Source organism: Carassius gibelio, chromosome B3 (genome assembly GCF_023724105.1).
Source record: "Carassius gibelio isolate Cgi1373 ecotype wild population from Czech Republic chromosome B3, carGib1.2-hapl.c, whole genome shotgun sequence".
Classification (NCBI taxonomy): Eukaryota; Metazoa; Chordata; class Actinopteri; order Cypriniformes; family Cyprinidae; genus Carassius; species Carassius gibelio.
In genome coordinates this window covers 1,667,763-1,739,851 of record NC_068398.1, presented here as the reverse complement: position 1 = coordinate 1,739,851, position 72,089 = coordinate 1,667,763, and the positions used below count along the sequence as shown (strand labels likewise).

The 72,089-nt window shown below is 35.0% G+C and overlaps 1 protein-coding gene and 1 long non-coding RNA gene across 4 annotated transcripts; both read left to right on the top strand.

Annotated features, from left to right (window-relative positions):
* The first annotated feature begins 19,916 nt into the window (after window positions 1–19,916).
* On the top strand, window positions 19,917–62,026 carry LOC127952167 (uncharacterized). 3 transcript variants are annotated; one of them, XM_052550533.1, is made up of 6 exons: window positions 19,917–20,013; window positions 20,266–20,298; window positions 59,195–59,264; window positions 59,579–59,636; window positions 59,720–60,392; window positions 60,499–62,026. In XM_052550533.1, the coding sequence occupies exons 5-6, from the start codon at window positions 59,821–59,823 to the stop codon at window positions 61,556–61,558; spliced, it is 1,632 nt and encodes a 543-aa protein (XP_052406493.1). In that variant the 5' UTR covers window positions 19,917–20,013; window positions 20,266–20,298; window positions 59,195–59,264; window positions 59,579–59,636; window positions 59,720–59,820; the 3' UTR covers window positions 61,559–62,026. The 3 variants fall into 3 exon arrangements, with proteins under 3 accessions (XP_052406493.1, XP_052406490.1, XP_052406491.1); XM_052550530.1 differs by having other exon boundaries at window positions 59,574–59,636; XM_052550531.1 differs by lacking the exon at window positions 20,266–20,298 and having other exon boundaries at window positions 19,952–20,013; window positions 59,574–59,636.
* A 7,673-nt stretch (window positions 62,027–69,699) lies between these two features.
* Window positions 69,700–70,794, top strand: LOC127952237 (uncharacterized). Its single transcript, XR_008152862.1, has 2 exons — window positions 69,700–70,147; window positions 70,238–70,794. It is a non-coding gene; the product is annotated as an uncharacterized LOC127952237 (long non-coding RNA).
* The last annotated feature ends 1,295 nt before the right edge of the window (window positions 70,795–72,089 follow it).

Below are 72,089 nucleotides of genomic sequence, written 5' to 3'. Positions count from 1 at the left end.
AACACTTTACAATAAGATTCCATTTATAAACATTATGTTAACATGAACAATATTTATATAGCATTCATTCATGTCAGTTAATATTCCAAACTTAAACATTAAAACATTGTTTTATTGTGATTTTTTTCCAAGCACATTTTACCAATTCCAAACCATATCAATCTTAATAACTACCATTATTTTTTATTTAATCATTTATGAGTGCTATACAATAGTCCAGGAAAGCTGGAAGAGAAAAACAGGTCAAGAAGAACTGACAAAAAGAATTGCAAAATAATTAGGAATTAATGTGAAGATTAATTTTTAGTCAATTCTGCAAGACAGACTTTCAGGAAAGGAGGTGGAATAAAAATGAGCTCCTAAATCTTAATCCTGGATTCTGGAAGATATATTCCTCAAACCATCGAACAAGAGGAGGTGGTGCTGGTCCTTCACGAGTCACTCTAATCTGTTTATTAAGCCTATATATAAAGCCTTAATATATAGTATTTCACAATACTTCATGGTATTCTAATTAAATCATTTTTTGGAATCTTAAGTCTCTCAGAGCCTGACACCGAGTAATTCTGGAGACTCCAGGAAAGTGGCAGTTCTGTAAAATGTTGGCGCTGGAGACTAAATGCTCCCTGTTTCACACCTAATTCACTTAACACACACACACACACACACACACACACACACACATTACCCACAGTGACAGTGGGACTGAGTGACATCAGATGTATGATAGTTTTTTAATTTTCTATCATCCATATAGTGTTGTATAGTCATGAAACTATTGTCATGAGACCAGTCATTCTGAGGAAATATGCCTCAGAATGACTTGTCTTCTATGTGTACATTTTTTTTGAAGTGTTTAGAAGCTGCACTTTAAAAAAATAAAAAGACATTTACTGGTTCCTTTTTTACTATTATTTCAAAAAATCACCACGACAAAACCATTCAAGCTATCCAAAATTCATTCACACCTGTTCTGTAAGATTAATTCTTTAAACAGTGGTAAAAGAGGATGTGGTGCTGAACCTTCAAGAGTCACTCAAAACGTATCTGTCCATAAAGCCTATAAAGAATTATTCTTAATATACAGTTCACAATACTTCAGCTTGTTATTCTAATTAAGTGAGGGTCTTTTTATCAGTAAAATTCCTAAAATACATATTATTTTATTTGAAAGATTTCTATAAATGATTTAAATCATACTCGTTTCTACAATAATTATTTAAAAGTAATCCTATAGCGCCCTCTGGTGGCCATTATAGGTACTAAGAATTGCAAGCTTGATTTATAAGTTATGATAGTTTTAATTTTATTCTGGCTCTTGAAAATGATAAAGCTATGAAACTTACTGTGCTTCCTTCAAATGAGGACTTCTACTTATATAAAAAATTATGAAGAGTTAGAATGAAAATTTTTAAAGATATAGTAAAATAACTATTGTATTTTTTTATGTTACTTTAATAAATCTCTATGGCAATACCATTTAAGCTATCCTAAACCCATTCACAATTTAACATCTCAGTATATTGGCATCATGTTGAAAAAGGAGTATGGAGTAGTATGAGGAGGAGCATGAATTCATTTACAGGCTGATTTTATCATAAATCCACAATAAAATTTCTGAGTTCTGTATCAATCTGTGTTGTTGTTTTGTTTATTTTTATCTTTTATTTTTCATAGGAAGATAACTGACCCTTTACTCTCCTTTTTAATAAATGTGCTTATAAACCAAGGACAAGCTATTTATAGCTGTATTTATGAACTGCTTACTCCTGACTATTAATATTGGGACAAGGCTTTATAAAGCATGAACTGACTATTTACTTTTTGAGTTTGAAATTATTATTTGCAGCACAAATAAGGTTTTTTAGGATTTTTAAAAATCCCTAAAACTGTCAGAAAAGGATAAAGCCTATTTCTATGTGAGTGGCTACATTTATTTGTTTTCATAACTATAATGCATAAACTATGAAATTATACAAAATGTATAAAAAAGTACAACAGTTATTGTTTTCCAATGTTTTTTATTAATTTTTTTTTTTTTTTGGATTTACATTTAAAAAAAATAGCCTACTGCAATCATTCTAAACAGCTTGAATAAAACCTGTTAATATTTATTATAGACCACTGTAACTGTGTATAATCTAACAAACAAGTTTATTATGAAAATAAAAGTGTGTACACCAGATAAATTGGACGATAAAGGAATTGCTAACAATAGTATAATAGAGCATGTTTTATGTTTTTAGGCGTTTAGATGCAGAAATGGACAAATAAAATGTAAAATAAAATGTAATTGATTTAATTAAATATAGATTAATTTTTGTTAGAGCAAAATAATAAATAAATACGTACACACATTAAAAAAGCAGCCAAGATGAATGAATCATGAGACAGAAGCAGCTGGTATATGCGGTCACTTAATACTCAAATCCAGTAGATCCACTTCAGATATATTTCTCAACAGTTTATGTTCACGTGGCTGTTTTCGTTTATAGTCGCCAAGCTATTATGTGTTTTGAAATAATCTTGTCCGTGATGTGTTTGTTCTTACGACGAAAGGCAGAAACCTGCAGCTCAAGACATATGTTATTCTGCCAGTCGCGCTTTCAAATAGTCTTGCACACTTAAACGGGTCACAAACAACTGCATCTAGCTCTTGTAGTGTTACAATGGGTTTATTGTGTGCATTTGTGGTAATATTTAATTTAAAAAAGCTCTTAAACAAGAATAAATTCGTTTGTTTTGAGCTCGACACTGTACGCGCTGATCGGAGGCGGTGATTTCAGATAGGCAGCCACAAATATTTCATTTTCACACAAACAGTTCAAAAACATCTGAATTTAGCTCTTGGTGTGTTCTAATTGGTTGATTGTGTGATATCGCTGTAATAATTTATTTTTAAAAGCTTTAAAACAGGAATAAATTCGTTTTTTCTGAGCTCTTTACTCCAGACGCTCGTGATCACAGTGGTGATTCATCTCTCCTATTTCTCACGTATCTCTGGCCAGAAATAATTTATCCATGAGCCCTGAACCGGTAATAATCAGATATGTTGGTTTAGTTTGTCAGTGTGAATTAAATCTAAGTATTTATTTGTATTTTTAACCGATTTAAAAGTGAAAGTAAAAGTCCGGGAATTGCACCTAGGGGCGCTATTTCTCTCAGACAATGGAAGTCTGAAGCACATATACTCAAACAGAGGGACAGAGTGAGATGAGATGTCTGACAGTATTTTAATTTTCTGTTATCCATACAGTGTTGTAAAGTCGTGAAACTATCCATATTTACTCAGAATGACTTTTTTTCTGTATGAAAAAAGGTTTTGAAGTGTTTGGAATTAAAAAATGCAGGACAATTAATAATTCCATTTTTACTGTCATTTAAAAAAATCACCACGACAAAGTCGTTCAAGCTGTCCAAAATCCATTGGCAATTTAAGCTGTTTAAAATGTTTTGGCATCATGTAGACAAAGTTTGGTGTGTATAGTGTTACTCTCCTCTGAGCAGTATGCATTAATTCACAGCTAAATGTAAAAAAAAATCCACATTCAAATCAAAATAGCTGACTTCCTGTTGATCGTAGCTGATGACTGTGAATTAGAAAGTTGTCCGTCTTGATAAGAACAATTTTTGTACCGAGTTTGGTGTCTATAGCTAAAAGTAACCCCCCCACTTTTGACAAAAGGTGGCGCTATAGAGTGCCTCTTCCACGCCCTTTTAAAAGCTTTTTCCATTGTCTAGCTATCAAGAATACTGATATGTGTTTTGAGTTTCATGTAAATCTGAGGTTGTTATCTGCCTCAAAATCACCATAACAGAATATTCAAGTTTGACACGTTGCCATGGCAACAATATATAAGATATCAATATCCCCACAACAGATTTACATCGGCCATGTTTTGTCATTATTCTGATGAAGTTTGAAGCAAATCGAGTAAAAATAAGATGCTGAATTCAAAGCATTTTGAAAATGACTCACTTCCTGCTGCCAGTTGGTGGCGCTATAACGTTGACTCTTAATAGTCACATATATACGATCGGTATCATACATCGAACAAACCGATGAACTTTGATCAAACTCAGGCAATGTATGTGGATGTTATTAGGCATTTTCTGTTTCTCATTTCTCGCCATAATTTCCACGCCATGCCACGGGCAAACCGTTCGAGATATCAAAAATCCCCTCGCAATTTTTCATCCTCAATGTCTTGAGATCATGTTCACCAAGTTTTGTGGCGAACGGGCCGCAGATTCCAATGTGTGTGCCAATTTTCAAGAGTTTTTGAGCATGTTAAGGCCCCCAAAACCCCCCGGAAGGTTTTATAAAAAATAAAAAAAATAATAATAAGAAGAATAATCCTTAGAAGAACAATAGGGCTCTTCGCCCCTTCGGGCTTGAGCCCTAATTAAAGCTGCAAGCAGCGATGATCGGGCCCTCACCCCCGGGCTCACCGCCAGCAAGCGGCTTTAGTAAATAAGGCGAATGGCAAGAAATATGCATTTAAAGTCGTAAATATAAGCGGAATATGTCAAAGTCATTTATATGTGCCAATCTTCCTTTTGCCAGCAGGTGGCGCTATCATTATAATGGAATAGTTTCCTTCAAATGTGTTCAGGCCAAGACTCTTATCGAACATTTGAAGTTTGGGGATGATCGAATATTTTATGCCTGAGTTACAACAACTTCTCTTCCTATGGTGAGACATCAATTTTGTCATGGCGCCATGGACACGACCTTTAACAATAACTTAAAAAAACATAGACTGACCACAAAAAAATACATTAATGTCAAAAAATTTCTAGGAGTAGTTTGTTGCAGCGTAAAATATGACACTTCCTGTTGCCAATATGGGGCACTATATATCTTTGTTGTTCTGTCCTGTCATCTGCTCACTGCATTTGTTAACTGTGTCTTACAAGCGGTTTTTAAAAGTAAAAATTACTTCCATTTCAGTCTCTTTCAATATAAGTGTTTATATAAATGTTAATTAAAGCTTAGTTAAAATATTTTAATACATTATTAATAATAATTTTTTTAATTACATTTTTATTTTAAGATTAGTTTATGTACTGTGAAATAACATAATAATATTTTTAATGATAAGAATAATTAACATAAAAAAAGATTAATAAATGATCTGAAAAATTGATTGTTCGTTGTTAGTTCATGTTAGTTAATGCATTAACTAATGTAAACCAAAGAGAGCTTATTATAAATTGTTGCAAAACAATTTTCATGATCTATAACCATTTTTACTATATTACTATATTACCAGTAAAATTCATTAGCTTCTTAAAATACATATTATGTTACTTTGAAAGATTTTTATAAATGACTTAAATGCTTTATACACGTTTCTAAAACAATTATTTAAAAGTAATCCTATAGCTCCATCTGGTGGTGGCCATGATAGGTATTACACACTGCATGTTTGGTGTTGCTATCTGAACCAGTCCAAATGAAGCGTTCCTAAATGGAGCATGAGAACAGGACAGACTGTGCATATGCCTATGCAAGGCCAGGTTCACAAGCTCTATCTGTAATGCATATTTTTTTTCAGAGCCCATGTTAATGGATCAGAGCATTCACACTGCACATGGTAAAAGATGTGAACAGAAAAGGTTAGAAGTAGAAAGGTGTGAAAAGAATAAATATCTATATTGAGTTGTGAGTGCACAGGACACAGTTTGAGCAGAGGAAACGGGTTTTAAGTGCGCGCACGCTCTCCGAGCAAAAGCAGTATGTATCAGAGGACGCGCATTATTTTAATGTTTTTGCGTTACAATAACATGTTCTAGCTGCTGCGTCTGCACCACATACACATACTGTATACACTCTGCAAACAGTGAACCTGTATTATGTATAACAAATCTATTTCAACACCTGAAGCATTGCTACAATGAGCTCTATAACCAATGCATGACAAGAAGACATGCCTAAAAATTCTGCACTCCTGAATATGAGCTTTTCACTTCCAGCCTTCGAGGACAATTATATATATCCCTCATAAATCATGAAATACCAGATCTATAGTATTTATTAAGATTGATGTGATTTGAAATTGGTAAATGTGCTTGTAAAAAAATGTCATCCGAATATCAACGTGACTTATTATTATGCACTTTGTGAAAAAGCATTTTTAACAATTTTATTGATCTATAAGCATGTGTAAAATATGTTTGCCTGCATTACAGCTTAATCTTTTTCTGTGTGCTGAACTGTTTTACTGTTAAATCAGCAAGATTGTGTAAATTCTGGTCATGTCATGTCACAGAATATCTGTCATAGGTCAGTATCAAATAAGTTTAAAATTATTATCAGAATAAAAAAATATATACAAGTCATCGTGTATGTATTTTTAAAATCTTTTTTTTATTTTGCAATTAACATAATTCTTAACCTAATTATATAAAATCATTTTGTCTGAGCCCTACAAATTGTACTAGGTTTTTTCGTCCCTAAAAATGATAGAAAATGATAGAGAGATTTCTTAAGCTGTAATGATGAAAAAAATCAACAACACACAATTACAGATTTTTTTCTGTTGATTAAAGAGTTGTTAACTCTCTCTCTCTCTCTCTCTCTCTCTCTCTCTCTCTCTCGCTCTCTGTCAGGCAGGCCCTCAAACACCCCACCCCCTCCCCCTCCCTTCCCTCACACAGAGAGAATGCCTCAGAGTGAGATCAGATGTCTGGCAGTTTTATAATTTTCTTTTAATCATACAGTGTTGTAAAGTCATGCAACTATGCATATTTCTTCAGAATCGCATGTTCTCTAAATAAAAAATGGTTTTGAAATGTTTGGAAGCTGCAATTTAAAAATACAAGACAAATAATGTTTCCCTTTTTAATATTATTTCAAAAAATCCCCACGGCAAAACCGTTCAAGCTATCCAAAATCCATCTGCAATTTAAGTTCCTCAATGTTTTTTCAAAATGTAGACAAAGTTTGGTGTGTATAGTGCACGTCCCCTGTGAGGAGTATGCATTAATTCACACCCGAATTTGCCCAAAAATAAAAATACTAATCAAAATAGCTGACTTCCTGTTTGTCATAGCTTATGACTGTGAATTAGAAAATTGTCCATCTTAATAAGAACAATTTATGTACCAAGTTTGGTGTCTGTAGCTAAAACTAACCCCCCCATTTTTGACAAAAGGTGGCGCTATAGAGTGCCTCCTTCACGCCCTTTTAAAAGCTTTTGCCATTGTCTAGATATCATTAATACTGATATGTGTTCTGAGTTTCATGTAAATCTGAGCTTGTTGTCTGCCTCAAAATCACCATAACAGAATATTCAAGTTTGACACGTTGCCATGGCAACACTATATTAGATATCAGTATACCCACAACAGATTTTCATCTGCCGTGTTTTGTCATTATTCTGATGAAGTTTGAAGCAAATAGAGTAAAAATAAGATGCTGAATTCAACGCATTTGAAAAAATGACACACTTCCTGCTGCCAGTTGGTGGCGCTGTAACTTTGACACCTTATAGTTACATATATGCGAGCAACATATTACAATGAACAAACCGATGAAGTTTGATGAAACTCAGAAAATGTATGTGGATGTTATTAGGCACTTCCTGTTTCAAATTTTGTGCCCTAATTTCAACGCCTCACCACGGGCGAACCGTTCGAGATATCAAAAATCCCCTCGCAATTTTTCATCCTCAATGTCTTGAGATCATGTTCACCAAGTTTTGTGGCGAACGGGTGGAAAACCTCAGAGGAGTATTTCAAATTCCAGAGCATGCTTTTTTTAAACAGCCCTGAATAGCTGACTTCCTGTTGGGCGGAGCCTATGACATAGAGCATGAAAGTTGTTCGGCTCAATGAGATCTATAAGTGTACTGAGTTTCATATAAATACATGCAAGTATGTGTAAGCTATGGTTCAGGATTTTCTGACGGTGTTCCAGGGGGCGCTGTAGAGCCCTTGTGCCACGCCCGGGTTCCAGTCTCTGCGGCGACCTGATGGCCGCAGGTTCCAATGTGTATGCCAATTTTCAAGAGTTTTTGAGTATGTTAAGGCCCCCAAAAACCCCCGGAAGGTTAAAAAAAAAAAATAATAATAAGAAATATAGCTGCAAGCAGCGATGTCGGGCTCAAGCCATCAGTGCAACGCCACCCCGGTGGCATCAGGATAACTGTGCCCAGCGGGCATAAGCATTTACAGTAACCCTCTGACAATCAGTTTTAAGGGATGCGGCAGTTAAAGGGTTAATCCGACCAATCTAGACTTTGAAATCACATACACAGAACAATATATATAACTTTAGTAACACTTTATATTTATAAAAAATGTATAAGGTGTGCATTGTAGCTGACACCTATATGAACACATTACAATTGCTTTGTGACTGCAAGTCTTTCTTCTCAAATGCTATTGAGCTTCAAATTTGCATTTGAGCCCATGTGAAAAAGTTGCATAATTTACATATGACTTACAGTTTGTTGTAATAAATATCAAACATTCAATTTAATTGTGCATTATAGCTGTCACCTAGATGAACAATTACAGTTGTTTTTATGACTGTAAGTCATTCTCTTCAAATGCTACTGACGTTAGAAAAGTGTATAACAATATCACATGTAACTTTAGAGACCGGCCCTAAATTTGAGACTCTAGAAAGTCCAATGTCAAGACAACTTTATGCCTGTTTTATTTTCTTTAGTTTTCTTTTCTCTGTGCCGGATTGCTGATGTCCTATACCCAGGCATAGATGTCCATCCATCAATTACGAACATTCAGCCGCAAACATGAGGTGTGAGCGGTCGTGAGCGCGAATGGGAGAATGGCGCATGTTTTTTTTTTTGTTTGTTTTTTGAGCAACTGGGATGGTGCCCCCTCTGGGAGTTGGTGCCCTACGAAGACTGCATACTATGTTATACTGCATAATGTTAACAAATTAGACATTATTTTACAGTGTTACCAAATCCTTAAATAATTTATTAGTGTTTTGTAATGATTTTAATGACCTATAAGCATTTGTGAAATAGTTTTGCTTGCATTTGAAGCTTTATCTGTCAGTTGAAGAGTTTTACTGTTACATCCATGAGATTAATAAATGTCATGTCACGTCACAGGTTGTCATAGGTCAGTATCAAATGAGTTTGAAATTATTATTTGCAGCACAAATTAGGGTTCTTAGGATGTTTTTAAATCCCTAAAACTGTCAGAAAAGGATAAGGCCTAAGAGATTTCTTAACCTGTAATGAAAGGAAAAAACACCACCATTAGCAACAACAAAAACAATAACAATAATAAAAATACAAATTTTTTTTTTCCTGATTATTAAAGGGACGATTAGGTCTCTCTCTCTCTCTCTCTCTGCCAGACAGCCCCTCCCTACAGTCCACACACACTGTCACAGTCACCAACCCCCTCACACTCCCCCTCCCTCTCCCCCTCCCTTCCCTCACACAGACAGGGTGGCCAGAGTGAGATCATGTCAGTTGAGAAGTCTGACAGTTTTTTAATTTTCTTTTATCCATACAGTGTTGTAAAGTCGTGAAACTATGCATATTTCCTCAGAATGATTTGATCTTTGTATAAAAAAAATGCTTCGAAGTGTTTGGAAGCTGCAATTTAAACATACAAGACAATTAATGTTTCCCTTTTTACTGTCATTTCAAAAATTCACCACGACAAAACCGTTCAAGCTAACCAAAATCCGTTCGCAATTTAAGTTCCTCAATGGTTTTTCTTCATGTAGACAAAGTTTGGTGTGTATAGTGTACTTCCCCTGTGAGGAGTATGCATTAATTCACAACTGTAAAATCTCAAAAATACACATTCAAATCAAAATAGCCGACTTCCTGTTGATCGTAGCTTATGACTGTGAATTAGAAAGTTGTCCGTCTTGATTAGAACAATTTATGTACCAAGTTTTGTGTCTGTAGCTAAAACTAACCCCCCCACTTTTGACAAAAGGTGGCGCTATAGCGTGCCTCCTTCACGCCCTTTTAAAAGCTTTTGCCATTGTCTAGCTATCAATAATACCGATATGTATTTTGAGTTTCATGTAAGTCTGAGCTTGTTGTCTGCCTCAAACTCACCATAACAGAACATTCAAGTTTGACACGTTGCCATGGCAACGCCATATTAGATATCAATATCCCCACAACAGATTTACATCGGCCGTGTTTTGTCATTATTCTGATGAAGTTTTAAGGAAATCGAGTAAAAATAAGATGCTAAATTCAAAACATTTTGAAAATGACTCACTTCCTGCTGCCAGTTGGTGGCGCTATAACGTTGACTCTTAATAGTCACATATATACGATCTGTATCATACAACGAACAAACCAATGAAGTTTGATCAAATTCAGGAAATGTATGTGGACGTTATTAGACATTTCCTGTTTCTCATTTCTCGCCATAATTTCAACGCCTCACCACGGGCAAACCGTTCGAGATGTCAAAAATCCCCTCGCAATTTTTCATCCCCAATGTCTTGAGATCATGTTCACCGAGTTTCGTGACGAACGGGTTGAAAACCTCAGAGGAGTATTTCAAATTCCAGAGCATGCTTTTTTTCAACAGCCCTGAATAGTTGACTTCCTGTTGGGCGGAGCCTAAGACATAAAGTGTGAAAGTTGTTCGGCTTAATGAGATCTATAAGTGTACCGAGTTTCATATAAATACATGCAAGTGTGTGTGAGCTATGGTTCAAGATTTCTGAAGGTGTTCCAGGGGGCGCTGTAGAGTCCCTGTGCCACGCCCGGGTCCCAGCCTCTGCAGCGTCCTGATGGCCGCAGATTCCAATGTGTGTGCCAATTTTCAAGAGTTTTTGAGCATGTTAAGGCCCCTAAAAACCCCCGGAAGGTTTAATAAAAAATAAAAAAAATAATAAGAAGAATAATCCTTAGAAGAACAATAGGGCTCTTCGCCCCTTCGGGCTTGAGCCCTAATAATCCTTAGGGGAACAATAGGGCCCTGCGCCCATTGGCTCGGGCCCTAATAAGAATAATCCTTAGAAGAACAATAGGGCTCTTCGCCCCTTCGGGCTTGAGCCCTAAAAACTGTCAGACATCTCATCTCACTCTGTCCCTCTGTTTGAGTGTGTGTGCTTAGACTTCCATTGTCTGAGAGAAATTGCACCCCTACAGGTTCAATTCCCGAACTTTTACTTTCACTTTTAAATCGGTTAAAAATACAAACAAATACTTAGATTTAATTCACACTGACAAGCTAAACCAACATATCTGATTATTACCGGTTCAGGGCTCATGGATAAATTATTTCTGGCCAGAGATATGTGAGAAATAGTAGAGATGAATCACCGCTGTGATCACGAGCGTCTGGAGTAAAGAGCTCAGAGAAAACGAATTTATTCCTGTTTTAAAGCTTTTAAAAATAAATTATTACAGCGATATCACACAATCAACCAATTAGAACACACCAAGAGCTAAATTAAGATGTTTTTGAACTGTTTGTGTGAAAATGAAATATTTGTGGCTGCCTATCTGAAATCACGCCTCCGATCAGCGGATACAGTGTCAAGCTCAAAACAAACGAATTTATTCTTGTTTAAGAGCTTTTTTAAATAAAATATTACCACAAATGCACACAATAAACCCATTGTAACACTACAAGAGCTAAATGCAGGTGTTTGTGACCCGTTTAAGTGTACAAGACTATTTGAAAGCGCGACTGGCAGAATAACATATCTCTCGAGCTGCAGGATTCTGGCTTTCGTCGTAAGAACGAACACATCACGGACAAGATTATTTCAAAATACATAATAGCTTGGCGACTGTAAACGAAAACAGCCACGTGAACATAAACTGGATCTACTGGATTTGAATATTAAAGTGACCACATTTACCACTTGTTTCTGTCTTCAATTTTAATCTATATAAAAAAGGAAACTCATTCGACTTGGCTGCTTTTTTAATGTGTGCGTATTTATTTATTTATCTTTTTATACATTTTGTATAATTTCATAGTTTGTGTATTACAATTATAAAAACAAAAATAAAATTAGCCACTCACATAGAAATAGCTTAGGCCTTAACCTTTTTCTGACAGTTTTAGGGATTTTTAAAAATCCTAAAAAAACCTTATTTGTGCTGCAAATAATAATTTCAAACTCATTTGATACTGACCTATGACATCCTGTGACATTATATTTATTTTAATTTACATAATCTCATGGATGTAACAGTAAATCTGTTCAGCTCACAGATCAATACTAAGCTGTAATGCAAGCAGAACTTTCACAAATGCTTATGAGTCATTTAAGGATTTGATAACACTGTAAAATAATGTCTAATTTGTTAACATTAGCAAATTCATTGATAACACTTTATAATAACTGCACTCATTATTAAATAGTCAGTTCATGCTTTATAAAGCCTTGTCCCAATATCAATAGTCAGTAGTAAGCAGTTTATAAATACAGCTATAAATAGCTTGTCCTTGGTTTATAAGCACATTTATTAAAAATGAGAGTAAGTTATCTTCCTATGAAAAATAAAAGATAAAAATAAACAAACAACAACACAGATTGATACAGAACTCAGAAATTTTATTGTGGATTTATGATAAAGCCTGCAAATGAATTCATACTCCTACTCATACTACTCCATACTCCTTTTTCAACATTATGCCTATATACTGAGATGTTAAATTGTGAATGGGTTTAGGATAGCTTAAATGGTGTTGCCATAGAGATTTATTAAAGTAACATAAAAAAATACAATAGTTATTTTACTATATCTTTACAATTTTTCATTCTAAATCTTCATAATTTTTTATATAAGTAGAAGTCCTCATTTGAAGGAAGCACAGTAAGTTTCATAGCTTTATCACTTTCAAGAGCCAGCATAAAATTTAAACTATCATAACTTATAAATCAAGCTTGCAATTCTTAGTACCTATAATGGCCACCAGAGGGAGCTATAGGATTACTTTTAAATAATTATTGTAGAAACGAGTATGATTTAAATCATTTATAGAAATCTTTCAAAAAAAAAATGAATTGTATATATTTTACTGATAAAATGACCCTCACTTAATTAGAATAACAAGCTGAAGTATTTTGAACTGTATATTAAGAATAATTCTTTATAGGCTTTATGGACAGATAACGTTTTGAGTGACTCTTGAAGGTTCAGCACCACATCCTCTTTTACCACTGTTTAAAGAATTAATCTTACAGAATAGGTGTGAATGAATTTTGGATAGCTTGAATGGTTTTGCCGTGATGATTTTTTGAAATAATAGTAAAAAAGGAACCAGTAAATGTCTTTTTATTTTTTTAAAGTGCAGCTTCTAAACACTTAAAAAAAAATGTACACATAGAAGACCAGTCATTCTGAGGCATATTTCCTCAGAATGACTGGTCTCATGACCATAGTTTCATGACTATACAACACTGTATGGATGATAGAAAATTAAAAAAAACTATCATACATCTGATGTCACTCAGTCCCACTGTCACTGTGGGTAATGTGTGTGTGTGTGTGTGTGTGTGTGTGTTAAGTGAATTAGGTGTGAAACTATCAGGGTGCATTTAGTCTCCAGCGCCAACATTTTACAGAACTGCCACTTTCCTGGAGTATCCAGAATTACTCGGTGTCAGGCTCTGAGAGACTTAAGATTCCAAAAAATGATTTAATTAGAATACCATGAAGTATTGTGAAATACTATATATTAAGTCTTTATATATAGGCTTTATGAACAGATTAGAGTGACTCGTGAAGGACCAGCACCACCTCCTCTTGTCCGATGGTTTGAGGAATATATCTTCCAGAATCCAGGATTAAGATTTAGGAGCTCATTTTTATTCCACCTCCTTTCCTGAAAAGTCTGTCTTGCAGAATTGACTAAAAATTAATCTCCACATTAATTACTAATTATTTTGCAATTCTTTTTGTCAGTTCTTCTTGACCTGCTTTTTTCTTCTTCTTTTCTGACCTCATGACCCAGTCAGTATTTTTTGTACAATGGTCAAGTCTTAACTTATCCATTTCTGTATTGCATTTGTGTTTGATATTTCTCATGGGTATTTCATAATTTTCGACCTTACAGTTTGAGTTAAAAGTCTATTTTAGCGCATTTCATCTGTAAAAGAAAACATGCCTAATAATTCTGCACACATGAATATAAGGAGTTTTTCTCTTCCAGCTTTCCTGGACTATTGTATAGCACTCATAAATGATTAAATAAAAAATAATGGTAGTTATTAAGATTTATATGGTTAGGAATTGGTAAAATGTGCTTGGAAAAAAATCACAATAAAACAATGTTTTAATGTTTAAGTTTGGAATATTAACTGACATGAATGAATGCTATATAGATATTGTTCATGTTAACATAATGTTTATAAATGAAATCTTATTGTAAAGTGTTACTAAATATATATATATATATATATATATATATATATATATATATATATATATATATTGTTCTGTGAATGTGATTTTAAAGTCTAGATGATTCGGATTAACCCTTTAACTGCCATATCCTTTAAAACCTCACTGCCAGAGGGATATTGTGAATGCATGTGCCCGCTGGGCACAGTTTACCTGATGCCACCGGGGTGGCGATGGCATTGGTGGCTTGAGCCCGCCATCGCTGCTTGCAGCTATATTATTGTATTGTTTTTTCTTTGCTTCAATTCTGTGATATTCCCGGTTAACTTGACCTAAGCCTGATTGACTACGATTTTGGATTCTGATTGTAAATTGTTTGCTGTTAACTTGTGTGTGTATATATATATATATATATATATATATATATATATATATATATATATATATATATATATATATATATATATATCTTGTAAACATTTTGTTGATCTTAGTTTTTGTTAAGTTGAGTGACGTAGGTGGTTGGACGCCATTTTATTTTGATATCACTTTTCACATTGTTTTTGGTTTAGGGAGTCAGTTAAGTTGAATCTGTATTTTATTTCTTTTGGTTTCTTTAATTTTGATTTAGGAAGTGTAGAGGGTTAACAAAGATGATTTTTGTTTGTTATTTTGGCCTTGTCTGCCCCTGACGCTAAGTCCCAACTTGTAAATAAATTATTGTTTATTCAACCTCTCTCTGGTTCAGACTCTCTTCCTTTTCCTGTTACGGCTGACCCCTAGCGGTCGTAACAACGATTGACAGGATTTTAGAAAAAAAGACGTAGTCAGCTAGACGATGAACTATCAATATTATTAATTAAGTTATTATATGATGCCGTCACATTTGTAGCAATATTTGTTAGTTCTGTTGTTGATTCAGGGTTAGCATCATCTGAGGTCCTCTGAGGGTCAGCATCATCTCTTCTCAGGTGTTCTGGATCCAGACTGGAGCTTGTGTAGCAAAACATATGTATGTGGTTGAAAACACTGAAAAGTTGTGATATATGACAGCTCTGAGCGCGCCTGTCTCTGACTAAATTCAACATTTGAATTTAGCAGTTGATCATGTGATGCACTTGATCGTACGCTCCAGGGACCAGCCTAGACTGATTACACCTGTGTGATCGTACATGCGAAAGGTTTAAAAACAATACATTTTCTGACACAATTTTGAAATGTAGGCTTAAATCAAACACATTTTAATTCAGATTCTGTATTTATATATATATATATATATATATATATATATATATATATATATATATATACATATATATATATATATATATATATATATATATATATATATATATATATACATATATATATATAAATATATATATATATATATATATATATATATATATATATATATATATATATATATATATATAAATAAATAAAAACTATAAGAGATAATGTGGCCGGTGGCAGTGCAGAATCTGACTTGGTGCCAAAACATAAATCATCTTCCATAATTTGGAAGTATTTTGGATTCAGAAAAGATGTAAACCAGAGTGACGTGTTGTGCAGGTCGTGCTTAGCAAAAGAACACGTAGTCATATCGTATTGTATCGATATCGAGATATCTGGCATGAAAATCGAGATATGAAATTGTGTCCATATCGTTCAGCCCTACACTGTGAAAAATTTTGCCGTTAAATAACAGTAATTTTCTGGCAGCAGGGGTGCCAGTAAAGTACTGTTAATTTACAGCTCTTAACCATTAATTTACCACTCTTATTTTTTAACAGTATTTTACTGTAGATTCTACCATGGAAATTAACTCCACTCCCACTGCTTCAAACAGTTCGAGTTTTTAAAACTAGCATTCCCACGATGTTAGTACTATGAACTTATTTCATTTGAGTCCACTGAGAAGGAATATTTCTTACACTTAATGTGCAGTAATAAAGTAACTAAATACATGACTTTTACTCAAATCACTGCAGCTCATTGCCAGTTATAGCACACATGTATGTGCTGAAGTACTTAACACAGAGATCATCACTGTATCAGCGACTCCACATTTACTGCCTTTATATAAAGCAGCAGAAAATCAGAATTTGTGGCTCATCATTGACTGAAGCACCGGCTCTACTCTCCAGCACAATGGTGAACAACAAAACTACATTAAACTAAACGATCTCTCTTGTGCAAACACAAATTAATACAGTCAAGTTCAGTATTTACTCTCATTATCAGTGTATGACTTTGCCTAATTTTTTTTCTATGGATGTTCACAAATATTTTAGTTAAATTAACTTTTTTTTCATTTGGTAAATCTGACGTTTACATTTTACAGTATATTACTGTTTTTCCTTGACTTGACGGCAAAAAACTGTAGAAAAACACTTTTTTTTGCTGGCAACCATTAATTTACGGCAAGAAACAGTAGAAAAACAGTTATTTACTGGCAGCAGGGGTGCCAGTAAATAACTGTTTTTCTACAGTTTGTTTCCTGTAAATTAATTACAGTTTATTACTGTTAAATTATGTTTCATTCTGTTTTTTCTTCATCTTAAATCTTTAACCCTTTAAACCCCACAAGAAAATCCTCAGTTTTAAATGAACACTTATAATGTGTGCACACTACAGAGTGTTAGAGTAACACTGAATCAGTGAAGTTAATGAGATAATTCTGTGATTAATTGATGATTGAGCATAAGTTATAAACACCTGCAGAATCACTGAAGGAAAGAGAAACACAAGAACTACAAATGACTTCAGCCACAGCCTTAGATGAAATCAACTGAATAAAAGAATACATCAAATCTCTCAAGATCTGATTAAACAACTCATAAAACAGCTTCACCAGATTCACATTACTAACCAGACTGACTTTATTTCTGTCAGATGTCTACAGAAGAACTTATGGAGAGTTAAATAGGTTTAGGTGTTTTTTCACTACCATGATGGAGATCAGTGTTTACTTTAGTTGGGCTCTTGAACGTGACTTTTCAACAAATAAGGTTTCTTTTTTCATGCTGTAACAATGCGCCTTTGGAACTTGTTATAGCAAAACAAAAATACACAGAAGAAAAAAAATCTGATGTTGTTGTTTATAGATTGACAAGAACAAATACTATTATTTCTGATCTAATCCCGTGTCTCTTCTCTTATTGAATATTGATACTACAGCATGAGAAGGAACACTGCTGAGCCATAAGTTATGAAAGACTGTTAAGAAAATTTCACTCATAATAAAAAAAAAAAAAACCTTTGCTGAAATTTAGACAGAAATATCAAGAATCAGCGTATGAATCACAACAATGGTGACAATCCACAAATAAATGAACTTCAATTCTGAACATCACAACACATGCTACTAAAACTTAAAACAAATGCAAAATTATAAGCACATAAGAATTCAAGAAAATAAGTGAACAATTCAGGGGCATAATTTATTCATGCTGCAATGCATGCTGGGAATCATGGATGAGTTTTATCCTGTGCTGGTACCCAGCATGCATTGCATCATGAACCTTTTGATTGTCACCATTGTTGAGATTCATATGCTGATTGTTGATTTCTCTTTTTGAGTGTTGTGGGGACTGCTGCCCGAAATACTTTTTAACTAAAACTAGTCGTTAAATCCATAAATACTGGTTATCACACTAATTTTCAATCTTACAAAATTGAAGTGTCATTCACTCAAATATTTCAACACCAAATTAATATTTGATTATTATAGCAACACTTTAAGCCAGTCTAGTAGATCATGCCTGTTAGAAACAACCATAATCACTTGACTATCAAAATTAATACTGCTGTAACAGATGCATCATAAAGATACAAATACAGCAATAAAACAAAATTTAAAGTGCAAAAGTCAATGGTCAGGAGCCCAACTAAAGCAAACACTGATCTCCACAATGGTGACGCTAAACGAAACAGTAACATTATCATCTAAATCTCTTTAATTCTCAATAAGATCTTTTGATCTCTGTTCTCTGATTGGCAGAAATAAAGTCAGTCTGGTTAGTAATGTGTGAAGTTGGTGAAGCTGTTTGTTGATCATTTAAATCTTCAGTTGATTTCATCTAAGGCTGTGGCTGAAGTCAGTTGTATTTCATGTGTTTGTCTTGTTATGTTTTTTTTTTTCTTCAGTGATTCTACTCATTAACAGCAGCTGTTGATCAGTGTCTAAATTCACTCATTAGTGTTCATTCTCTCTGTCAGGTGGACTATATTAGTAAACTCATGTAGGGAATAGTGAATGAGGGTGTAGGGTGTGATTTGAAACACAGCCGCTGAGTGTCGACTTTGAACGTTGTTAATTTACGATATATAGCAGCAGGCTACTTCTCGAAAACGATGAATATTACCCAGAATGCACTGTTTTAATGAAAAACAGTATTTTACTGTCGAAATTTGGCCGTTTTTTTACAGCGATTTTTAACAGTGTAGTGTACGCATGTCCGGTAGTTCTGCAAACAACAGCGTACTTGATAACATCAATCAGCTCGACTTGGCTACTGCAGTTTTCCTCACTGTATATTTACAATAAAATGAAAAAGGATATTGTCAAATTATTAAGTATTAGAATGGTCCCGTTCTATATCTCCGCCACCAGAAGTTTTCTCAGTCCTCCTGAAGTGTTCACATCCGTGGGAAGAAAAGGCACAACAGACACAAAATCTGAATATACCTTCACTTCAAATCTTTATTTTTTTACACTGAGTATATATAGGAAAAAATAAGGGTGGTACCATCTTTTCAACAAATAGGATATAGATTACATATGTGTTGAGTTTAAACCAAAACAACGATTTAGATGAGGTAAGCATATATTCAGCAAACACTAGACATATAAGGAATAATATTGGCACAATACTGACACAGCTATCAGTAAAGGACAAACTAAACCCAGTAGTCTGAGCCCACAGAGGTCCCCCACCATTCTTCACCAATTCAGCTCTATCTATCATCTGCGCATGCGTGTATAAAGTACATTGAGGTAAAGAGATACAGAACTAGAGAATAGAGAGAGAGAACACAGATGGGAGGAGGGAGAAAAACAAGGAGAAAGAAAGGGAGGGCAGGAGTAAGAGAGAAGATAAAAACACTCACACCCAACCTTAAAAGGAAACATCTGTGGAAAGGAGTGTACTTTTTCTAACAGAAATCAAATATCACTACCTCCTTTCGTTTTCATTTAAACATAATAATAGCCACATTACATACTTAATATAGGCACAGAACGAGAGAAACTTGACAAAATTACATTGAAAATTAGGAGATGTTCAAAAGATGAGTAATTATTTAACCTCAAAATGAAGGTAAATACTGGAGGAAGAAAGGCAGCTGCAAATGTAGAATAATCATATTGAACTGGCTGCAAAACATGCCCAAATGGAAATAATATACAGCCTTCTCACACTGAAATAAGAGAAGCTAATCATGCACATTCATTGGTCATACACAGATCTTGTTTGTCCCTGGTGAAATTATTTCCCCCCTCCCCTACATTGTGGCCTTTCTGATTGGCTGACATGTGTCTTGCATAACAGGAGTACACTTATATAAATCCCTTGTAGTGGCAAAACACTCCAGCAAGAGAATTCAAGAACACAAGACACATCTCTAATATAACATCCTGCAGAAACCTCCGTTTGCTGTTTGGAGCAGATTTCCTCAGGTTTGACTGTTTTATATTTACATGTATTTGTTATTTCACTTTTATGAAAACGAAACATTTGTGATTTGTGGGATATTCTGGGAATGTTCGTTCTATTGGAACACTTCCAGAATAAAGCTTAGAGAGTCTTGGTTAGTCTGAATCAGGAACTTCTCCCTGCCAGTCAAGACAGGCAGCAAAACACTTGCCTCACTGTTTATTAGATATTGTTGAATTGTCACTCAACTGCAATTAAACCAATTATTGTTTCAGATTTAAACCGTACTGCATCAGAGGAAGACACAGGTAACTCTGCCTTCTGAATGTTTGCCGTAACGCACGCATCCTTCAGCTGCTGAAGCAAAACGCTTTGAATTTGCGCATACAGTGAATGACATTGCGTCGGCAGCTGACTAGTAAAATAACTAACAAAGTAATTTGTAATCAAATTCAAAAAGCAAACACATAACAACATTGTATTAATGTTTAAAAAAGTACCTCAGATGTGTGTAACTTCTAAATTGTGATGATGATTTAATTACTGCTCTAGCATTTTAACTAACCAGAAGCGCCTTTCACTTAAAGTTCATTTGCGTATGCTCTATATTGCATATTGAAGGTTGCAATACGATACATTATATCATATGTATTAATATTAATAATATGACAATATCTGTAGTTAATATTTGTTAAATGGGAGGAGGAAATCCTATAACCAGCTAGGAAAGAAAGATAACAGTAGTGATGTTCATTTACTGAAGTGATATTCAACACTGTAAAAAATTTTGCCGTTAAATAACAGTAATTTTCTGGCAGCAGGGGTGCCAGTAAAGTACTGTTAATTTACAGCTCTTAACCATTAATTTACCACTCTTATTTTTTAACAGTATTTTACCGTAAATTCTACCATGGAAATTAACTCCACTCCCACTGCTTCAAACAGTTTGAGTTTTTAAACTAGCATTCCTACGATGTTAGTACTATGAACTTATTTCATTTGAGTCCACTGAGAAGGAATATTTCTTACACTTAATGTGCAGTAATAAAGTAACTAAATACATGACTTTTACTCAAATCACTGGAAGCTCATTGTCAGCTGTATTACACATGTATGTGCTGAAGTACTTAACACAGAGATCATCACTGTATCAGCGACTCCACATTTACTGCCTTTATATAAAGCAGCAGAAAATCAGAATTTGTGGCTCATCATTGACTGAAGCACCAGCTCTACTCTCCAGCACAATGGTGAACAACAAAACTACATTAAACTTACAGATCTCTCTTGTGCAAACACACATTAATACAGTCAAGTTCAGTATTTACTCTCATTATCAGTGTATGACTTTGCCTAATTTTTTTTCTATGGATGTTCACAAATATTTTAGTTAAATTAAATTATTTTTCATTTGGTAAATCTGACGTTTACAATTTAAAGTATATTACTGTTTTTCCTTGACTTGACGGCAAAAAACTGTAGAAAAACACTTTTTTTTGCTGGCAACCATTAATTTACGGCAAGAAACAGTAGAAAAACAGTTATTTACTGGCAGCAGGGGTGCCAGTAAATAACTGTTTTTCTACAGTTTGTTTCCTGTAAATTAATTACAGTTTATTACTGTTAAATTATGTTTCATTCTGTTTTTTCTTCATCTTAAATCTTTAACCCTTTAAACCCCACAAGAAAATCCTCAGTTTTAAATGAACACTTATAATGTGTGCACACTACAGAGTGTTAGAGTAACACTGAATCAGTGAAGTTAATGAGATAATTCTGTGATTAATTGATGATTGAGCATTAGTGATAAACACCTGCAGAATCACTGAAGGAAAGAGAAACACAAGAACTACAAATGACTTCAGCCACAGCCTTAGATGAAATCAACTGAATAAAAGAATACATCAAATCTCTCAAGATCTGATTAAACAACTACTAAAACAGCTTCACCAGATTCACATTACTAACCAGACTGCCTTTATTTCTGTCAGATGTCTACAGAAGAACTTATGGAGAGTTAAATAGGTTTAGGTGTTTTTTTTCACTACCATGATGGAGATCAGTGTTTACTTTAGTTGGGCTCTTGAACGTGACTTTTCAACAACTAAGGTTTTTTTTTTTTTTTCATGCTGTAACAATGCGCCTTTGGAACCTGTTATAGCAAAACAAAAGTACACAGAAGAAAAAAAATCTGATATTGTTGTTTATAGATTGACAAGAACAAATACTATTATTTCTGATCTAATCCCGTATCTCTTCTCTTATTGAAACTACAGCATGAGAAGGAACACTGCTGAGCCATAAGTTATGAAAGACTGTTAAGAAAATGTCACTCATAATAAATAAAAAAAAAAAAAAACCTTTGCTGAAATTTAGACAGAAATATCAAGAATCAGCATATGAATCACAACAATGGTGACAATCCACAAAATAAATGAACAGATCTGTTCTGAACATCACAACACATGCTCCTAAAACTTAAAACAAATGCAAAATTATAAGCACATAAGAATTCAAGAAAATAAGTGAACAATTCAGGGGCATAATTTATTCATGCCGCAATGCATGCTGGGAATCATGGATGAGTTTTATCCTGTGCTGGTACCCAGCATGCATTGCATCATGAACCTTTTGATTGTCACCATTGTTGAGATTCATATGCTGATTGTTGATTTCTCTCTTTGAGTGTTGTGGGGACTGCTGCCCGAAATACTTTTTAACTAAAACTAGTCGTTAAATCCATAAATACTGGTTATCACACTACTTTTCAATCTTACTAAATTGAAGTGTCATTCACTCAAATATTTCAACACCAAATTAATATTTGATTATTATAGCAACACTTTGTCAGTCTAGTAGATCATGCCTGTTAGAAACAACCATAATCACTTGACTATCAAAATTAATACTGCTGTAACAGATGCATCATAAAGATACAAATACAGCAATAAAACAAAATGTAAAGTGTAAAAGTCAATGGTCAGGAGCCCAACTAAAGAAAACACTGATCTCCACAATGGTGACGCTAAACGAAACAGGAACATTATCATCTAAATCTCTTTAATTCTCAATAAGATCTTTTGATCTCTGTTCTCTGATCTGACAGAAATAAAGTCAGTCTGGTTAGTAATGTGTGAAGTTGGTGAAGCTGTTTGTTGATCGTTTAAATCTTCAGTTGATTTCATCTAAAGCTGTGGCTGAAGTCAGTTGTATTTCATGTGTTTGTCTTGTTATGTTTTTTTTTTTTCTTCAGTGATTCTACTCATTAACAGCAGCTGTTGATCATTGTCTGAATTCACTCATTAGTGTTCATTCTCTCTGTCAGGTGGACTATATTAGTAAACTCATGTATGAAATAGTGAATGAGGGTGTAGGGTGTGATTTGAAACACAGCCGCTGAGTGTCGAATTTGAACGTTGCTATTTTACGATATATAGCAGCAGGCTACTTCTCGAAAACGATGAATATTACCCAGAATGCACTGTTTAAATGAAAAACAGTATTTTACTGTCGAAATTTGGCCGTTTTTTTACAGCGATTTTTAACAGTGAACAACTGTGAATAAATTACTTAAAAAATACTGCATAATAATAATAATAGGAGATTACCTTAGATAAGATTTGATTAATATGTATATATAGTACTGGTCAAAAGTTTATAAACATTAGGCTTATGCTCATCAAGCTATACATTTATTTGATCAAAAATACAGAAAAACAATAAAATTGTGAAATAGAAAATAAAAAAACAGTATATATATATATATATATATATATATATATATATATATATATATATATATATATATATATATATATATATATATATATATATACACAAATAATTTTACAAAACCATTTAAAAGTTTGCAATTCACTGTTTCTTTTTCTTTCTTTTTTTATTTTATTAAATATTTGTTTCACAATGTTATGGTTCTTTCTGTATTTCTGATCAAATGAATGCAGACTTGATGATCATGAAAAAACTCTTTTAAAAACTATTTTAATTGACCAGTACTAAATAAAAATATACACTTTCAAAATGAAACGCTGTATAAATAAAAATTTTAGGAATCATATTTGTTCCAAGTGCCTTTTTTTATTGAGGCGGGGAGCCTCCAAATGTGTACCGGCCCTGGTCAGAATTAATGTTTTATGTTCACACAGACATTCTAAATGAACAAGGCGAACTTAACTTGGTTTAACTTTTACTGCTATTGCAGATTGCAAAAATAAAAATAAGACAGCAGGAAATGAAAGTTGTGGGTCATGACTCGATAGAAACGTCTGATTTACAAACAAAATATTTCTTTTAAATCAGTCAAACCAGTCCACAATGAAGTGTGATCGATTCTCCTCACAAATCATAAATCTGATTGTAAATCTCAAGAGACGCTAACTGTAAAACTAGTTTCCATTGATATTGACTTTCCAAAAGAAATAATAATTTTTCTGACCTGCTGAAATGAGTCGTCAGCATGTCTTTCTTGTGATGAAGGTTCTGGGTGAAGAACTAGCTTTTCTAACATTTCATCATCAGACTCATTAGGGCTCAAGCCCGAAGGGGCGAAGAGCCCTATTGTTCTTCTAAGGATTATTCTTGTTATTATTATTATTAGGGCTCAAGCCTGGAGGGCGAGAGCCCTATTGTTTTCCTTAGGATTATTTGTTATTATTAGGGCTCAAGCCCGAAGGGGCGAAGAGCCCTATTGTTCTTCTAAGGATTATTCTTATTAGGGCTCAAGCCCGAAGGGGCGAAGAGCCCTATTGTTCTTCTAAGGATTATTCTTGTTAGGGCTCAAGCCCGAAGGGGCGAAGAGCCCTATTGTTCTTCTAAGGATTATTCTTCTTCTTATTATTTTTTTTATTTTTTATTAAACCTTCCGGGGGGTTTTGGGGGCCTTTACATGCTCAAAAACTCTTGAAAATTGGCACACACATTGGAATCTGCGGCCATCAGGACGCTGCTGAGGCTGGGACCCGGGCGTGGCACAGGGGCTCTACAGCGCCCCCTGGAACACAGTCAGAAATCTTGAACCATAGCTCACACCCACTAGCATGTATTTATATGAAACTCGGTACACTTATAGATCTCATTGAGCCGAACAACTTTCACACTTTATGTCATAGGCTCCGCCCAACAGGAAGTCAGCTATTCAGGGCTGTTTAAAAAAAGCATGCTCTGGAATTTGAAATACTCCTCTGAGGTTTTCAACCCATTCGCCACGAAACTCTGTAAACATGATCTCAAGACATTGGGGATGAAAAATTGCGAGGGGATTTTTGATATCTCGAACGGTTTGCCCGTGGCGAGGCTTGGAAATTATGGCTAGAAATGAGAAACAGGAAATGTCTAATAACATCCACATACATTTCCTGAATTTGATCAAACTTCATTGGTTTGTTCGTTGTATGATACCGATCGTATATATGTGACTATTAAGAGTCAACATTATAGCGCCACCAACTGGCAGCAGGAAGTGAGTCATTTTCCAAATGCTTTGAATTCAGCATCTTATTTTTACTCTATTTACTTAAAACTTCATCAGAATAATGACAAGACACGGCCGATGTAAATCTGTTGTGGGGATATTGATATCTGATATAGTGTTGCCATGGCAACGTGTCAAACTTGAATGTTCTGTTATGGTGAGTTTGAGGCAGACAACAAGCTCAGATTTACATGAAACTCAAAAGACATATCAGTATTAGTGATAGCTAGACAATGGCAAAAGCTTTTAAAAGGGCGTGAAGGAGGCACTCTATAGCGCCACCTTTTGTCAAAAGTGGGGGGGTTGGTTTTAGCTACAGACACCAAACTTGGTACATAAATTGTTCTTTTCAAGACGGACAACTTTCTAATTCACAGTCATCAGCTACGACCAACAGGAAGTCGGCTATTTTGATTTGAATATTTAAATTGAGCTCTGATTTAATGCATACTCCTCACAGGAAATGTTCACTATACTCACCAAACTTTGTCTACATGTTGAAAAAACATTGAGGAACTTAAATTGCGAACGGATTTTGGTTAGCTTGAACGGTTTTGTCGTGGTGATTTTTTTGAAATGACAGTAAAAAGGGAATCATTAATTGTCTTGTATTTTTAAATTGCAGCTTCCAAACACTTAAAAAAAAAATTCATACAGAGATCAAATCATTCTGAGGACATATGCATAGTTTCATGACTTTACAACACTGTATGATTAAAAGAAAATTAAAAAACTGTCAGACATCTCAACTCACTCTGTCCCTCTGTTTGAGTCTGTGTGCTGACTGAGTGTGTCTGTGTGTGTCTGTGAGTGGGGGATGGGCATGAGCTGAGTGGCAGACACAATGAGAGAGAGAGAGAGAGAGAGAGAAAGAGAGAGAGAGAAACTTAATCATCTCTTTAATCACCAGAAAAAAAAAAGTATTTTAAATTGTTATTTTTTGTTGCTTTTGCTAACATTGCTGTTTTCATTACAGCTTAAGAAATCTCTTAGGCCTTATCCTTTTCTGACAGTTTCAGGAATTAAAAACAAAATTCTAAAAATACTTACTTGTGCTGCAAATAATAATTTCAATCTCATTTGATACTGACCTATTCCATCCTGTGACATGACATTTATCTTAATTTACATAATCTCATGGATGGAACAGTAAAACTGTTCAGCTCACAGATGAAGACTAAGCTGTAATGCAAGCAGAACTTTCACAAATGCTTATAAGTCATTAAAGGATTTTATAACACTGTAAAATAATGTCTAATTTGTTAACATTAGTAAATGCATTGGTAACACTTTATAATAACTGCACTCATTAGTAAATAGTCAGTTCATGCTTTATAAAATCTTGTCCCAACTTAAATAGTCATTAATAATCAGCTTATACATACAGCTATAAATAGCTTGATCTTGGTTTATAAGCACATTTATTAAAAAGGAGAGTAAAGGGTCAGTTATCTTCCTATGAAAAATAAAAAAATGAAAATAAACTAACAACAACACAGATTGATACAGAACTCAGAAATTTTATTGTGGATTTATGATCAAATCAGCCTGTAAATGAATTCATTCTCCTCCAAGAAGACACAAATAGTTCACACCAAACTTTTTTCAACATGATGCCAATATACTGAAGATGTTAAATTGCGAATGGGTTTAAGATACCTTAAATGGTGTGGCCATACCGATTTATTAAAGTAACATAAAAAAATACAATAGTTATTTTACTATATCTTTAACATTCTTCATTCCAACTCTTCATAATTTTTTATATACGTAGAAGTCATCATTTGAAGGAAGCACAGTAAGTTTCATAGCTTTATTATGTCCAGGAGCCACCATAAAATTAAAACTATCATAACATATAAATCAAGCTTGCAATTCTTATTACCAATAATGGCCACCAGATGGAGATATAGGATTACTTTTAAATAATTATTGTAGAAACGAATATGATTTAAATCATTTATAGAAATCTTTTAAAGAAAAATATGTATTTTACTGATAAAATGATCCTCACTTAATTAGAATAATATGCTGAAGTATTGTGAAATACTGTGTATTAAGAATAATTCTTTATAGGCTTTATGGACAGATAGGTTTGGAGTGACTCTTGAAGGATCAGCACCACATCCTCTTTTACCACTGTTTAAAGAATGTATCTTACAGAACAGGTGCGAATGAATTTTGGATGGTGATTTTTTGAAATAACAGTAAAAAAGGAACCAGTAAATGTCTTTTATTTTTTTAAGTGCAGCTTCTAAACACTTCAACAAAATGTACACATAGAAGACAAGTCATGCTGAGGAAATATGCATAGTTTCATGACTATACAACACTATATGGATGAGAGAAAATTAAAAAACTACCATACATCTGATGTCACTCTGTCCCTCTGTCACTGTGGGTAATGTGTGTGTGTGTGTGTGTGTGTGTGTTTGTGTGTTAAGTGTGTGTGTGTTAAGTGTGTGTGCTGAGTTTGTGTGAATGTGTGGGAGAGGGGATGGGCTTGGTGTCAGAGAGAGAGAGAGAGAGAGAGAGAGAGAGAGAGAGAGGGAGGGAGATTTAATCATCTCTTTAATCACCATCAGAAAAAAATAAGAAATTTTGTGTTGTTGTTGTTGTTGTGTTTTCATCATTACAGCTTAAGAAATATCTTAGGCCTCAACATCAACTGTTGCTGCTTTATATAGCCTTCTCCCAAAATTAATAGTCATTAGTAAGCATTTTATAAATACAGCTATAATTAAATTGTTCATGGTTTATATGCACATTTATTTTGAGGAGATTAAAGGCTGTAATCTTCCTAAAAAAGTAATAATAAAAAAAAATAAACAAACACAGAACTCAGAAACATTTATTTCAAGATGCAATAAAAGAAAACTGTACACTATATATATATATATATATATATATATATATATATATATATATATATATATATATATATATATATATATACAATTGCATAAGTTTATATTAATTTTTTTATCAAGTGTACAGCTAATAATAATAATAATAATAATAATAATAATAATGCATTTTATTTAAGGCGCCTTTCAAACCACTCAAGGTCACCGTACAACAAGTAACAACAGTAACAATATTAAAACAAAAAATAACAGTAAATAACAATGTCAATAAAAAAACGCAATAATATTAGAATAGCACAACATATTGTGGAATACTATATTAAGACTTTATATATAGGCTTTATGAACAGATAGGTTTTGAGAGATTCTTGAAGTACTAGCATCACCTGCTCTTGTACGACGGCTTGAGGAATATATCTTCCAGATAGTACCGCCGCTCCCTATATGCAGAATACGCAGTCTTCGTAGGGCACCAACTCCCAAAGGGGGCACCATCCCAGTAGCTCAAAAAAAATAAAACATGCGCCATTCTCCCATCCGCGCTCGCGACCGCTCGGACATTTGCAGATGAATGTTCGTAATTGTTGGATGGACATCTATGCCCGGGTAAAAGACATCAGCAATCCGGCACAGAGAAAAGAAAAATAAAGTAAAAAACAAAACAAAAACAGGCATAAATTTGGCTTGACATTGGACATTTGAGAGTCTCAAATTTAGGGACCGTCTCTAAAGTTACATGTGATATTGTTATACACTTTTCTAACATCAGTAGCATTTGAAGAGAATTACTTACAGTCATAAAAACAACTGTAATTGTTCATCTACGTGACAGCTATAATGCACAATTAAATTGAATGTTTGATGTTTATTAAAACAAACTGTAAGTCATATGTAAATTATGCCACTTTTCACATGGACTCAAAAGCAAATTTGAAGCTCAATAGCATTTGAGGAGAAAGACTTGCAGTCATAAAACAATTTTAATGTGTTAATTTAGGTGTCAGCTACAATGCACACCTTATACATTTATATATATATATATATATATATATATATATATATATATATATATATATATATATATATTAAAATAAAGTGTTACTAAAGTTATATATATTGTTCTGTGTATGTGATTTCAAAGTCTAGATGGGTCGGATTAACCCTTTAACTGCCGTATCCCTTAAAACTTGATTGCCAGAGGGTTACTGTAAATGCTTATGCCCGCTGGGCACAGTTTTCCCGATGCCACCGGGGTGGCGTTGCACTGACGGCTTGAGCCCGCCATCGCTGCTTGCAGCTATATTTATTATTATTTTTTTTATTTTTTATTAAACCTTCCGGGGGTTTTTGGGGGCCTTAACATGCTCAAAAACTCTTGAAAATTGGCACACACATTGGAATCTGCGGCCATCAGGACGCCACAGAGACTGGGACCCGGGCGTGGCACAGGGGCTCTACAGCGCCCCCTGGAACACAGTCAGAAATCATGAACCATAGCTCACACACACTTGAAAAATATTTATATGAAACTCAGTACACTTGTAGATCTCATCAAGCTGAACAACTTTCGCGCTCTATGTCAAAGGCTCCGCCCAACAGGAAGTCAGCTATTCATGGCTGTTTAAAAAAAGCATGCTCTGGAATTTGATATACTTGTCATAGGTTTTTTACTTCATTGCCACGAAACTCGGTCAACATGATCTCAAGACATTGGGGATGATAAAATGCCAGGGGATTTTTGATATCTTGAACGGTTTGTCCATGGCATGGCGTTGAAATTAGGGCAAAAAATTAGAAACAGGAAATGCCTAATAACATCCACATACATTGCCTGAGTTTGATCAAACTTCATCGGTTTGTTCGATGTATGATACCGATCGTATATATGTGACTATTAAGAGTCAACGTTACAGCGCCACCAACTGGCAGCAGGAAGTGAGTCATTTTCAAAATGCTTTGAATTCAGCATCTTATTTTTACTCGATTTGCTTCAAACTTCATCAGAATAATGACAAAACATGGCCGATGAAAATCTGTTGTGGGGATATTGATATCTTGTATATTGTTGCCATGGCAACGTGTCAAACTTGAATATTCTGTTATGGTGATTTTGAGGCAGATAACAACCTCAGATTTACATGAAACTCAAAACACATATCAGTATTCTTGATAGCTAGACAATGGAAAAAGCTTTTAAAAGGGCGTGGAAGAGGCACTCTATAGCGCCACCTTTTGTCAAAAGTGGGGGGGTTACTTTTAGCTACAGACACCAAACTCGGTACAAAAATTTTTCTTATCAAGACGGACAACTTTCTAATTCACAGTCATCAGCTACGATCAACAGGAAGTCAGCTATTTTGATTTGAATGTGGATTTTTTTTTTACATTTAGCTGTGAATTAATGCATACTGCTCAGAGGAGAGTAACACTATACACACCAAACTTTGTCTACATGATGCCAAAACATTTTAAACAACTTAAATTGCCAATGGATTTTGGATAGCTTGAACGGTTTTGTCGTGGTGATTTTTTTAAATGACAGTAAAAATGGAATTATTAATTGTCCTGCATTTTTAAATTCCAAACACTTCAAAACCTTTTTTCATACAGAAAAAAAAGTCATTCTGAGTAAATATGCATAGTTTCATGACTTTACAACACTGTATGGATAACAGAAAATTAAAAAACTGTCAGACATCTCATCTCACTCTGTCCCTCTGTTTGAGTATATGTGCTTCAGACTTCCATTGTCTGAGAGAAATAGCGCCCCTACAGGTGCAATTACCGGACTTTTACTTTCACTTTTAAATCGGTTAAAAATACAAATAAATACTTAGATTTCATTCACACTGACAAGCTAAACCAACATATCTGATTATTACCGGTTCAAGGCTCATGGATAAATTATTTCTGGCCAGAGATAAGTGAGAAATAGGAGAGATGAATCACCGCTGTGATCACGAGCGTCTGGAGTAAAGAGCTCAGAATAACGAATTTATTCCTGTTTTAAAGCTTTTAAAAATAAATTATTACAGCGATATCACACAATCAACCAATTAGAACACACCAAGAGCTAAATTCAGATGTTTTTGAACTGTTTGTGTGAAAATGAAATATTTGTGGCTGCCTATCTGAAATCACCGCCTCCGATCAGCGGATACAGTGTCGAGCTCAAAACAAACGAATTTATTATTGTTTAAGAGTTTTTTTAAATAAAATATTACCACAAATGCACACAATAAACCCATTGTAACACTACAAGAGCTAAATGCAGGTGTTTGTGACCCTTTTAAGTGTACAAGACTATTTGAAAGCGCGACTGGCAGAATAACATATATCTCTCGAGCTGCAGGATTCTGCCTTTCGTCGTAAGAACGAACACATCACGGACAAGATTATTTCAAAATACATAATAGCTTGGCGACTATAAACGAAAACAGCCACGTGAACATAAACTGTTGAGAAATAAATCTGAAGTGGATCTACTGGATTTGAATATTAAAGTGACCACATTTACCACTTGCTTCTGTCTTCAATTTTAATCTATATAAAAAAGGAAACTCATTCGACTTGGCTGCTTTTTTAATGTGTGCGTATTTATTTATTTACCTTTTTATACATTTTGTATAATTTCATAGTTTGTGTATTACAATTATAAAAACAAAATAAAATTTAGCCACTCACATAGAAATAGCTTAGGCCTTATCCTTTTTCTGACAGTTTTAGGGATTTTTAAAAATCCTAAAAACCTTATTTGTGCTGCAAATAATAATTTGAAACTCATTTGATACTGACCTATGACATCCTGTGACATTATATTTATTTGAATTTACATAATCTCATGGATGTAACAGTAAATACAGTACAGTACAATACTAAGCTGTAATGCAAGCAGAACTTTCACAAATGCTTATGAGTCATTTAAGGATTTGATAACACTGTAAAATAATGTCTAATTTGTTAACATTAGCAAATCCATTGATAACACTTTATAATAACTGCACTCATTAGTAAATAGTCAGTTCATGCTTTATAAAGCCTTGTCCCAATATTAATAGTCAGTAGTAAGCAGTTTATAAATACAGCTATAAATAGCTTGTCCTTGGTTTATAAGCACATTTATTAAAAAGGAGAGTAAAGGGTCAGTTATCTTCCTATGAAAAATAAAAGATAAAAATAAACAAACAACAACACAGATTGATACAGAACTCAGAAAATTTATTGTGGATTTATGATAAAATCAGCCTGTAAATGAATTCATACTCCTCCTCATACTACTCCATACTCATTTTTCAATATGATGCCAATATACTGAGATGTTAAATTGTGAATGGGTTTAGGATAGCTTAAATGGTGTTGCCATAGAGATTTATTAAAGTAACATAAAAAAATACAATTGTTATTTTACTATATCTTTAAGATTTTTCATTCTAACTCTTCATAATTTTTTATATAAGTAGAAGTCATCATTTGAAGGAAGCACAGTAAGTTTCATAGCTTTATCTTTTTCAAGAGCCAGCATAAAATTAAAACTATCATAACTTATAAATCAAGCTTGCAATTCTTAGTACCAATAATGGCCACCAGAGGGAGCTATAGGATTACTTTTAAATAATTATTGTAGAAACGAGTATGATTTAAATCATTTATAGAAATATTTCAAAAAAAATAATATGAATTGTATGTACTTTACTGATAAAATTACCCTGACTTAATTAGAATAACAAGCTGAAGTATTGTGAACTGTATATTAAGAATAATTCTTTATAGGCTTTATGGACAGATACGTTTTGAGTGACTCTTGAAGGTTCAGCACCACATCCTCTTTTACCACTGTTTAAAGAATTAATCTTACAGAACAGGTGTGAATGAATTTTGGATAGCTTGAATGGTTTTGTCGTGGTGATTTTTTGAAATAATAGTAAAAAAGGAACCAGTAAATGTCTTTTTATTTTTTTAAAGTGCAGCTTCTAAACACTTCAAAAAAAAATGTACACATAGAAGACCAGTCACTCTGAGGCATATTTCCTCAGAATGACTGGTCTCATGACCATAGTTTCATGACTATACAACACTATATGGATGATAGAAAATTAAAAAGCTACCATACATCTGATGTCACTCTGTCCCTCTGTCACTGTGGGTAATGTGTGTGTGTGTGTGTGTGTGTGTGTGTGTGTGTGTGTGTTTGTGTGTGTGTTTAGTGAATTAGGTGTGAAACTATCAGGGTGCATTTAGTCTCCAGCGCCAACATTTTACAGAACTGCCACTTTCCTGGAGTCTCCAGAATTACTCTGTGTCAGGCTCTGAGAGATCTAAGATTCCAAAAAATGATTTAATTAGAATACCATGAAGTATTGTCAAATACTATATATTAAGTCTTTATATATAGGCTTTATGAACAGATTAGAGTGACTCGTGAAGGACCAGCACCACCTCCTCTTGTCCGATGGTTTGAGGAATATATCTTCCAGAATCCAGGATTAAGATTTAGGAGCTCATTTTTATTCCACCTCCTTTCCTGAAAAGTCTGTCTTGCAGAATTGACTAAAAATTAATCTTCACATTAATTCCTAATTATTTTGCAATTCTTTTTGTCAGTTCTTCTTGACCTGCTTTTTTCTTCTTCTTTTCTGACCTCATGACCCAGTCAGCACTTTTTGGTACAATGGTCAAGTCTTAACTTATCCATTTCTGTATTGCATTTGTGTTTGATTTTTCTCATGGGTATTTCATAATTTTCGACTTTACAGTTTGAGTTAAAACTCTATTTTAGCGCATTTCATCTGTAAAAGAAAACATGCCTAATAATTCTGCACACATGAATATAAGGAGTTTTTCTCTTCCAGCTTTCCTGGACTATTGTATAGCACTCATAAATGATTAAATAAAAAATAATGGTAGTTATTAAGATTGATATGGTTTGGAATTGGTAAAATGTGCTTGGAAAAAAATCCCAATAAAAAAATGTTTTAATGTTTAAGTTTGGAATATTAACTGACATGAATGAATGCTATATAGATATTGTTCATGTTAACATAATGTTTATAAATGGAATCTTATTGTAAAGTGTTACTAAAGTTATATATATATATATATTGTTCTGTGAATGTGATTTTAAAGTCTAGATGATTCGGATTAACCCTTTAACTGCCATATCCTTTAAAACCTCACTGCCAGAGGGATATTGTGAATGCATGTGCCCGCTTGGCACAGTTTACCTGATGCCACCGGGGTGGCGATGGCATTGGTGGCTTGAGCCCGCCATCGCTGCTTGCAGCTATATTTATTTTTATTTTTTATTAAACCTTCCGGGGTGTTTTGGGGGCCTTAACATGCTCAAAAACTCTTGAAAATTGGCACACACATTGGAATCTGCGGCCATCAGGACGCCGCAGAGGCTGGGACCCGGGCGTGGCACAGGGGCTCTACAACGCCCCCTGGAAGACAGTCAGAATTCTTGAACCATAGCTCACACACACTTGCATGTATTTATATCAAACTCGGTACACTTATAGATCTCATTGAGCCGAACAACTTTCACACTTTATGTCATAGGCTCCGCCCAACAGGAAGTCAGCTATTCAGGGCTGTTTAAAATAAGCATGCTCTGGAATTTGAAATACTCCTCTGAGGTTTTCAACCCGTTCGCCACGAAACTCGGTGAACATGATCTCAAGACATTGAGGATGAAAAATTGCGAGGGGATTTTTGATATCTCAAACGGTTTGCCCGTGGCGAGGCGTGGAACTTATGGCGAGAAATGAGAAACAGGAAATGTCTAATAACATCCACATACATTTCCTGAATTTGATCAAACTTCATGGATTTGTTCGTTGTATGATACCGATTGTATATATGTGACTATTAAGAGTCAACGTTATAGCGCCACCAACTGGCAGCAGGAAGTGTGTCATTTTCCAAATGCTTTGAATTCAGCATCTTATTTTTACTCGATTTGCTTAAAACTTCATCAGAATAATGACAAAACACGGCCGATGTAAATCTGTTGTGGGGATATTGATATCTGATATAGTGTTGCCATGGCAACGTGTCAAACTTGAATGTTCTGTTATGGTGAGTTTGAGGCAGACAACAAGCTCAGATTTACATGAAACTCAAAACACATATCAGTATTAGTGATAGCTAGACAATGGCAAAAGCTTTTAAAAGGGCGTGAAGGAGGCACTCTATAGCGCCACCTTTTGTCAAAAGTGGGGGGGTTAGTTTAAGCTACAGACACCAAACTCGGTACATAAATTGTTCTTTTCAAGACGGACAACTTTCTAATTCACAGTCATCAGCTACGACCAACAGGAAGTCGGCTATTTTGATTTGAATGTGTATTTTTGAGATTTTACAGTTGTGAATTAATGAATACTCCTCACAGGGGAAGTACACTATACACACCAAACTTTGTCTACATGAAGAAAAAACATCAAGGAACTTAAATTGCAAACAGATTTTGGTTAGCTTGAACGGTTTTGTCGTGGTGATTTTTTGAAATGACAGTAAAAAAGGGAAACATTAATTGTCTTGTATGTTTAAATTGTAGCTTCCAAACACTTCAAAGCATTTTTTCATATAGAGATCAAATCATTCTGAGGAAATATGCATAGTTTCATGACTTTACAGCATTGTATGATTAAAAGAAAATTAAAAAACTGTCAGACATCTGATCTCACTCTGTCACTCTGTGTGGGGAATGTATGTGTGCTGACTGAGTGTGTGTGTGTGTGTGTGTGTGAGTGGGGGATGGGCATGAGCTGATCGGCAGACACAATGAGAGAGAGAAAGAGAGAGAGAGAGAGAGACTTAATCATCTCTTTAATCACCAGAAAAAAAAAAGTATTTTAAATTGTTATTTTTTGTTGTTGTTGCTAACTGTGCTGTTTTCATTACAGCTTAAGAAATCTCTTAGGCCTTATCCTTTTCTGACAGTTTCAGGAATTAAAAACAAAATTCTAAAAATACTTATTTGTGCTGCAAATAATAATTTCAACTCATTTGATACTGACCTATTCCATCCTGTGACATGACATGTATCTAATTTTTTTAAATTTCACGGATGTAACAGTAAAACTGTTCAGCTCACAGATCAAGACTAAGCTGCTTTCACAAATGCTTATAAGTCATTAAAGGATTTAATAACACTGTAAAATAATGTCTAATTTGTTAACATTAGTAAATGCATTGGTAACACTTTATAATAACGGCACTCATTAGTAAATAGTCAGTTCATGCTTTATAAAGTCTTGTCCCAACATTAATAGTCATTAATAAGCAGCTTATAAATACAGCTATAAATAGCTTGTTCTTGGTTTATAAGCACATTTATTTAAAAGGAGAGTAAAGAGTCAGTTATCTTCCTATGAAAAATAAAAAAATAAAAATAAACAAACAACAACACTGATTGATACAGAACTCAGAAATGTTATTGTGGATTTATGATAAAATCAGCCTGTTAATGAATTCATACTCCTCCAAGAAGACACAAGTAGTTCACACCAAACTTTTTCAACATGATGCCAATATACTGAGATGTTAAATTGTGAATGGGTTTTAGGATAGCTTAAATATTGTGGCCATAGCGATTTATTAAAGTAACATAAAAAATACAATAGTTATTTTACTATCTTTAAATCTTTAAAATTTTTCATTCCAACTCTTCATATTTTTTTTATATACGTAGAAGTCATCATTTGAAGGAAGCACAGTAAGTTTCATAGCTTTATTATGTTCAGGAGCCAGCATAAAATTAAAACTATCATAACTTATAAATCAAGCTTGCAATTCTGAGTACCAATAATGGCCACCAGATGGAGATATAGGATTACTTTTAAATAATTATTGTAAACACGAGTATGATTTAAATCATTTATAGAAATCTTTCAAAGAAAAATAATATGTATTTTATGTATTTTACTGATAAAATTACCCTCACTTAATTAGAATAACATGCTGAAGTATTGTGAAATACTGTATATTAAGAATAATTCTTAATAGGCTTTATGGACAGATAAGCTTTGAGTAACTCTTGAAGGTTCAGCCCCACATCCTCTTTTACCACTGTTTAAAGAATTTATCTTACAGAACAGTTGCGAATGAATTTGGATAGCTTGAATGGTTTTGTCGTGGTGATTTTTTGAAATAACAGTAAAAAAGGAACCAGTAAATGTCTTTTATTGTTTTAAAGTGCAGCTTCTAAACACTTCAAAAAAATGTACACATAGAAGACCAGTCATTCTGAGGAAATATGCATAGTTTCATGACTATACAACACTATATGGATGATAGAAAATTAAAAAACCATCATACATCTGATGTCACTCTGTCCCTCTGTCACTGTGGGTAATGTGTGTGTGTGTGTGTGTGTGTTAAGTGTGTGTGCTGAGTTTGTGTGAATGTGTGGGGGAGGGGGATGGGCTAGGTGTCAGAGAGAGAGAGAGAGAAAGAGAGAGGGAGGGAGACTTAATCATCTCTTAAAATTATAACAAAACACTAATAAATTATTAATAGAGAGAGAGAGAGAGAGAGAGAGAGAGAGAAACATCTCAGAGTTAACATCTCTTTAATCACCAGCAGAAAAAAAAATCAGTAATTTTGTGTTGTTGTTGTTTTTTCCATCATTACAGCTTAAAGCTGCAGTCGGTAACTTTTGACGCTCTAGCGGTTAATAAACAGAACTGCTTGCATCATGCGGAAGAACATCGTAGCCGGAACTACTTCTCTCTGTTTATGTCTATGAAGAATCACAAAGGTACTGGGTTACTCCGCTGCGGTACCCCCGAAGCAATCTAAAATAGTCTGAATATAAACACTTATTATAGGTGTACTCTAGTGATTCAGGACAGGCTGAAAACACGGTTTGGAAAATGGATTCATGGTGTACTCACTTATTATATACATTTTGTAAATCTTGAACACAAAAAAAAGTTATGGACCGCAGCTCTCATTGGTTGATTTCTTACCGGGAGCGGTGCATTTCTGCAAATGGCAATAGGACCATTGGGAGGAGCCAGAGGAGCTTGATTTTTTCACAGATTATCCGTCTCATATTCTACTGTCAGGACATAATGACAGGTTAACAAATATGTAAAAAAATAATTTTTTATAAAAGTTACCTACTGCAGCTTTAAGAAATATCTTAGGCTTCATCATTTTCTGTCAGTTTTAGGGACAAAAAAACTAGTACAGGTTAATTTGCAATCCTAAACCAGTTAATTTAATTAATTTACATAACACATTAACTGGAAAAGAATTAAGAATTAAAGTGAAGAATTAGGTGTGAAACTATCAGGGAGCATTTAGTCTCCAGTGCCAACATTTTACAGAACTGCCACTTTCCTGGAGTCTCCAGAATTACTCGGTGTCAGTGTAACAGAGGCCAGCGAGTAGTGCTGTGCAGGTAAACCTCACTCCCCGATCTCAAGAGACGCACTAGCGACAGACGCTACTGGCTGTAGACATTTAGCCTCCTTGTTAGTGCGTCCGCCTCCCATGCCGAAGACCCGGGTTCGAGACCCGCTCGAAGCGAGTGCGAGGAGCGTCAGAGAGGACCCGGGTGAGAGGGGTTACATCAGGTTCTGAGAGACTTAAGATTCCAAAAAATGATTGAATTAGAATACCATGAAGTATTGTGAAATACTATATATTAAGACTTTATATATAGGCTTTATGAACAGATTAGAGTGACTCGTGAAGGACCAGCACCACCTCCTCTTGTCCGATGGTTTGAGGAATATATCTTCCAGAATCTGGGTTTAAGAATTAGGAGCTCATTTTTTAATCTTGCAGAATTGACTAAAAATTTATCTTCACATTAATTCCTAATTATTTTGCTATTGCAGTTATTCTCGACCCATTTTTTTTTCTTCTTCTTCTTTTCTGACCTCATGACCCAGTCAGCATTTTTTGTACAATGGTCAAGTCTTAACTTATCCATTTCTGTATTGCATTTGTGTTTGATATTTCTCATGGGGATTTCATCATTTTCGACTTTTCAGTTTGATATAAAACTCTTTTTTAGCGCATTTCATCTGTAAAAGAAAACATGCCTAATAATTCTGCACACATGAATATAAGGAGTTTTTCTCTTCCAGCTTTCCTGGACTATTGTATAGCACTCATAAATGATTAAATAAAAAAATAATGGTAGTTATTAAGATTGATATGGTTTGGAATTGGTAAAATGTGTTTGGAAAAAAAATAACAATAAAATAATATTTTAATGTTTAAGTTTGGAATATTAACAGACATGAATGAATGCTATATAAATATTGTTCATGTTAATGTTTATAAATGAAATCTTATTGTAAAGTTTTACTAAAGTTATGTATATTGTTCTGTGAATGTGATTTTAAAGTCTAGATCAGTGGTGCCCAACCCTGCTCCTCGCGATCGACTGTCCTGCAAAGTTTGGCTCCAACCCTAATCAAACACAACTGCCTTTAATTTTTAAGTGAGCCTGAAGACCTTAATTAGGTGCTTCAGGTGTGTTTGATTAGGATTGGAGCTAAACTTTGCAGGACAGTCGATTGCCAGGAGCAGGGTTGGGCAACCCTGGTCTAGATGATTCGGATTAACCCTTTAACTGCCGTATCCTTTAAAACCTCACTTCCAGAGGAATATTGTTAATGCATGTGCTCGCTGGGCACAGTTTACCTGATGCCACCGGGGTAGCGTTCGCACTGATGGCTTGAGCCCGCCATCGCTGCTTGCAGCTATATTTAGGGCCCGAGCACCGATGGTGTGAGGACCCTATTGGAATTGCTCCGTTTATTAGGGCCCGAGCACCGATGGTGCGAGGACCCTCTTGGAATTGCTCCGTTTATTATTATTATTATTATTAGGGCCCGAGCACCGATGGTGCGAGGACCCTCTTGGAATTGCTCCGTTTATTATTATTATTATTATTATTATTATTATTATTATTATTATTATTATTATTATTATTATTATTCTCCAAAATGAATCGGATTTTTGAGGGCCTAAACATGCTCGAAAAGTCATGAAACTTTGCACACACCTCAGAACTGGCGAAAATTTACATCTGATATGGGTTTCAGAAGTGGGTGTGGCAAAATGGCTCAACAGCGCCACCTATACACGTTCAACGGTGTGCGCCTCGAGCTACGTTTCATGTACATGTATGACAATCGGTATACACATGTAACTCTCCAATGCCTACAAAAAAGTCTCTTGGAGCAAAATCCGAAACCTAACAGAAACCTTTTGACATTAATGTATTTTTTGTGGTCAGTCTAATCTAAAGGTCTTTGCAATGGTAAATTGTGGAGATCTTGAATTTTTGTTAAACGGCGTGTCCATGGCGCCGTGACAAAATTTGATGTCTTGCCATAGGAAGAGAAGTTGTTGTAACTCAGGCATAAAATATTCGATCTTCCCCAAACTTCACATGTTCGATAAGAGTCCTTGCCTGAACACATCTGAAGGCCAATAATCCATTATAATGATAGCGCCACCTGCTGGTAACAGGAAGATTGGAACATATATGGAATATACTTTTATATATTTGACTTGTATTTATGACTTTAAATGCATATTTCTCAATGTTAACCTTTTACTAAAGCAACTCGCTGGTGATGAGCCCGGGGGCGAGGTCCCGTTCATCGCTGCTTGCAGCTTTAATTAGGGCCCGAGCACCGATGGTGTGAGGACCCTCTTGGAATTGCTCCGTTTATTATTATTATTAGGGCTCAAGCCTGGAGGGCGAGAGCCCTATTGTTTTCCTTAGGATTATTTTTTAGTATTATTATTATTATTATTTTTATTATTTTTTTCCAACGTCTCGGGGGCTTTTGGGGCCCTTAACATGCTCGAAAACTCTTGAAAATTGGCACACACCTTGGAACCTGCGGCCATTAGGGCTGGGCTGAGACTGATACACGGGCGTGGCACAGGGGCTGTACAGCGCCCCCTGGAATACTGAGGGCCATATATCATACATACTTGCACATGGACACACGAAACTCGGTACACATGTAGATCTCATCAAACCAAACAACTTTCGTACTGCATGTCATAGGCTCCGCCCAACAGGAAGTTGGATATTTAGGGTTTAGTATTCAAATTTTTCGGGAGTGTCTAATACCATCCACATACATTTCCTTATTTTAATCAAACTTCATCAGATTATTCGTTGTATGATGTCGATCGCATATATGTGACTATTAGGAGTCAAAGTTATAGCGCCACCAACTGGCAGCAGGAAGTGTGTCATTTTCAAAATGCTTTGAATTCAGCATCTTATTTTTACTCGATTTGCTTCAAACTTCATCACAATAATGTTAAAACACAGCCGATATAAATCTGCTGGGGGGATATTGATATCTAAAAATATTGTTGCCGTGGCAACATGTTAAACTGGAATACTTCTTAGGTGATTTTGAGGCTTATAACATGCTTAGAATTTCATCAAACTCAGAACACATATCAGTATTTATGATAACTAGACACTGGCAAAAGTTCATAAGAGGGCGTGGAAGAGGCACTCTATAGCGCCACCTTTTGTCAAAAGTGGGGGGGTTAGTTTTAGCTACAGACACCAAACTCGTTACAAAAATTGTTCTCATCAAGACGGACAACTTTCTAATTCACAGTCATCAGCTACGATCAACAGGAAGTCAGCTATTTTGATTTGAATGTGGATTTTTTTTTACATTTAGCTGTGAATTAATGCATACTGCTCAGAGGAGAGTAACACTATACACACCAAACTTTGTCTACATGATGCCAAAACATTTTAAACAACTTAAATTGCCAATGGATTTTGGATAGCTTGAACGGTTTTGTCATGGTGATTTTTTTAAATGACAGTAGAAATGGAATTATTAATTTTCCTGCATTTTTAAATTCCAAACACTTCAAAACCTTTTTTCATACAGACAAAAAGTCATTCTGAGTAAATATGGATAGTTTCACGACTTTACAACACTGTATGGATAACAGAAAATTAAAAAACTGTCAGACATCTCATCTAACTCTGTCCCTCTGTTTGAGTATGTGCTTCAGACTTCCATTGTCTGAGAGAAATAGCGCCCCTACAGGTTTAATTCCCGGACTTTTAGTTTCACTTTTAAATCGATGAAAATACAAATAAATACTTAGATTTAATTCACACTGACAAGCTAAACCAACATATATGATTATTACCGGGTCAGGGCTCATTAATAATTGATGTGTGGTCAGTGATACGTGAGAAACACGAGAGATGAATCACCGCTCTGAGCAGGAGCGTGTGGAATGACGAGCTCAGAAAAAAACGAGTTTATTCTTGTTTTATAGCTATTAAAAATAAAGTATTGCAGCGATATCACACAATTCACCAATTAGAACACAACAAGAGCTAAATTCAGATGTTTTTGAACTGTTTGTGTGGAAATGAAATATTTGTGGCTGCCTATCTGAAATCACCACCTCCGATCAGCGCGTACAGTGTTGAGCTCAAAACTAACGAATTTATTCGTGTTTAAGACTTTTTTTTAAATAAAATATTACCACAAATGCACACAATACACCCATTATAACACCGCAAGAGCTGTTTGTGACCCGTTTAAGTGTGCAAGACTATTTGAAAGCGCGACTGGCAGAATAACATATCTCTCGAGCTGCAGGATTCTGCCTTTCGTCGTAAGAACGAACATATCACGGACAAGATTATTTCAAAATACATAATAGCTTGGCTAATATAAACGAAAACAGCCACGTGAACATAAACTGTTGAGAAATAAATCTGAAGTGGATCTACTGGGTTTGAATATTAAGTGACAGAATTTACCAGCTGCTTCTGTCTTCAATTTTAATCTATATATATAAAAAAAGAAACTCATTCGTCTTGGCTGCTTTTTTTTAAATGTGTGTGCGTATTTATTTATTTATTTACTTTTTTATACATTTTGTATAATTTCATAGTTTATGTATTATAATTATAAAAACATAAATAAATTTAGCCACTTACATAGAAATATCTTAGGCCTTATCCTTTTCTGACAGTTTTAGGGATTTTTAAAAATCCTAAAAAAAAACTTATTTGTGCTGCAAATAATAATTTCAAACTCATTCGATACTGACCTATGACATCCTGTGACATGATATTTATTTGAATTTACATAATCTCATGGATGTAACAGTAAATCTGTTCAGCTCACAGATGAAGACTAAGCTTAATGCAAGCAGAACTTTCACAAATGCTTATAGGTCAATAAAATCATTAAAAAACACTTATAAATGATGTAAGGATTTGATAACACTGTAAAATAATGTCTTATTTGTTAACATTAGTAAATTAACACTTTATAATAACTGCACTCATTAGTAAATAATCAGTTTATGCTTTATAAAGCCTTTGTGGAAGAGGCAAAAGTGGCGGGGTTAGTTTTAGCTACAGACACCAAACTCGATACAAAAATTTTTTTGACGGACAACTTTCTAATTCATAGTCATCAGCTACGATCAACAGGAAGTCAGCTATTTTGATTTGAATGTGGATTTTTTTTTACATTTAGCTGTGAATTAATGCATACTGCTCAGAGGAGAGTAACACTATACACACCAAACTTTGTCTACATGATGCCAAAACATTTTAAACAACTTAAATTGCCAATTGATTTTGGATAGCTTAAACGGTTTTGTCGTGGTGATTTTTTTAAATGACATTAAAAATGGAATTATTAATTTTCCTGCATTTTTAAATTCCAAACACTTCAAAACCTTTTTTCGTACAGAAAAAAAGTCATTCTGAGTAAATATGGATAGTTTCACGACTTTACAACACTGTATGGATAACAGAAAATTAAAAAACTGTCAGACATCTCATCTCACTCTGTCCCTCTGTTTGATTATATGTGCTTAGACTTCCATTGTCTGAGAGAAATAGCGCCCCTACAGGTTCAATTCCCGGACTTTTACTTTCACTTTTAAATCGGTTAAAAATACAAATAAATACTTAGATTTAATTCACACTGACAAGCTAAACCAACATATCTGATTATTACCGGTTCAGGGCTCATGGATAAATTATTTCTGGCCAGAGATACGTGAGAAATAGTAGAGATGAATCACCGCTGTGATCACGAGCGTCTGGAGTAAAGAGCTCAGAAAAAAACGAGTTTATTCCTGTTTTAAAGCTTTTAAAAATAAATTATTACAGCGATATCACACAATCAACCAATTAGAACACACCAAGAGCTAAATTCAGATGTTTTTGAACTGTTTGTGTGAAAATGAAATATTTGTGGCTGCCTATCTGAAATATATGCCTCCGATCAGCGCGTACAGTGTCGAGCTCAAAACAAACGAATGTATTCTTGTTTAAGAGCTTTTTTAAATAAAATATTACCACAAATGCACACAATAAACCCATTGTAACACTACAAGAGCTAAATGCAGGTGTTTGTGACCCGTTTAAGTGTGCAAGACTATTTGAAAGCGCGACTGGCAGAATAACATATCTCTCGAGCTGCAGGATTCTGCCTTTCGTCGTACGAACGAACACATCACGGACAAGATTATTTCAAAATACATAATAGCTTGGCGACCATAAACGAAAACAGCCACGTGAACATAAACTGTTGAGAAATATATCTTAAATCGATCTACTGGATTTTAATATTAAGTGACCTCATATACCAGCTGCTTCTGTCTTTAATTTTAATCTATATAAAAAATGAAATTCATTCATCTTGGGTGCTTTTTTAATGTGTGTACATATTTATTTATTTATTATTTTGCTCTAACAATGATTAATCTATATTTAATTAAATCAATTACATTTTATTTTACATTTGATTTGTCCATTTCTGCATCTAAACGCCTAAAAACATAAAACATGCTCTATTATACTATTGTTAGCAATTTCTTTATCGTCCAATTTATCTGGTGTACACACTTTTATTTTCATAATAAACTTGTTTGTTAGATTATACACAGTTACAGTGGTCTATAATAAATATTAACGGGTTTTAGTCAAGCTGTTTAGAATGATTGCAGTAGGCTATTTTTTTAAATGTAAATCCAAAAAAAAAAAATTAATAAATAAAAAACATTGGAAAACAATAACTGTTGTACTTTTTTATACATTTTGTATAATTTCATAGTTTATGCATTATAGTTATAAAAACAAATAAATTTAGCCACTCACATAGAAATCTTAGGCCTTATCCTTTTCTGACAGTTGTAGGGATTTTTAAAAATCCCAAAAAACCTTATTTGTGCTGCAAATAATAATTTCAAACTCAAAAAGTAAATAGTCAGTTCATGCTTTATAAAGCCTTGTCCCAATATTAATAGTCAGTAGTAAGCAGTTTATAAATACAGCTATAAATAGCTTTTTTTTGGTTTATAAGCACATTTATTATAAAGGAGAGTAAAGGGTCAGTTATCTTCCTATGAAAAATAAAAAAATAAAAATAAACAAACAACAACACAGATTGATACAGAACTCAGAAATTCTATTGTGGATTTATGATAAAATCAGCCTGTAAATTAATTCATACTCCTCCAAGAAGACACAAATAGTTCACACCAAACCTTTTTAACATGAAGCCAATATACCGAAGATGTTAAATTTTAGGATACCTTAAATGGTGTGGCCATAGCGATTTATTAAAGTAACATAAAAAAATACAATAGTTATTTTACTATATCTTTACATTTTTTCATTCCAAACTCTTCATAATTTTTTATATAGGTAGAAGTCATCATTTGAAGGAAGCACAGTAAGTTTCATAGCTTTATCATTTTCAAGAGCCAGCATAAAATTAAAACTATCATAACTTATAAATGAAGCTTGCAATTCTTAGTACCAATAATGGCCACCAGATGGAGCTATAGGATTACTTTTAAATAATTATTGTAGAAACAAGTATGATTTAAATCATTTATAGAAATCTTTCAAAGAAAAATAATATGAATTGTATGTATTTTACTGATAAAATGACCCTGACTTAATTAGAATAACAAGCTGAAGTATTGTGAACTGTATATTAAGAATAATTCTTTATAGGCTTTATGGACAGATACGTTTTGAGTGACTCTTGAAGGATCAGCACCACATCCTCTTTTACCACTGTTTAAAGAATTTATCTTACAGAACAGATGCGAATGAATTTTGGATAGCTTGAATGGTTTTGTCGTGGTGATTTTTTGAAATAACCGTAAAAAAGTAACCAGTAAATGTCTTATTTTTTTTTAAGTGCAGCTTCTAAACGCTTCAACAAAATGTACACATAGAAGACAAGTCATTCTGAGGAAATATGCATAGTTTCATGACTATACAACACTATATGGATGATAGAAAATTAAAAAACTATCATACATCTGATGTCACTCTGTCCCTCTGTCACTGTGGGTAGTGTGTCTGTGTGTGTGTGTTTGTGTGTGTGTTAAGTGAATTAGGTGTGAAACTATCAGGGAGCATTTAGTCTCCAGCGCCAACATATTACAGAACTGCCACTTACCTGGAGTCTCAGAATTACAATGTGTCAGGTTCTGAGAGATCTAAGATTCCAAAAAAGTATTTAATTAGAATACCATGAAGTATTGTGAAATACTATATATTAAGTCTTTATATATAGGCTTTATGAACAGATTAGAGTGACTCGTGAAGGACCAGCACCACCTCCTCTTGTCCGATGGTTTGAGGAATATATCTTCCAGAAGATTTTTTGTCAGTTCTTCTTGACCTGTTTTTTTCTTCTTCTTTTCTGACCTCATGACCCAGTCAGCATTTTTTGTATAATGGTCAAGTCTTAACTTATCCATTTCTGTATTGCATTTGTGTTTGATATTTATCATAGGTATTTCATAATTTTCGACTTTATAGTTTGAGTTAAAAATCTTTTTTAGCGCATTTCATCTGTAAAAGAAAACATGCCTAATAATTCTGCACACATGAATATAAGGAGTTTTTCTCTTCCAGCTTTCCTGGACTATTGTATAGCACTCATAAATGATTAAATAAAAAATAATGGTAGTTATTAAGATTGATATGGTTTGGAATTGATAAAATGTGCTTGGAAAAAAATCACAATAAAACAATGTTTTAATGTTTAAGTTTGGAATATTAACTGACATGAATGAATGCTATATAAATATTGTTCATGTTAACATAATGTTTATAAATGGAATCTTATTGTAAAGTATTACTAAAGTTATATATATATATATATATATATATATATATATATATATATATATATATATATATATATATATATATATATATATATATATATATATATATATATATATTGTTCTGTGAATGTGATTTTAAAGTCTAGATGATTCGGATTAACCCTTTAACTTCCATATCCTTTAAAACCTCACTGCCAGAGGGATATTGTGAATGCATGTGCCCGCTGGGCACAGTTTACCTGATGCCACCGGGTGGCGATGGCATTGGTGGCTTGAGCCCGCCATCGCTGCTTGCAGCTATATTTATTATTATTATTCTTCTTCTCTAAGATGAATCGCATTTTTGAGGGCCTAAACATGCTCGAAAAGTCATGAAACTTTGCACACACCTCAGAACTGGCGAAAATTTACGTCTGATATGGGTTTCAGAAGTGGGTGTGGCAAAATGGCTCAACAGCGCCACCTATACACGTTCAACGGTGTGCGCCTCGAGCTACATTTCATGTACATGTATGAAAATCGGTATACACATGTAACTCTCCAAGACCTACAAAAAAGTCTCTTGGAGCAAAATCCGAAACCCAACAGGAAGTCGGTTATTTCTAATATTATGAGCAAATTTTGTGTCATTTTTGTCATTTCCATGCGTTGTATTTTAACGAACTCCTCCTAGAGATTAATTCAGATCAACACCAAATTTGGTATGCCTAATCTAAAGGCCTTTGCGATGTTAAATTGCGAAGCTTTTGAGTTTTCGTTGAAGGGCCTGTGTGTGGTGGCCTGGCGAATTTCGATGATTCGCCATGAAACAGGAAGTTGCTATAACTCAGACATACAATGACCAATCTGCCCCAAACTTGACATGTTTGATGAGACTCCTGTCCTGAACAGTTTGACATGACCATATTCAGTTATAGTCATAGCGCCACCTATTGGCAACAGGAAGTGACATATTTTACGCTGCGACAAACTACTCCTAGAAATTTTTGACATCAATGTCTTTTTTGTCGTCAGTCTAATCTAAAGGCCTGTACGATGTTAAATTGAGAAGATCTTGAGTTTTCGTTAAAGGGCGTGTCCATGGCGCCATGTCAAAGTTCGATGTCTCGCCATGGGAGTAGAAGTTGTTGTAACTCAGTCATAAAATATCAGATCTTGCCCAAACTTCAAATGTTTGATAAGAGTACTGACCTGAACACATCTGGAGGCTAATATTCCATTGGGTGTGGCAAAATGGCTCGATAGCGCCACCTATACATTTTCAATGGAGTGCGCCTCGAGCTACATGTCATATACATGTAGGAAAATCGGTAAACATATGTAACACACCAATAGCTACAAAAAAGTCTCTTGGTACGAAACCCGAATCCCAACAGGAAGTCGGTTATTTTTAATTTTCCCTGCAAAATTGGTGTTGTTTTTGTCATTTTCAGGGGTTGTATTTTAACGAACTCCTCCTAGAGATTTATTTAGATCAACACCAAACTTGGTCAGTGTAATCTAAAGCCCTTTGCCATGTTAAATTGCGAAGGAATTGAGGTTTCGTTAAAGGGCGTGTCCATGGCGGCCTGACAAATTTCGATGATTCGCCATGAAAAATGATGGTGCTATAATTCACACATACAATGTCCAATCCGCCCCAAACTTCACATTTTTGATAAGACTCTACACCTGAACAGATCTACATGCCAATATTCAGTTATAGTCATAGCGCCACCTATTGGCAATTGGAAGTGACATATTTTACACTGTGACAAACTACTCCTAGAAATTTTATGACATCAATGTCTTTTTTGTGGTCAGTCTAATCTAAAGACCTGTGTGATGTTTAGTTGTGAAGATCTTGAGTTTTTGTTAAAAGGCATGTCCAGGTCGCTATGACGAAGTTCGATGTCTCGCCATGGGAATAAAAGATGTTATAACTCAGGCATAAAATGTCCGATCTTGCCCAAACTTCACATGTGTGATAAGGGTCCTGGCTTGAACACATCTGAAGGCCAATATTCCATTATAACGATAGCGCCACCTGCTGGCAACAGGAAGATTGGCACACATATGGAATAAACTTTGATACATTGCACTTATATTTATGAGTTTAAATGCATATTTCTCAACGTTCACCTTTTTACTAAAGCCACACGATGGCGGTGAGCCCGGGTGCGAGGGCCCGTTCATCGCTGCTTGCAGCTTTAATTAGGGCCCGAGCACCGATGGTGTGAGGACCCTCTTGGAATTGCTCCGTTTATTATTATTATTATTATTATTATTATTATTATTATTATTATTATTATTATTATTATTATTATTATTCTTCTCCAAAATGAATCGCATTTTTGAGGTCCTAAACATGTAAAGTCATGAAGTCATGAAACTTTGCACACACCTCAGAACTGGCGAAAATTTACGTCTGATATGGGTTTCAGAAGTGGGTGTGGCAAAATGGCTCAACAGCGCCACCTATACACGTTCAACGGTGTGCGCCTCGAGCTACGTTTCATGTACATGTATGAAAATCGGTATACTCATGTAACTCTCCAATACCTACAAAAAAGTCTCTTGGAGCAAAATCCGAAACCCAACAGGAAGTCGGTTATTACTAATATTATGAGCAAATTTTGTGTCATTTTTGTCATTTCCATGCGTTGTATTTTAACGAACTCCTCCTAGAGATTCATTCAGATCAACACCAAATTTGGTATGCCTAATCTGAAGGCCTTTGCGATGTTAAATTGCGAAGCTTTTGAGTTTTCGTTAATGGGCGTGTCCGTGGCGGCCTGGTGAATTTCGATGATTCGCCATGAAACAGGAAGTTGCTTTAACTCAGACATACAATGACCAATCTGCCCCAAACTTCACATGTTTGATGAGACTCCTGACCTGAACAGATTGACATGCCCATATTCAGTTATAGTCATAGCGCCACCTATTGGCAACAGGAAGTGACATATTTTACACTGCGATGAACTACTCCTAGAAATTTTATGACATCAGTGTATTTTTTATGGTCAGTCTAATCTAAAGGCCTGTGAGATGTTAAGTTGTGAAGATCTTGAGTTTTCGTTAAGAGGCGTGTCCATGGCGCCGTCACGAAGTTCGATGTCTCGCCATGGGAATAAAATATGTTATAACTCAGGCATAAAATGTCCGATCTTCCCCAAACTGCACATGTGTGATAAGAGTCCTGGCCTGAACACATCTGAAGGCCAAAATTCCATCAGGTTTGGCAAAATGGCTCGATAGCGCCACCTATACACGTTCAACAGAGTGCGCCTCGAGCTATGTTTCACGTACATGTACAAAAATTGGTACACACATGTAACACACCAATACCTACAAAAAAGTCTCTTGGTACGAAATTCAAATCCCAACAGGAAGTCGGTTATTTTGAATTTTCTCTGCAAAATTGACGTTGTTTTTGCCATTTTCAGGGGTTGTACTTTAACAAACTCCTCCTAGAGATTTATTCAGATCAACACCAAACCTGTTCAGTGTAATCTTAAGCCCTTTGCGATGTTAAATTGCGGAGGTCTTTAGATTTCGTTAAAGGGCGTGTCCATGGCGGCCTGACAAATTTCGATGTTTCGCCATGAAAAAGGAAGTTGCTGTAACTCAGACATACAATGTCCAATCTGCCCCAAACTTCACATGTTAGATAAAACTTCTGCCCTTAACAGATCTACATGCCCACATTCAGTTATAGTCATAGCGCCACCTATTGGCAACAGGAAGTGACATGTTTTACGCTGCGACAAACTACTCCTATAATTTTTTTGAGATTAACATATATTTTGTGGTCAGTCTAATCTAAAGGCCTGTGCAATGTTAACTTTTGGAGATCTTGAGTTTTTGTTAAAGGGCGTTTCCATGGCGCCATGACAAAATTTGATGTCTTGCCACAGCAAGAGAAGTTGTTGTAACTCAAGCATAAAATGTTCAATCTTCCCCAAACTTCACATGTTCGATAAGAGTCCTGGCCTGAACACATCTGAAGGCCAATATTCCATTGTAATGATAGCGCCACCTGCTGACAACGGTAAGATTGGCACATATATGGGATATACTTTGATATATTCCACTTATATTTAGGACATTAAATGCATATCTCAACGTTCACCTTTTTACTAAAGCAACACGATGGCGGTGAGCCCAGGTGCGAGGGCCCGTTCATCGCTGCTTGCAGCTTTAATTATTATTATTCTTCTTCTCCAAAATGAATCGCATTTTTGAGGGCCTAAACATGCTCGAAAAGTCATGAAACTTTGCACACACCTCAGAACTGGCGAAAATGTACGTCTGATATGGGTTTCAGAAGTGGGTGTGGCAAAATGGCTCAACAGCGCCACCTATACACGTTCAACGGTGTGCGCCTCGAGCTACGTTTCATGTACATGTATGAAAATCGGTATACTCATGTAACTCTCCAATACCTACAAAAAAGTCTCTTGGAGCAAAATCCGAAATCCAACAGGAAGTCGGTTATTTCTAATATTATGAGCAAATTTTGTGTCATTTTTGTCATTTCCATGCGTTGTATTTTAACGAACTCCTCCTAGAGATTCACTCAGATCAACACCAAATTTGGTATGCCTAATCTAAAGGCCTTTGCGATGTTAAATTGCGAAGCTTTTGAGTTTTCGTTTAAGGGCCTGTGTGTGGCGGCCTGGCGAATTTTGATGATTCGCCATGAAACAGGAAGTTGCTGTAACTCAGACATACATTGTCCAATCTGCCCCAAACTTCACATGGTTGATAAGACTCTGGACCTGAATAGATTGACATGCCCATATTCAGTTACAGTCATAGCGCCACCTGTTGGTAACAGGAAGTGACATATTTTACGCTGCGATGAACTACTCCTAGAAATTTTATGACATCAATGTCTTTTTTGTGGTCAGTCTGATCTAAAGGCCTGTGTGATGTTAAGTTGTGAAGATCTTGAGTTTTCATTAGAAGGCGTGTCCATGGCGCCGTGACGAAGTTCGATGTCTCGCCATGGGAATAAAAGATGTTATAACTCTGGCATAAAATGTCCGATCTTCCCCAAACTTCACATGTGTGATAAGAGTCCTGGCCTGAACACATCTGAAGGCCAATATTCCATTGGGTGTGGCAAAATGGCTCGATAGCGCCACCTATACACATTCAACAGAGTGCGCCTCGAGCTATGTTTCACGTACATGTACAAAAATCGGTACACACATGTAACACACCAATACCTACAAAAAAGTCTCTTGGTAGGAAATCTGAATCCCAACAGGAAGTCGGTTATTTAGAATTTTCTCTGCAAAATTGGCATTGTTTTTGCCATTTTCAGGGGTTGTACTTTAACGAACTCCTCCTAGAGATTTATTCAGATCAACACCAAACTTGGTCAGTTAAATCTAAAGGCCTTTGCGATGTTAAATTGCGAAGATCTTGAGGTTTCGTTAAAGGGCGTGTCCATGGCAGCCTGACAAATTTCGATGTTTCGCCATGAAAAAGGAAGTTGCTGTAACTCAGACATACAATGTCCAATCTGCCTCAAACTTCACATGTTAGATAAGACTTCTGCCCTTAACAGATCTACATGCCCATATTCAGTCATAGTCATAGCACCACCTGCTGGCAACAGGAAGTGTCATGTTTTACACTGCAAAGAACTACTCCAAGAAATTTTATGACATCAACATTTTATTTTGGTCAGTCTAATCTAAAGGTCTTTGCAATGTTCAATTGTGGAGATCTTTAGATTTTGTTAAAGGGCGTGTCCATGGCGCCATGACAAAATTTGATGTCTCGCCACAGGAAGAGAAGTTGTTGTAACTCAGGCTTGAAATGTTCAATATTCCCCAAAATTCACATGTTCGATAAGACTGCTAGCCTGAACACATCTGAAAACCAATATTCCATTATAATGATAGCGCCACCTATTGGCAACCGGAAAATTGGCACATATAAGTGACTTTGACATATTCCACTTATATAAATGATTTGAAATGCATATTTCTCACCTTCACCTTTTTACTAAAGCCACACGATTGCGGTAAGCCCGGGTGCGAGGGCCCGTTCATCGCTGCTTGCAGCTTTAATTAGGGCCCGAGCACCGATGGTGTGAGGACCCTATTGGAATTGCTCCGTTTATTAGGGCCCGAGCACCGATGGTGTGAGGACCCTATTGGAATTGCTCCCATTTCTTATTATTATTAGGGCTCAAGCCTGGAGGGCGAGAGCCCTATTGTTTTCCTTAGGATTATTTGTTATTATTATTATTATTATTATTATTATTATTTATTATTATTATTTTTCTTCAAGGTTTCGGGGGCTTTTGGGGCCCTTAACATGCTTAAAAAGTCTTGAAAATTGGCACACACATTGGAACCTGCGGCCATTAGGGCCGGGCAGAGACTGATACACGGGCGTGGCACAGGGGCTCTACAGCGCCCCCTGGAATATGGAGGGCCATATATCATACATACTTGCACGTAGACGTACGAAACTCGGTACACATATAGAACTCATCGTATTGCATATCATAGGCTCCGCCCAACAGGAAGTTGGCTATTTGGGGTTTATTATTCATATTTGTCGTCAAAGTTGTGGGGGCTTTTGGGGTCCTTAACATACTCAAAAACTCTTGAAAGTTTGCGCACAATTTGGAATCTGTGGCCTTTAGGAGCCTGCAGAGGCTGGGACACGGGCATGGCACAGGGGCTCTACAGCGCCCCCTGGAACACAGTCATAAATGTTGATGTATAGCTCACACATACTTGCACGTATTAATATGAAACTCAGTACACATATAGATCTCATCGTGCCGAACAACTTGCGTATTGCATGTCATAGGCTCCGCCCAACAGGAAGTCAGCTATTTAGAGTTATGTAAAAAGCGCATGCTCTGGAATTTGAAATACTTGTCATAAGTTTTTTACTCGATTGCCGCCAAACTCGGTCAACATGATCTCAAGACACTGGGGATGAAAAATTGCCAGGGGATTTTTGATATCTCAAACGGTTTGCTCGTGGCGAGGCGTTGAAATTATGGCGAGAAATGAGAAACAGGAATTGTCTAATACCATCCACATACATTTCCTGATTTTAATCAAACTTCATCAGATTATTCTTTGTATGATGTCGATCGCATATATGTGACTATTAGGAGTCAAAGTTATAGCGCCACCAACTGGCAGCAGGAAGTGTGTCATTTTCAAAATGCTTTGTATTCAGCATCTTATTTTTACTCGATTTGCTTCAAACTTCATCAGAATAATGTTAAAACACAGCCTATATTAATCTGCTAGGGGGATATTGATATCTAAAAATATTGTTGCCGTGGCAACATGTCAAACTTGAATACTTCTCAGGTGATTTTAAGGCATATAACATACTTAGAATTTCATGAAATTCAGAACACATATCAGTATTTATGATAACTAGACACTGGCAAAAGTTCATAAGAGGGCGTGGAAGAGGCACTCTATAGCGCCACCTTTTGTCAAAAGTGGGAGGGTTAGTTTTAGCTACAGATACCAAACTCGGTACAAAAATTGTTCTTATCAAGACGGACAACTTTCTAATTCACAGTCATCAGCTACGATCAACAGGAAGTCAGCTATTTTGATTTGAATGTGGATTTTTTTTTACATTTAGCTGTGAATTAATGCATACTGCTCAGAGGAGAGTAACACTATACACACCAAACTTTGTCTACATGATGCCAAAACATTTTAAACAACTTAAATTGCCAAAGGATTTTGGATAGCTTGAACGGTTTTGTCGTGGAGATTTTTTAAATGACAGTAAAAATTGAATTATTAATTGTCCTGCATTTTTAAATTCCAAACACTTCAAAACCTTTTTTCATACAGAAAAAAAGTCATTCTGAGTAAATATGGATAGTTTCACGACTTTACAACACTGTATGGATAACAGAAAATTAAAAAACTGTCAGACATCTCATCTCACTCTGTCCATCTGTTTGAGTGTGTGTGCTTAGACTTCCATTGTCTGAGAGAAAATGCGCCCCTACAGGTGCAATTCCTGAAAGGGAAATTCGACTGAAAGGGAGGAGACTCTCTTTTAGTTTCATTTTTAAATCGGTTAAAATACAAATAAATACTTAGATTTAATTCACACTGACAAGCTAAACCAACATATATGATTATTACCAGGTCAGGGCTCATTAATAATTGATGTGTGGTCAGTGATACGTGAGAAACACTAGAGATGAATCACGGCTCTGAGCAGGAGCGTGTGGAATGATGAGCTCAGAAAAAACGAGTTTATTCTTGTTTTATAGCTTTTAAAATTAAAATATTAAAGCGATATTACACAATTCACCAATTAGAACACACCAGGAGCTACATTCAGATGTTTTTGAACTGTTTGTGTGAAAATTAAATATTTGTGCCTGCCTATCTGAAATCACTGCCTCCGATCAGCGCGCACAGTGTCACAAGTTCAAAACAAACGAATTTATTCTTGTTTAAGAGCTTTTTCAAATAAAATATTGTCATAAATGCACACAATACACCCATTATAACACAACACGTCCTAAATGCAGGTGTTTGTGACCCGTTTAAGTGTGCAAGACTATTTGAAAGCGTGACTGGCAGAATAACATATCTCTCGAGCTGCAGGATTCTGCCTTTCGTCGTAAGAACGAACACATCACGGACAAGATTATTTCAAAATACATAATAGCTTGGCGAATATAAACGAAAACAGCCACGTGAACATAAACTGTTGAGAAATAAATCTGAAGTGGATCTACTGGATTTGAATATTAAGTGACCGCATATACCAGCTGCTTCTGTCTTCAATTTTAATCTACATATAAAAAAGGAAACTCATTCATCTTGGCGGCTTTTTTAATGTGTGTACGTATTTATTTATTATTTTGCTCTAACAAGAATTAATCTATATTTAATTAAATCAATTACATTTTATTTTACATTTGATTTGTCCATTTCTGCATCTAAACGCCTAAAAACCTAAAACATGCTCTATTATACTATTGTTAGCAATTTCTTTATCGTCCAATTTATCTGGTGTACACTTTTATTTTCATAATAAACTTGTTTCTTAGATTATACACAGTTACAGTGGTCTATAATAAATATTAACAGGTTTTATTCAAGCTGTTTAGAATGATTGCAGTAGGCTAATTTGTTTTTATGTAAATCCCAAAAAATAAATTAAATAAATAAAAAACATTGGAAAACAATAACTGTTGAACTTTTTATACATTTTGTATAATTTCATAGTTTATGCATTATAATTATAAAAACAAAAAAATTTAGCCACTCACATAGAAATCTTAGGCCTTATCCTTTTCTGACAGTTTTAGGGATTTTTAAAAATCCTAAAAAACCTTATTTGTGCTGCAAATAATAATTTCAAGTATTATATTTCAAAGATTATTTCAAAATACATAATAGCTTGGCTAATATAAACGAAAACAGCCACGTGAACATAAACTGTTGAGAAATAAATCTGAAGTGGATCTACTGGATTTGAATATTAAAGTGACCACATTTACCACTTGCTTCTGTCTTCAATTTTAATCTATATAAAAGAGGAAACTCATTCTTGGCTGCTTTTTTAATGTGTGCGTATTTATTTATTTACTTTTTTATACATTTTTTATAATTTCATAGTTTGTGTATTACAATTGTAAAAACAAAATCTCATGGATGTAACAGTAAATCTGTTCAGCTCACAGATCATAAGCTGTAATGCAAGCAGAACTTTCACAAATGCTTATGAGTCATTTAAGGATTTGATAACACTGTAAAATAATGTCTAATTTGTTAACATTAGCAAATGCATTGATAACACTTTATAATAACTGCACTCATTAGTAAATACTCAGTTCATGCTTTATAAAGCCTTGTCCCAATATTAATAGTCAGTAGTAAGCAGTTTATAAATACAGCTATAAATAGCTCATTTATTAAAAAGGAGAGTAAAGGGTCAGTTATCTTCCTATGAAAAATAAAAGATAAAAATAAACAAACAACAACACAGATTGATACAGAACTCAGAAATTTTATTGTGGATTTATGATCAAATCAGCCTGTAAATGAATTCATACTCCTCCTCATACTACTCCATACTCCTTTTTCAACATGATGCCAATATACTGAGATGTTAAATTGTGAATGGGTTTAGGATAGCTTAAATGGTGTTGCCATAGAGATTTATTAAAGTAACATAAAAAATACAATTGTTATTTTACTATATCTTTAAAATTTTTCATTCTAACTCTTCATAATTTTTTATATAAGTAGAAGTCATCATTTGAAGGAAGCACAGTAAGTTTCATAGCTTTATCATTTTCAAGAGCCAGCATAAAATGAAAACTATCATAACTTATAAATCAAGCTTGCAATTCTTAGTACCTATAATGGCCACCAGAGGGAGCTATAGGATTACTTTTAAATAATTATTGTAGAAACGAGTATGATTTAAATCATTTATAGAAATCTTTCAAAAAAATAATATGAATTGTATATATTTTACTGATAAAATGACCCTCACTTAATTAGAATAACAAGCTGAAGTATTGTGAACTGTATATTAAGAATAATTCTTTATAGGCTTTATGGACAGATACGTTTTGAGTGACTCTTGAAGGATCAGCACCACATCCTCTTTTACCACTGTTTAAAGAATTAATCTTACAGAACAGGTGTGAATGAATTTTGGATAGCTTGAATGGTTTTGTCGTGGTGATTTTTTGAAATAATAGTAAAAAAGGAACCAGTAAATGTCTTTTATTTTTTTTAAAGTGCAGCTTCTAAACACTTCAAAAGAAAATGTACACATAGAAGACCAGTCATTCTGAGGCATATTTCCTCAGAATGACTGGTCTCATGACCATAGTTTCATGACTATACAACACTATATGGATGATAGAAAATTAAAAAACTATCATACATCTAATGTCACTTAGTCCCACTGTCACTGTGGGTAATGTGTGTGTGTGTGTGTGTGTGTGTTTGTGTGTGTGTGTGTGTTAAGTGAATTAGGTGTGAAACTATCAGGGAGCATTTAGTCTCCAGCGCCAACATTTTACAGAACTGCCACTTTCCTGGAGTCTCCAGAATTACTCGGTGTCCGGCTCTCAGAGACTTAAGATCCCAAAAAATGATTTAATTAGAATACCATGAAGTATTGTGAAATACTATATATTAAGACTTTATATATAGGCTTTATGAACAGATTAGAGTGACTCGTGAAGGACCAGCACCACCTCCTCTTGTTCGATGGTTTGAGGAATATATCTTCCAGAATCCAGGATTAAGATTTAGGAGCTCATTTTTATTCCACCTCCTTTCCTGAAAGTCTGTCTTGCAGAATTGACTAAACATGTATCTTCACATTAATTCCTAATTATTTTGCAATTCTTTTTGTCAGTTCTTCTTGACCTGTTTTTTTCTTCTTCTTTTCTGACCTCATGACCCAGTCAGCATTTTTGTACAATGGTCAAGTCTTAACTTATCCATTTCTGTATTGCATTTGTGTTTGATATTTCTCATGGGTATTTCATAATTTTTGACTTTACAGTTTGAGTTAAAACTCTTTTTTAGCGCATTTCATCTGTAAAAGACTGGAGGATTTACTGGAGGACAGGCATGAATAAACATCTTTGCAGAATTGTGACCGAGAATCTATTGTTATCTATCTAAGACATGTATATCAATTCCACAGATTTCTCTGGGACATTTACCTGTACTGAATTCTGCCAGATTTTCGATGTTTTTCTGCTAGAATCGCCAAGGTAATGACTTTATCCACTTCTGTTGTAATACAAACCTACTTTTATTCTTCTAATCCACATTTCTTATATTAAATATATGGCTTAACAGTTTCACATGACATGTTAAGATTTGAAGAATGTAAAATATGCTACAAACAAGCAGCTTAAATTTAATGTATGATAACATGTTTTGGTTTCCAAAATCAGATGAAGTAAGTAATAAATATATAAATATTTTTGAAATATTTTAGTGAAAGGGAAAATACACACTGCTGCTAAATAAATTGTTTTACTGGTCTAAATATGTATGTGTGTGTGTGTGTGTTGTAGAGCAGAAGTGAGGTAAAAGCAAAGCTGCATAAATTCATATCTGACAGATCACAACAAATTGATGTAAGTAAATTTTTCTATTTCTGTTGAATGAGTTCTAATTTAAGGAGAATTTAGAGTGATTTTTTTTACATGAATTTATCCAGGAAGAAGAGAAGATCCTTAGTTGAAGCTCTTGAAGAAGTAATAAAACCAGATTGAGTCAAGGGTGATTTGTTCCTTAACTTTGTTCTTCTGCTGCATCAAGATGAGTTCCAATGGTAAAACCACTCTTGAGAAAGGAGGAAGAGACCCACCTAATGTCAGTTTAGATTTAGTCATTTATGATTTGTTATCATATTTTAATACGTTTAAGTTTGTGCGTGATGCTAAAATAAAGGCTGAAAATAAATATGGCATTAAAAAGGAGCATGATAACTGCTGGCCAGCTGATGACATCAAACGAGCCTGGGGGAAAACACAGAGAATGGAGAAAACATCCTACAGAAGACAACAGTGGACAATTGTGATAATGATGCAGGTGATAGAAAGACAAATAAAAAGAAAAGAACTGTTTGATCTGATGGAGGCTGGGAATTTAGTTAAAAGATGTGCAGAGTTGAGTATGAAGGATACGTCTGACCAAGTGAAAGCTACATCAGAGAATAAAAGAAGGGACGATGGTCGTCAGTCAACTTCTGTAAATCCAAAACGCAAGAAAGAAATCTCAGAAGACAGCTCCTCTCAAATCACAGCTGGACGGGGCAGAATGGGAGCTGCTGGGGGAGAGAAGCAGCATTCTGAAGAAATCCAAACATCGTGTTTCTCTGAACCTTTAATGTAAGTGGTCAAGAGTAAGACTGCTTATTATAATATTAATAATACTGTAGATCTTGTATTTTTCGACTCACTGCTAGATTCCATCACCTCTAAATTTATCTTTCAGAGAGATGCTCAATCAAATCCCTGAAATGGAGTGTCACATTGATTTGGCTCAGGAGATGCTTGGATCTCAAATATACACACGAGGCACCATCTGTATGGAGTATACACAGAGCCAAAAGCAGGACACGAAGACACAGGAGTTTATTCTCCTATGCACAAAAGACATAGGAGTAACTAAGAATTTTTCCACAGGAAAACACAAATCGGGTGACAACAAGAACAAACGACAGAAGAAGAAGGCTACTTCAACTATAGACAGGAGCCTTAACCAGGAGAGGAAACCTGCTTTTCAGAGGAAACCACCACCCAAGTCTAAAACAAAAGTAAAGAAATTTCAGTTCCGCCTTCCTAAAATAATGATGTCTAATGTGCGTTCTCTTCCGAACAAAATAGAGGAGCTCCGAGAAATGATGGAAGATGTGGAAAACATTAATTCCGATCTGATGTTCTTCACAGAGACATGGTTGAACGAGAACTCGCCCAGCATTAGCTTCGAGGGATATAGGTCTTACCGGGTTGATCGTGATGCACGGCTAACTCATAAATGTAAAGGAGGGGGATTGATGGTGCTTGTGAATGAGGCCTGGGCGACTGATGTGGAGGTGGAAAACATCATTATAACTCCTGATTATGAGTTAATGGTCGTGTCCATTAGACCACATGACCACCCTGAGGATGCGCCACCACTTACCTACATCCATGTGTATATCCCTCCAAGAACTAAGATGAGTCAAGCCGCCAGAGACATCGCTGGTTTTTACAATGATGTTCTGAAGCAGTATCCTAATGGACCGGTTTTCTTGTTGGGTGATTTCAACCACTGTGACTTCACTGATCTCTTAGACCTGGAGCAATATGTCACATGCCCAACCAGATACAGTAACACCCTGGATCAGTGCTATGGGAATGTGCCAGGGGCTTATAGATCTGAATGCAGTCCCCCACTTGGCCGGTCAGACCACAATGTCATTCATTTGATTCCTAAAAAGAAGTCGGATGGAAGTGACCCTTCCAAAGATGAGAATTGTACACATGACAGTACCAAATCCAGAAAGCAATGAGAGGCTGTGCAGCAGTTCTCTGTTGTTGTCATGCAGCACCAGGGTTTAGTTCCACTGTGTGCTGTGCTACTATATGATTTGTTTTGTCCTATAGATGTAGGACAGTCTAACTACTTTCAATTAACTTACTGAGTATAAAAAGCCATTGAGAAAAAAAGAAGACAGGATCATAGTCCGAAATGGTCTGAAAACTGGCACAACAATGAGGAACAACATGTCAACAAATTTAATCTTGACAAACTATATATCATTATAAAGATCTAAGCTGTATGGCACATTTGTGTTATTACCATCTGTATAAGTGGCCATCAGCACATCAGCACTTATTTGCATCGTAATTCATTGTAAATGCTGCATTTCTAGCAATCTCATGATTTTCTGTAATGGGAAAACAAAGTTAAATATTTTTTTCTTATTATTCTTATTGTATTTTCTAGTGCTCAAATAAATCACTTATGTGATGTCTAAGTTTCTGTCTAGTGTTTTATAATGGAACAAAAACTATGCAGTGGTATGTTTACTGACTAAATAGTTTGTAGAAGCCTTCAATACTGTTGGGAAATATATTTTCTTATATTTGGGGGGTGGGGGTGTAGACATAGTCTCATAAAAATATTTGAAGGAGACTCATTTTTCATGATATCTCATTCAGATTTGAAATAGAAACTCATGAGACATGTGGCTTTACTTTTCTAGGTTACTCCAGGACTCATTTCATGTATTTTTATATCTAATAAAAAAAAGATATTTAAGTGTGGTAAAAAAAAAAAAATTCAAGGCACTTCAGTGTCTATAACTTTTAATATTTTTGAGCATTATCAAATCTGGTTGATAAAAAGTAAAGCCCAAAGGGTCTTCTTTTCAAAGACATTGAAATTATGTTTGTAACACACTGAAGTAGTTAAACTGTTACAATTATAAGTTAGGTAGAGCACTTTCAGCTGTGAGTCCCATAATGGGTTGTCAGGTTAACAGGTTAATCAAACAAATAGCTTTGCTAATTATAGTAATACTGCTAAAAAAGATATTTCCGATCACTGAAGTTTACCATTATTACCAAAATTCACCTTTAAATGTGTTGAGGAGCAAGACTCATCAGATCAAAAAAATGTTCATGGTGAAGTCTGGCTGTGAATGGTACCATTAATTACTCACTGAAGAGGAAAACAGCAGAGCATTCAGAAGATGTTGGGTAATAGAAGAGCACTGAAGATAAAACCAGGATGTTACAATTATAATGCCTTGTATACTAAGTCTCCAGGAAGAATGGTTGAATGGGTTCACTGTAAACAATTCAGCTTCTTGAACTCTCTCAGTCTACTTTTATTTGATACTGATAAACACACACCACTTAGTATCTAACTTTGAGTGCAATCCTAATCACAAACCATCATAGCCTGTTAAGTAAAGCAACTGTGTATATATATATATATACATATATATACAGTAATATGCATATAATATTATTATGCAATTGTAACTTTATTTTTTTTTACTTACTAAAGTGTAATATTAACCTTCAATATTATAGTAATGTAGTAACAAATGATTCTCATGTATATTTTACAGCATTTATTTTTCTTGAGAAAATTTGGCATGTACTGTACCCGAAAAATATCCAAAATAATCTACATTGCTTCAAATCTGTTATCAAATCGAATCACAAGCTTGTGAATGAGAATCGAAACGAATTGTTAGAATGAGCTTTTAAGCTGTTTTTTTGTTGTTGTTGTTCAGGTGTTCAGTTCAGTACGAATCATTTCATCATAACTAGATGCGTTGTAAATCAGCGAGTCATTGTGCAGCGTGGAGAATTTAATTGATTATCACCAATCTTTCATGAGATCGCGAGTGATTTAAATGTGAATATGCATTAATTCAGCTCACTCACTAAAAAAATAAAAATAAAACAACACAGATTCAGTATTCCTCAAAATGAAGAAATATAATCCATAATACTTGGAAAATGACGCAAACCTGCAATAATTAAATGTTAAACAACACAAATATCCTTTATGTATTTAATCCCATTCTATTAACCAATGTCTTTGCTTCTGACCTTGGGTGATCCAGTTCCACCATACTAAAACAACAGATAAACATACTCTGAACTGTTTGTGTTATCAGATCTGGGAAGAGTGCCAAATATGGGAGTGAGAAAACAACACACTGAGACTCTTTGCTGCATACCACGAACATTAACCCTGAAGCAGATGAACAAGATGCAGTTGAAGCGTTTCACCAAGAAATGACTATTTTAATCAACTTTATCAATACTAGTTTCAGCCGTACATCAGGTGGGTCAGGTTGCAGGCCCAGACAGGGATGAAGGACATAACACCAGGCCTGATCAGAGTGCTGATGTCAGGCAAACAGCAAACACAGAAAGACTCAATTGTATTTTATTGTTTTAGTTTATAGCACTTTTTACCATGCAAATTGTGTCAAAGCAGCACAGTAGGTTTTTATTGGTTTATATGATTTCTACCACTTATGCATTATTCTTTCTTCTTCCTATATTCAATTATCTGTTTTAATATATTATTCTATTGTATTTTAATAGTGTTCATTTTTGAGTATTCTTATTCTTATATTATTTGCCCGGCTGCAATGACCCAGCATTGACTTTACAGGCCGCGTTTTAGCACAAAGGCCCTAATGAAACAAATTTCAGACAAACTAAATAGCAAAAAAAAAACAACAACAAAGAAACTGATTCGAACAAATTAACTGAATAGCAATATTTTTTTTCTTATTTCACTGAATATTTTTTATTTCATTACCTTCTTTTTTAAACATGTACCTTAACTCTCATTAAAAAGGCTTTCTTTAGGCTCGTCTTGTACATGCAATATAAGCACAAACTGTGTGATGAAGTCAGAAAGAGCTTTATTGTCAAGTCTGTTTGCACACAGAAGGAATATGGTTAACACTTTACAATAATGTTCATATTAGTTAACTACTTTAGTTAACATGAACTAAGAATGAACACAACATTTATTAATCTTAGCTAATGTTAATTTCAACATTTACTCATGCATTATTAACATGAACTAACAGTGAACAACTGTATTTTCATTAACTGACATTAACAAAGATTAATAAAAACTGTAATGTGTTATTCATTGTTTGCTCACGTTAGTTAATACATTAACTATTATTAACTAGCAGAACCTCATTGTAAAGTGTTACCGGAATTAGTTTTAGTGTCACAAGTGATTGCTCATGACCTTCTGATACTGCTTTTATTTCTCATCAAACACAACTTTAAGCAAACAGTGTTAAAAGTCCTATACATTTTTATTTGACCTAAAATACCATGCAACAGATTCTATAACTGTTGTCCCTCAAAGCCTCGAAAAGGCTCAAATGGATTTTTTTTTAATCTGATCAGGCTTCTTCTGGTTCATGATCTGTTCAGCCAGAGTCGTTTAGAGTCGTGCATCTTCGGACGTGATGCATACTGTTTAGTATAAACGCCACCCACACAGCACCAGGACACCATTTTTAGCTGCTCCCGCCTTTGCTTTGTTCTAATCTCTCCCCTAAATGCTGTATTAAACGAATTAATGCATAATGAATACTAATCCCTGCTGTGTTCAACTCATGTATTGTACTGTAAAAGACTGATGATCTGACGAGCTTCTTTCTGCAGGTACCAGTTACCAGTTACTCTTCAATATGCAGCAACCTCTGCTGAACAGGTTTCTAAAACAACTATAAGAGGAGAAAAAGGTGTAGAAATGTTTTGACTATGCACTGCACTGGTGCGTGATTTTTGATTCGTATGATCAAATCTGTTTGTGAATGCATGTAAATCTGGATTCTGCGCCGTGTCCTTTTATGAGACAGTGAGCTGGATTTAAAGCCTCAGTTTATTTTAAGATAATGTGTGATAGTGACTAATGTGTGAGGCAGGAAACCACTTGGGCGTTTCCTGTTAAAAACACAACACATCAAGAATATGTGTTATATTGTGTTATGTATGTGTTATAATTTTATATCAAGAATACTGGTTACACGTTTATTGATGTTGTGGTTTGTGTTTGTTTTGTGCTTTGTTTTGGACTTGTGATCTGTGTAAAGACAGCGGAAGGACACGTCCTCACACAGACTCCATGATTTTATTTTACCACATCTTTCTGCTGGAGTCGTGTAACTTTCTAAGAATTGTTTTCACAGTTCTTCCACATCTGACATGAGGTGAGAAAAGAGACCGAGCACATATAAACAGAGGAAAATCACTTGTGTACTGTACGAATGTCTAAACTATCACCACGTGTTTGTGTCTGTGTGCTTCCGTTTCACATGAACGGATAGTTGGCTACTATTCAGCTTCTAAATGGGGGATCCATGGATAAAAACGAAACTTGACACGAAAGAGTTTGCATAAGGTTCTTTTTGTCTTTTTTTTTTTTTTATTTTCTCACCCTCATCACTTTCTTTTCTTCTGTAGAACACAAAAGCAGCCATCTTTGTATGTATTTGTTGGTCTTTTGCATTGGTGGATGGTGACAGATTGAACATAGCACACATGAATAACTGTTTTCTTGGAGATATTTGCATCATGCTTCAACACATTCTTCAATCATTGTAAATGTGCATCTAAAATAGAAAGTTGGCAATAATTGAAAGTTTATTTGACACAGAAATCCCTCTCTCTCTCTCTGTGTGTGTGTGTGTCAGTGTTGGATGATGGATCGCAGTGTGAATGTGACGTGTGATGAGATTCAGATCAGAGACGGGTTTGAGTTCAGAGTTCCTGCTGACAGATTCACTCTCTTCCATCAGTCTGACTGTGAACCGCTCTGGTACTCACAGGTGAGTGTGTTTCTGCTCCATCACACACACACACACACTCACACACACACAGACACACACACACACACAAACACTCTCTCTCTCTCTCTCTCACACACACACACACACACTCTCTCTCTCTCTCTCTCTCTCACACAGACACACACACACACACACACACACACACACACACACACACACACACTCACACACACACACACTCTCTCTCTCTCTCTCTCTCTCTCTCTCACACACACACACACACACACACACTCATGATCTGATGTGTTTGATTTGTTCAGGATGATCGTCTGATAGCAGATCCATCAGATCCTCAGAAACTGATTGCTCCTGTGGTTTCTGTCTCTTCTGATCGTCTCGTCACGTCTCACTGTGTGAATCAACTCCGTCACGAGATCCGCTGCGATGCTTCTGGAGTAAATGTTTTTCTCTATTCTCATATTTAATCTTTCATCAACACTATTAATGATGCTCTTTCATTCATCTCAGTTCAGACTGGACACCATCTTCAGAGGTGAGAGAAACACTTCAGTAAACTCTGTGTTGAACTGAATCTAGTGTGAATCTTCAAGTGAATCATGATGATTGTGAATCTGTTTTTCAGTGAGGAATGAAACTGCAGTGACTCCAAACTCAGGTGAGTTTCAGCTGATAAACGTCTGATTATTCACAGATCTGATTCACACTCACTCTTTTCTCTCATATTGACTCATATTTATCATCACTGTGTGTTTGTAAAGATGATCTGAATGAAGTGACTCTCCATCGTTCAGGTAAACTCCTGTGCTTCTGTGTTTCAGTATTGATCATTTTTATTGATCAGATGTGTATGTATTCAGTCGTTCAGCTGAATGTGTCGTCTCTCTCGTGTTCAGATCAGTGGTGGTGGATTTCTGTCCTTATTCTCATTGTTCTTCTGGTTTTGATCGGTTTCTTGCTGCGGAGAAAGATCTTCAGGTGAGTCGAGGCTGATCTCTCCTAACATGATTCTTCTTACATTTTATACTAGTTCACAATGTCATCACTCACTTTTTCATTAATTAATATTATAAAATATAATATAATGTATTAAATATAAAATAATCTGATTGTGTTTTCAGAGGGAAGAGCAGTGAAGCTCCAGACAACAGGTGAGTGAATCAAACTGATAAATGAACTGATTCACTGAATCACATGATGATTTAATAGCTGGATCAGACGAATGATGTGTGTGTTTCTCACAGGGATCTGTGAACGGTCTGATCTGATGATCCGCACACACTGCAGGAATCGTTCCTGGGAATCAGTTTTCAGATCCTGATCACATATGATGTAATGGTAGCACTTTATTTTACAGTCCTGTTCCTCATGTAAATACTATTTACTTATTATAGTAATTTCAATAGCTATGTAATAACTAGGTACTAACCCTAAACCTACCCCTAAACCTAACCCTACCCCATGTAGTTACCTTGTATTACCAGAACTTACTTACTTAAATACACTGTAAGTACACTAAAAAGTACATGTTAGTACACATACTGTAAAATAAAGTGCAACCGTTAGCTCTTATGAGCTGATGTTTAACCTCAATGAGAAGGATGTAGCTGCTGGAGGAAGACTCCGCCCCTTACACCCCGGAACGAAGAAGACTCCGCCCCTTACCTGGACCCTTCCTTCCTGAACACTCCCCCACTACACGAACACCTGTTTAATTTGGAGTCTTCTTCTTTGGACACTTTATTCTCTGGTTTTGTTTTTTTCTATTAATAAAAGCCTCTCAGAGGCCTGACGCCACCCCCACTGTGTCTGCTGTTTACTCCTCCTCCCGCTATTTATATATATATATATATATATATATATATATATATATATATTCTTTAACCATTATTTCCTTTAACATTAAATGTTTCTTCTAAATGTAGAAGAAAAATAAGTTCCGTTCATGAATTATTAGTATTTTGTCTGCCATAATGTATGCATAAAGACTTCAGTTGCCATGAAACAGCAGCTGGAAATGTTCCTAGCAATCAGTTCCAGCGCTCCCTGAACACTCCCAGTCTTTCTATGACAGCCTACTGCTCCAGACGTTTATTATATAAATATACATTTGTTATATTGTAAACAGCAAGACATTAGTTGAGAAATAACTCGATAAAACATTAACGCATCTGACAGTAAATACTTAACATTACTTGCATCAGATATAATGAGCATGAAAGCAAGTTTAACGGTGACAAATCAACTATATTGTCATAAACACATTTCCATATGACACAATAATGCTAGATGAATCTAAAAAAAAGACTTGAGACCATAGACTGTAAAAAAACATCTTGGTTTCTTCTTTGACAGGACAATGCAAACAGGATCAAAAATAATTTGCTAACAATGCTAGAAACATGCTAGCGACATGCTAGTAACTTGCTAATTGTGCTAACAAAATGACCTGCTAGTCTCCCTGTATAGTAACCAAAGCCTGGTTTTGGAGATGACTAGCATAGGGACATCTTTAGGCTCACAGCTCAGAGATGATTGTCACGTTCCTATGGCATATAATATAACGTTGACTTGTACGACCTCTACACCGTGCTGAACACTTCATTCAGTTTCACTCAATGAGCTTTGCTATTTTCTTCATTAAAAGGTTAGTATAAAGTTGTTGTACTTTATCACTGAGTTATAACAATAAGAAACAAATACTAATCCTGTAATATTTCAGTTTCTGTTAGCTTGACTTCCATGGAGTGGAGGTGTCTGTCTTATTGAGCAGCTTGAGACAGAGAGGTATGTGTACTAGTTTGTCACATTCTTGAGGTCCCTTCCTTGCCAATGGAAATAAATGACTAAACTGAGGCAATACAGCACTGATGAAAAATGCAGTAAAGCATCGGCATAATAATCTTAAAGCATCGATCATGCTATGTCATTGTTTTTTTATGATCACCTCAGTAAAATCCCAACATGGAATATTCACATTTCTATTCTTGATAACTTACATTAAAAAGTGAATTAAATGAAAACATTTTAATTATTAATCTGCCTGTTTATTATTATTATTGCACTATATTCTTTTTCAGGCAGAGGGTTTAAGAGCGCTATTTTGAGAAGTTATTACTGTATCATTTTTCTAATTTTTATAATTATCCTTGTGCTCACGTTTTTGGATACTTTAAAATTGTCTTGTATTTGTTTTTAATGAAATAAAATGTATAAGCCTGTCATTTCCCCTTTAAACGCTGCCTTGTTTAGAGGTTCATCACTGTTGGCTTCAGGAAGTTCAGCTGATTTGCTGATTAGTCAGATCTACACTCGTCAAAAATATTTAAATTTGGCGCGCCAGCTGGCGAATGCTCATTGGCTCTCGCGTGCTTCCTCAACCTCAACGGTTGTATCTTGCGTTTGAATAACAAGCGCGCCACAAAGCAACTCGAGATTTAAAGCGTACGATTTTAATTCTACTCTGAGCTTCACGCAGAATTATTGAACTTTGCCAGAGTCAGGACTCACCTGGAAACACTGTCCTGGGAGAAAGAAAGTTTAAAGTTCTTACACAGCAGAGGAAGGATGAAACCGGAGTTTTGCCATGAAGACAAGCGGACTGTTGAGAAGCAGGTGCATCGTGGGATTGTACGTGAAGATGATCTGGAAGAAGACCCGTTGATAAATCTGGAAAGTTCCATTGTTTCAGTGAAAGGTCGAGTCCAATAATTTCTGCAGAACAATGACGAAACAGTGGAAAATACTGAGGATGTATCATGGTGCACAGAAAGGGCACGCGCGTAGATTGTAAGTATTGTTTCTGTAAACTTATGTCAATTTGTTCTCCATAAAGTCTCGGTCACACCGACAGAGAATGTTTTTCTTCTTCTTCTACAGCGAGTTGCCAGTGTTGTTGTTATTATTAGACTGCAGGACTGGAGTATGAAGTCTTCAGCAAATGCACTCACCAAGTTTTTTTTTTCGGCCAGATGTGTCTATAGCCTATTGCTGGAACGGAACTAATGATTGGTTTTTAAATAATTTACATTTTGCAGTTAAAAAGTATTGCTAGATCGATCAGGCCAATTCCCTTTGTATTTCTCTCTCTCTCTACTGTAAAAATCTCCAAAATGGCATTCAAATGTCACAAGTGATCAATATTTTCATTTTTTACGAAAAAAAAAAAGTTTGAAACTACATCAAAGCTAAATTGCGTGTTTCATAATTAGCTGGGACAATAAAAGTATTGAGTCAAACTAACATTTTATCGCGTGGATATAAGTTGCATATAAAACCCCTTGAGATGTGTGATACCCTTTAATTATTGCTATAGCCTATATATATATATATATATATATATATATATATATGTGTGTGTGTGTGTGTGTGTGTGTGTATGTATGTCATGCTTCTAGTTAAGGATCTTCACAGTAATAAAATGGTGTTTAAATGCAGTGTTTTGTTCTTCATTTGAACTCTTGTTGTGATCGCTAGAGGTCGCTCTCGCTCCTGTTGCTGGGAATCACAGTCTGGGAGCGTTGATTTATGGGTATTACAAATTAAAAGAGCCAGTCGACGATAGGGGATATTACCTCGCAGAAGAAAATAAAATGAACACAATATAATTCGAAAAGAAATACACTGTCTGAGGTTACTTTTAGACAGAGAGACGTGACTCCCAACAACACATGCATTTATTTCACGAGAAAAATAAAAATAAGAATTAGACGCTTTCTAAAAATAGTCACTTGAACCAGTTTATCAGTGAACTATCCACACTGTTTTCAATACGCTGTAATAATGCCAGCAGGTACTGGACTAAATATTGAAAGCATGTAATGTTTGACATTTTTCTTAATTTAACATTCAGTTTCTTAGTTAGAAATGAATCCGTACAGTTCAAGTAATCTGGAAACAGTTAGGCTACATGTCATGGTGGACGGAAAAATAATAATTCGTTTCCTTCTTTTACTAATGGTTTGTATGATATAATAATTCATTTCCTCGGTTCATTAAATCATTCGCTCAATATCATCATTCGGTTCCTCTCTTTACTAAACTGATTCATTCCCTCTTGAATCATATTATAATTCGTTCCCTCATTTTAAATGGTAAAATAGTAGAATTCCTTCCTTTTCTAAGTAAATTGCACGATATAATCTGTCCATCATTTTTCTAAATTGTGCGCACAATAGAATTCGTTCGCAAGTAAATAATTTTAATGTAACCTAATTTAAAAGTATTAATTTAACACCCCCCCCCCCCCTCCACATAATGATTATGTGCCATGTGTTTTTTTTTTTTTTTTTTTTTTTTTACCACAGATCCTGAAAATAAATTGGGCTAAAGCAAACTATAACGTTAACACTGCGAACCCAACATCCATAACAAAGATGGCATCACTCACACACTCAAAACCGTTCAGTCCGTTCACATCTGAATCCTCTGTTTCCAGTGTCTACTCTTCTTTACTTCACACTTGCCATGTTTTTTCTGTCACATCTGATGATCTAAAAACCCCAAGACATATTTCTGCTCGACGGTATCAAAGGATTACAAACAGTAGGTAAACTGTCATTAATGAAACTATCGTTAAATTAGGTCAGGATAATCATTTAAATCGAAGCATAATGTTAAATATATTCTATTTACACATGTGGTTTTTAATTAGACTATTGAACCTATAATACTAAAACTGGACAGAACAAGAGCAAACACTGTGTAATTATTTAACGGACTAATGGACCAG

Bases quoted from the DNA above. Each gene is read 5' to 3' on its own strand.
- LOC127952167 (XM_052550533.1), top strand. From the start codon at position 59,821: ATGAGTTCCAATGGTAAAACCACTCTTGAGAAAGGAGGAAGAGACCCA. The intron at 60,393-60,498 runs GTAAGTGGTCAA...TTTATCTTTCAG, and splicing joins TGTTTCTCTGAACCTTTAAT to AGAGATGCTCAATCAAATCC.